Source organism: Diceros bicornis, chromosome 13 (genome assembly GCF_020826845.1).
Source record: "Diceros bicornis minor isolate mBicDic1 chromosome 13, mDicBic1.mat.cur, whole genome shotgun sequence".
NCBI classification, from domain to species: domain Eukaryota; kingdom Metazoa; phylum Chordata; class Mammalia; order Perissodactyla; family Rhinocerotidae; genus Diceros; species Diceros bicornis.
Window position 1 is genome coordinate 37,375,564 of NC_080752.1, and position 70,768 is coordinate 37,446,331.

A 70,768-nucleotide genomic window follows, 5' to 3' on the forward strand; every position below is an offset into this window, starting at 1 on the left:
TGTTACGTGCCAGGCACTGTACAGTTTTATAGATTTATTGTTTTATAGGTTATTTATAGTTTTATAGATTTAAAGATTATTATTAATCTTACAGTTTTATAGATTATTCAACATAACCTTCACAGTTCTGGTGATGGGAGCTGGTGGCCCCTCCGCTCACCCAGTTTTGTAGACGAGGGAACTAGCATTCAGGGACTACAGTGACTCACTCAGGGCGAGGGAGGCAGTAAGTTATCCACTGGGATTCAAATCCAGGCTTGTCTGGCTCCAGAGAGGCCTGCTCAAAGGATGTGATCGTTTGGCAGTTACATGTTCTAGACCATCCAGAAGCAGACTTGGTGTTGAAGTCACACCGGAGCCTCCTGTGACCTGTATAGGATCAGGGTCAGCCCGACGTGTCATTCAGAGAAAGCCAGTCCAACACCCACAGAACTCAAAGCTTTTTGTGCCTCTTAAAGAATATTACAGGGACCTAGTTTGTCACTCAGGGCATCCGTTCTTAAAAATCCTCTTTCCTGCCCTCCAATTCTCCTGTGGCTGCTCTAAGGTCTCTATGTCGACCCTGACACACTAAAATCATCACCCAGACGCTGTTCCTGAGGCTAAGCCCTGCCCTCTCACACTGTCCTGGAGACAACGCTGGTGACTTCTTCCCTGTCAAGTGTCTCCTGTGTGTTTCCTGCGGCCTGGTGCCCACTTGAGGCTCAGGGCGGGAAGGTCGGAGGGAAGACACTCAGCATTATTTGCTCTGGTCCCCATCTCTCACAGGGATGGCCCTGGGCGCCTCCCAGGAGAAAGTTCTACACAAGCATCCATTGTACCCCTGTCCTTCGGGCACCCCAAACTCATGTACAAAGCCAAATACATCTCTCTTGAGGCCTCAATGTCCTCATGTGCTGAACAATAGTGCACTTTATAAGGTTGTTGTGGGATTAAATGAGATGATATAGGTGCCTGGCACATTTTCAATGATCAATGAATTCCAGCTGCTGTTACTATCTTACCCCTCTCCCCAACCTCCCCTGCCGCTAGACTGTAAGCTCCTTCAAGACAGAGCTGTGTCTTATCTTTGGATCCCCAGTGGCTAATTCAAGGCTGGAATAAAGTAGGTGCTTATCAATGCTGGATGAATTGATGAAAGATATGCAATAATTAGGCCCCAAAGAATTTCAAGTTTACTCTTCCCGAGAGGGCTGATATCATTAAAGGATCAGTTCTGAGTGAGTCTGTCCCGTGTTACCAACATTGCTCACCCAAGCCCTACTCCCTGGGCTAGGAGCCTCCCCAGGAAGCCTGGGGTGGGCACCAGTGGCAATGTGGGAAGACTGGGTTGGATAAGATGCCCTTGGCAAAGCTCCACCCCATGGTGGACTTAAGTCCAAGTTCACCGCACATCTGGGTGCTGTTTCCCTGAAGCTGCATTCCTCTATCAGCATTCTGGCCAGGAGTGAACCAGGAGGAGGAGGGAGGGAGTGTGGGTGGCAGGACACGTGGATCAGGAAATGGACTCCGCCATCTTGTTCTGCCCCCTGGGAGTAGCCAGGATTTGCTAGGGCCACGAGGACAGAGAACTCCTGAAAGAAGGCAGCTGGGGATACAGCAGCCCCCTCCTGCTCCTTATCTGCCGCCTGCTATCAGTCATCAAGATAAGCCAAAGCTGAGAGCTGTCTGGGCCGGAGCCACAAGGGAGAACATAATTAAAAAGACACTGCTGGCCTGGCAGAGAGGGCGGGAGCACCCAAGGATCCTCAAGGGGACATGAGGAGGACCTAGAGGGGAAGGGTTCCCTTCTTTGAGAAAAGGCAGAGTAATCAGCACTCAGTGAACAGCCTTGCAAATAAGTAGCAACAGGCTACCAGCCCATGGCAGCCATGCCTGGCTCATACGCCATGGAAAGAAAACCCAGAGAGAATCTAACCTCAAATGTGTATTCCACACCCTTCGTTTGACTTTGCTTCCCATCTCTACCCCAACTCATCCCTATCCCTATCAAAGACAATGATTACCTGGGAGGGTCTCAGGAGTCTAACAGATAACAGATACATTGCCCTGAGAAGCGCTATGAAGCCTTCCATGATGGAATGATGGCAGTCATCCATTCATTTAATTAGCACTGAGGATACAATGGGAAGCAAATAGACATAGCCCAGGCCCCCCAGGAGCACACGCTCTAGAGGAGATGACAGACAATGACAAAATAATCTACAGAAACAACACATATCCCTACACACTGATGGGAGTATCCTGAGGGAGAGAGACTCAGCTCTATAAGAGGCAGACGAAGGATGCTGGGCACGGGTGGTCTGGCTTCCCTGTGAGGGCGACCCTGAGTTGACACTGAAGAATGAGTAGGATGTTACTAGTTGAAAAGTGAGTTGTGGGGTGAGCCTTCCAGGTGGCAAGTACAAAGGTGGGACAGCACAGAACACGCTGAGAAATGGAATGGAAGCTGGGAGACCCACAAAGTATGTTTGGGAACATGGTTATTGATGAGCTGGAGGGGCCAGCAGCACCAGACCACACAGGGCCCTAGGCCGCCTTAAGGGTTTTGGTCTCCATCCTAGGAGCAACAGGAAACCACTGGTCGGTGAAAGAGGATGGCAGGGATGATGGAGACCTGTCCAATTTGTGGGTTTCTATGTTCGTCTGCCGCTGAATAGAGAATGGGTTCCAGTGAGGGAGGGGGGGCAGTAGATTTAAGAGGTCAATGAGGAGCTGTGGTCCAGGTAGAGATGGTGGTGGCTTGGACAAGGATGCTGGTGGCAGAGAAGGAAAGACATGGATGGATGCCAGGGCTTCTCCAGAGATAAATCACAAGCCATGGCAATGGATTGGGTGTAGGAGGTGGGGAAAAAGAGGTGCCAGAAATGCCTCACAGGCTGTTGGCCTGCACACCTGGGGGGATGGTGGCTCCCCTCACTTTGGTACAGACATACCTCAGAGATAGCTTGAGTTTGGTTCCAGACCACCACAATAAAGTGAATATTGCAATAAAGCAAGTCACAGGAATTTTTTGGTTTCCTAGTGCATATAAAAGTTATGTTTACACTATACTGTAGTCTATTAAGTGTACAATAGCATTATGTCTAAAAAAACAATGTATATACCTTAATTAAAAATATTTTGTTGCTAAAAAAGGCTAACCATCATCTGAGCCTTTAGCGACTTGTAATCGTTTTGCTGGTGGAGGGTCTTGCCTCGATGTTGATGGCTGCTGACTGATCAGGGTGGTGTTTGCTGAGGGTTGGTTGGTTGTGGAAATTTCTTAAAATAAGACAACAATGAAGTTTGCTGTGTGGATTGACTCTTCTTTTCACAAACGATTTCTCAGTAGCGTGCGATGCTGTTTGACAGCAATTTACCCACAGTAGAACTTCTTTCAAAATTGGAGTCAATCCTCTGAAACCCTGCCACTGCTGTATCAACTAAGTTTATGCATTATTCTAAATCCTTTGTTGTCATTTCAACAATCTTTACAGCCTCTTCACCCGGAGTAGCTTCCATCTAAAGAAACCACTTCCTTTGCTCATCCGTAAGAGGCGAGTCCACATCCATTAAAGTTTTATCATGAGATTGCAGCAATTCAGTCCCATCTTCAGGCTCCACTTCTAATTCTAGTTCTCTTGCTGTTTCCACCACACCTGCAGTGACTTCCTCCACTGAAGTCTTGAACCCCTCAAAGTCATCCAGGAGGGTTGGAATCAACTTCTTCCAAACTGCTGTTAATGTTGATATTTTGACCTCTTTACTTTGCCCAGATCCATCAGAGGGATCACTATGTACGACAGCTATTGACTTACAAGATGTATTTCTTAAATAATAAAACATGAAAGTCAAAATTACTCCTTGCTCCATGGGCTGCAGAATGGATGTAGTGTTAGCAGGCATGAAAACGTTAATCTCATTGTTCATCTCCATGAGAGCTCTTGGGTGACCAGATGCATTGTCAATGAGCAGTCATATTTTGAAAGAAATCTTTTTTTTCTGAGCAGTAGGTCTCAACATTGGGCTTAAAATATTCAGTAAACCATGTTGTAAACTGATGTGCTGTCATCCAGGCTTTGTTGCTCCATTTCCAGAGCACAGGCAGAGAGGATTTAGCATAATTCTTAAGGGCCCTAGGATTTTTGGAATGGTAAATGAGCATTGGCTTCAACTTAAAGTCACCAGCTGCATTAGCCCCTAACAAGAGAGTCAGCCTGTCCTTTGAAGCTTTGAAGCCAGGCACTGACTTCTCCTCTCCAGCTATGAAAGTCCTAGATGGCATCTTCTTCCAACATAAGGCTGTTTCATCTACACTGAAAATCTGTTGTTTCGTGTAGCGCCCTCATGAATTATCTTAGCTGGATCTTCTGGATAACTTGCTGCAGCTTCTACAGCAGCACTGGCTGCTTCCCCTTGCCCTTTTATGTTACAGAGACGGCGTCTTTCCTTAAACAGCATGAATCAACCTCTGCCAGCTTCAGACTTTTCTTCTGCAGCTTCCTCACCTCTCTCAGCCTTCATGGAATTGAAGAGAGTTAGAGCCTTGCTCTGGATTAGGCTTTGGCTTAAGGGAATGTTGTGGCTGGTTTGATCTTCTGTCCAGACCACTCAAGCTTTCTCCACATCGGCAATAAGGCTGTAGCACTTTCTCATCTTTCGTGTGTTCACTGGAGTAGCACGTTTAATTTCCTTCAAGAGCTTTTCCTTTGCAGTCACAACTTGGTAACTGGCACAAGAAGCCTAGCTTCTGGCCTATCTCAGCTTTTGACACGCCTTCCTCACTAAGCTTAATCATTTCTAGCTTTTGATTTAAAGTGAGACACCTGTGACTCTTCCTTCCGCTTGAACACTTAGAGGCCATTGTAGGGTTGTTAACTGGCCTAGTTGCAATATTGTTGTGTCTCAGGGAACAGGGAGGCCCAAGGCAAGGGAGAGAGATGGGGAACGGCTGGTCAGTGGAGCAGTCAGAACACGCACAACAGTGATCAGTCAAGTTCACCACCTTACACGGGTGCTGTTTGTGGCGCCCCAAACAATTATAATAGTAACATCAAAGATCACTGATCACAGGTCACCATAACAAATATAATAATAATTTTAAAAGCTTGAAGTATTTTGAAAATTACCAAAATGTGACACAGAGACATGAAGTGAGCAAGTGCTGTTGGGAAAATAGCGCCGATAGGCTTGCTCAACACAGGGTTGCCACAAACATTCAATTTGTAAAAAACGCAATATCTGTGAACCACAATGAAATGAAGCGCAACAAAACGAGGTTTGCCTGTATCTCTTTGGGGTACTCCTCCCTCCCCTCACAACCGGAGTGCTGACTGTAATGGGTAGATTCGCTGGAATCAGAGAAGGAGAGTCTTGGTGAGCTATTCCAACCCCCACATTTTGCAGAGGAAGCATCTCCAGCTCAGAGATGACGAGCTTGACAAAGGGATGGGTCAGAGCCCACGTCCCCGGACTCCCGTCTGCAGTTAGGAGAGCACTGTCTTTCGGGGGGGATTCAGGTTGGATGCAAGCCTGCTTGGACTCCAGCCATGACTATGCTCCAACCCACTGAGTGAATCCAGGCAGGTCACATATCTTCAGGCCTCAGTTTCTTTACTGCGAAATGGGAAGAAATGGGATTACCACTTCTCTTCTCAGGGACATTGAGAGTGATCATGGGTCCCTAACTGGGAAGTGCTGGGGAAAATGAAGAGAATGATGCTCTGACTGCCTGTTGGGTCTGAAGTGGGAGAGCTGGGTGGGGATGGATGGGCAGCCTCCCCGACTTCCTGCCTCCCTGTCTCTTGCAGGCCCTGAGGGCTGAGTAGCCAGCGGGATGCCGGGTCTGCTGAACCAGGTCACAGGGGCAGCCCTGCCGCTCACCGCATCCGATGTCACCTCCTTCGTCAGTGGTTACGCCCTGGGTCTCACCGCCTCCCTCACCTATGGCAACCTGGAAGCCCAGCCCTTCCAGGGTAAGGACCCCTGTTGGGGCTTCCCCAGGGCCACCCCCTCCTGCACGTGGAATCCCCATCCTGACATGGACTAGCGGTTGACGTGGGCAAGTCATGTAACCTCTCTGGGCCTCAGTTTCCTCATCTAGGGCTCACAGCTAGCAGCAAGTCAGGTCAGGATTTGAGCCGAGGTTTGGGCTCAGCCCCAGCCAACTGTCTCAGCACTATTTACGTTCCACAAGGCCCACCCACCTGTGTCAAACGGCCAGTCCTCCACTTTCTCCAGGGAGCCTCACAGTAGGAGAGCATCAAGACCCAGTGGAAGACATGAGCTCCCAGTCCTAGGCTTGGCTCTTTTCCCTGTGACCTTGGGGGAAGCCACTGTCCTTCTCAAAATCAGGATGCTCCTCTGCCTGTCTGGACGCCAGGGTAGGGGAGGAGCCAATGAGGTAATGCCTGAGGAAGGACAGTGTGCAATGAAAAACACTCTGCGAAAGTGAATCATCAGTGTGGGGCCGTCAGGAGTGTGGAGGGACCTTCGCCTGCAAGAGTTCTTTGTAAACTCCTCTTTCCACCTGAGGGAGGGAGTTAGCGGGAAGGTTGGCCAGGAGGGTGCTGCGTAAAGGCTTGTGTGGCTGGATTCCTTCTCATTGCAGCTGTGGGGGCCTCCTAACCCCCAAGCTACATGTCTTGGGGCACCACCCTCCAGCCCAACCTGAGGTTCTGAAACCATTTCACTTCCCAAAAGGAACCTGCAGGGAAACTCTCTTCCCCTCAGAAGTCTCCCAGGCAGAGTAAATGACCCTGTTCCTCTGTTTAAGGAAACCTAGAGAGGGTGGCTTAAAATGGGACTGGGGGCCCAGGAGACTAAATTACTCAACAACTTTGGGACAGTCCCGTGGCTTTCTGCACGCAGAAAGAACCAGTTTCCCCATTTTATAGATGAGGAAACTGAGGCTCAGAGGTACTGGAAGCCGGGGTTTGTGGAGGGCCCATCAGGGGCCCGCATTGTGCTGTCCCAGTGTTAGTGGGCAGATCAAATGAGACACGACCTTGATCCTCCGAGTGTGGTCCCCGAGCCATCGGCATCACTCAGGAGCTGATTAGAAATGCAGAACCTCAGGCCCTGCCCCAGACCTACTGGATCAGAATCTGCTTTTAACATCCCCAGATGATTCGTGGACTCAAATGTGAGAAGCACTAAGGTATAAAAATGTGGGGCACACACTCTGGACCACACAGCTTAACAAGTGATGGCTATTTTTTCCATTTTTGTGACAACTCTATGAGTTTGGCTCTATTATCCCCGTTTTACAGTTGGGGCTGTGACGCTTAGAGAAGCTGAATGTTTTAGGCAAGGTCACCAGGCCAGGAAAGGGGGCAGGGCCCGGATGAGAACCCTAGTCTACTTCCTCCAAGGCCCCAGCTCCTAGATGCCACGGGTGACAAATCCACCACACAGATGTGTTTTATTAGGCCCATACAACAGGTCACACAAAAAGCTGGATTTCCACTCTCTCTCGGAAAATCAGAAGCCCTGGCCACACCGGCCTTACGCGCCCGCAGAGTAAGGTGGCAGGGACAGGGGAGCAGTCGTCCCTTTTTCTGTTGCCCCACTGTTCACACAGTATCTGCTGCTGCACTTACTGTGCCCAGCCCCAGAGCCACGGGGTCCCAGCCTGAGTCCCCTCCAGCATCCTCTAACTGGCAGTGACTGCCGTCCATCCATCTGGCAGGCCAAAGGTTCAGGTTCCTCCCCAGGGGTGGGGCACGCAGAGCGGGGCTGGAGCACCCCGCGATGCTGGCCCTGCTCTGGCAGGCCTCTTTGTGTATCCACTGGATGAGTACACCGCGGTGATCGGCTTTGAGGCAGTCATTGCCGACCGCGTTGTGACGGTACAGATCAAGGACAAAGCCAAGATGGAGAGTGGCCACTTCGATGCCACCCGCGTCAGAGCCACAGCTGTCACAGGTAAGGAGGCCAGAAGGGCCGTGGCAGGGCCTGGGCCTGGCTGGGGTCTCAGGCAGACTGAAATGGCAGCAATGGGATAGGGTAGAGAGAGCACTAAACTAGGAGTCAGGAATCCTGTGTGACCTCAGGCCAATAATTAACCTCTCTGAGCCTCTCTTTAATGTCTGTGAAATAGAGATAATTGTTCCTGTTCTCACTTGAAACCATGGTAAGGACCAAAGGAAGCAATGAAAGGATTTTTAAGATGTCTCTAAAGAACAGAACAGCAGGTCATTTAAGCTCAGAAGTTGTGGAATGAGTCACACCAGGATTTGACTCCCTATCCTGTTGCTTGCAAATGGTGTGAGCTTAGATAAGAAATTCAGCCTTATCTGCAAAATGGAACTAACAATTATACAAACCCAAATCTCAACAGAGAGCATGCCTGCAGCACACTCACCACAGTCCCTGGTACAGAGTAAGTACTCAAAGCGTGGCTACTGATGCCTGCTATTGAGGATACTGAGGCTCAGAGAGAGTGAACGACTGACCCAAGGTCACACAGCACATTAGTGTAGGGCCAGGGCTTGAATCCAGACCAAGTATCATATGATGTAAGAGATTCCTACCATTGGATCTACGATCAAGGTGAAGTTTGTTCACCCGATCATTAAGATGATCAAGAATATTTTAATGAGCACTCGCCATATGTAAGATGCGAAGTTGCCCTCAAGTTGTTATGACTACTCACAGCCCGGAAGAACAGCTGAGACATACTTAGGAGTAACCACGGAAGGAGGCGGCAGGTGGCTGTGCCAGAGAGGTCTGGATAACGCCAGAGGAGGGAAAGAAGGGTCCACATGGGATACCAGGGAGGTTTTCATGGAGGGGTTGGAGGGAGGGGTAAGACTGGCTAAGTAGGGATGAGGGAGTGGGCCTTTCAGATAAAAGGAGAGCACATGAGAAAACATGGATCCCAAAGGTGGGGGGTGCTTGGGTGTGACACTGGGGGAAAGAGAGTATGCAGATAGAGATGTGACCCTGTGTTGGGGGTTTGTGGGTCCAAGCCCCCACTCCCAGCAGGGTACAGTGGGAGGTACACGGGCCTGGCGTCAGACCCACGTAGGTTCAGTTTCTGGCTCAATTCTTTGAGTAACTTGGGCAAGTGGCACCACCATGCTGAGCCTGTTTTCCCATCTGCAAAATGGGCTCCTCAAACCTACCACACAGCAAACTTAGAGGGGGCCAGAGATAATACATGCACAGCCCCTGACTCCAGGCCCGGCACTTAGGAAACATTCTGCAAGAGGGGGTGTCTGTCACCCCTCATTCCTACACATCGGGAAAGGTGGCTTTAGACGAGGATTTGGAGCGGATCCTGTTCGTGGTCAACCTGGGGACCATCGCCCCCATGGAGAACGTCACCATATTCGTCAGCACCTCCTCGGAGCTCCCGACACTGCCCAGCGGGGCTGTGCGGGTCCTGCTGCCTGCGGTCTGCGCCCCTACCGTGCCCCAGTTCTGCACCGAGAGCACAGGCCCCTCCAACCAACAGGCCCGAGGGTAAGGAGCCCTGGCCAGACAAGGGTCCGAGGCTCGAGTGGGCTGCAGGGAGGTGGTGGGGTGAAGTCAGGGGGGTGCGGGGTGGGGGAGACAGGGAGTAGATGGTGAGGCTCAGCACTATAGGGGCCACCATCTGAATAGCTGCTCCTCCCCTGCTCACTTTTAGAGCACTTGAGAATCCCCCTGAAATGCCCTATTTGGCTACTAGCCAGAAGTGCTGGGATTTGGGCAGCTTGGGCCCAGAATTTCCAAAGCTTTATTTTGTAACGCACTCGAGAGGGATTTTCTGACTACCTTCCCTGTGCTGGACCCTGGGCTGGCTGTTGGGATACAGAGGGCATGAAACCAACGTGGCTCTTGCCTTTTTGGAACTTGGTGGGAGAGATGGTTATCCAACTAACAAGACAACTAGTGGGGAACTGTTTATGTACTTGCATGCATAATTAATTATGTAAAACAGCAGTGAAGGAGAAGTTCATTGAACTAAGAGTATAAAAGGGGGACTCAACCTGGGGGTCCAGGCTTCTCTGGGGAGTGGTACTTTAGCTGAAAGCTGAGCGATGAGGGGGGCCTAGGCACAGACAGGAGTGTTCCTGTCGGTGAAAACAGCAGGGGCAAAGGCCCTGAGGTAGCAAGACAGGGCCCCAGAGAGGAACCGAAGCACAGGCGGCATGAGATGAGGCTGCAAAGACACAGGATGCCCTGTCGCCCCGGCCAACTCTGAATTTCTCCCAAAAGCAACAAGCAGCCAATAAAAGGGTTTTCAGCAGGGCAGAGCGGGGAAGACAGCAGGCCCAGTACCAGGAGGGTTTCTCTGTGCTCCCCTGGTGGGCAAGGAGGGAAAGGAGGCACCTGTAGCCGAGATCAGGGCTCCTCCCATTTCCCTGCCTCAGGACCAGAATGAGCGTTTCTTCTGCAGGGAGAGAGGACAGCCTTTTTAAGTAGCCTGCTGCATACGGGGATGTTTTTGAAGTCTTGTATTTTCTCATTCACTTGTGAATTTTTAAAATCTATTCCACAGCATCTTAGCGCCATTTTGGTACAAAAATAACACTTGAAATTAATTGCTAGTTAAACTACTTAACTCCCCACACCCCAACTCTCACCTCAAATCTTTGAGCCAAGTTGAAATCTGGGAGGATGTGCCGTGTGTCTCCAGGGGTCTGATACGTACACTGGTAGGGCTCCGGGGACAGCTGGGAGCAGGTGCCTACTGGGACACGGGACACTGTCAGCAGACTCCTGGACACCACCATTAAAGTGCTGATCTCAGGCCGAGCTGGGAGGAAGGGTTATTGCAGCCTCCCTCGTGGGGCCAGCCTGGAGGGCACTCCTCAGTCTCCACGAATAGTAATTAAACACCCTCTCTGTGCCGGGCACTGTTGGGGTGCTGGGAATATAGCAGGCAACTAGACAAATAAGGTCCCTGCCCTCGAGGGGCTGGCATTCTAATGGGGGAGACAGACAGTAAAGAAATAAGCCCATAAACAAGTAATATGCTAAGTGATGAGTTCTATGAAGATCAATGCTACAGAGGCTAGAGAGGGACAGGTTGGGGTGGGTGCTATTTTAGCTAGAATAGACGGGGCTTAGGCAACACGTGAGGCCTGATCTGAATGAAAGGAGCAAGCCAAGGAAATATTCTGGAGAAAGAACATTCTGGGCAGAGGGAGCAGTAAGTGCAAAGGCCCTGAGGCAGCAGCAGGCTTGGTGTGCTTGAGCAGCAACAGGAAGGCTAGTATGTTGATAGCAGAGTGGGAGAGGGAAGGAGAGAAGTCAGAGGGGTGGTGGGGACTCAGATCCTGTAGGACCTTGAAGCCCGGGGTGAGGACACTTGTTGGCACAGCAGAGAAGCTGACAGCACCAGCCAGTCTCAGACCACGGAACACCAGTTTGGGTGTCGTCTTTATAAGTGCTGCCATGGGCGCCAAACCTCATGCATTTGAGAGGCATGGCCTAGCAAAGCTGGGACATTCAAGACTTTGGTGGATCAGAGAACAAGAGGCCCTGATAAGCTTATTCCTGCCCATCCCAGCAGGTGGGGTTAGCAGAGGCAGTCTTGGGGGAAGCCTGCCTCAGATCCGTACGGACCTGAAAGCTGCTCAGATAGAGTGACACGAGAAAAAATAAGAAAATAGATAACGCCAAGCGTTAGTGAGGATGAGGCGAGAGGGAAACTCTTGTTCACTGCTGGTGGGAGTGGAAACTAGGCCAGCCACCCTGGAGAGCAATCTGGCAATAGTCGATGTGTGCCCTGTGACCCGGGGATCCCAGAGAACCCTGTCATAAGTCCAAGGGGACACGGGTGAGGATCTTCACGGTGGTGGTATCTGTGGACACAGTGGGGTGGAGGCAGCAACAAATAAGTACAACGTAACGGGTGCCCCCAAACGATACCGTGTCCGCAGCAAAGACTCGGGGTTGCAGCCCTGGACAGAGCCTAAAAACAGCGTTGAGTGAAAAAAAGGAAGCGATTGAATGAGATTCATAATACAATGCAATCTTTTCAGTTTAAAACACATTCACAACCCCATGCCACCGTGTATTTTACAAGGATACGTGCATATTAAGGACATATATCAAAGACCTTAGAGGGTGTGCTGAGGGAGGGGAGGGGAATGGAGCAGGACCAGAGACAGAGCAGGGGATGACACAGAAAAAGGGCCCAGAAACGAGCCTTCAGCAGGTGAGACACTTTGCTAAGCCTCGCTCAAGACAACTGTGTCATTATTACCCCATTTAACGGATGATAAAACCAAGACTTAGAGGAGAAGTGGCTTGTGCAAGGGCTCCCAGCTCGCAGAGAGAGAGCAGGGACGCAAGAAGTGGTGTGAGATAGTGCGTCACAGACAGACCTGGGCGAGGACGCACGCTCTGCCAGGTCCTGGTTGGGGGAACTGAGGCCTCATCTTGCTGAGCCTCGGATTCCCCATGTGGGAGATGGGAGCAGTGGGGCCCCGACGCCTTCTTCTGGGGCCCATGGTGAGTACAATGTGAGCTGATGCCGTGGAGCACCATGCCTTGCAGTGGCCCATCCTTCGTAGGTAGCTGTGCCTTATGTCTGAAGCCAAGCTCTCCCCGGGGTCAGATTGAGTGGAAGATTAAGGGTCTGGGGTGGGAGAAAGCTCCTCAGCCCCTTTCAGTCTGGGCTGCAGGGGTGCCAGGGCTGCCTGGGACTCACCGTCCTCTCCATGTCTTCTCATGCTGGCCCCCTGCCTCGGCCCTGGCTGCCCGCCTCCTGTTCCTCCTCTCGTCCCCCTTCCCAGCAAAGACAGGCATTGCTTTGGCACCCGGGCGCTGGACTCCTGGAACAAGTTGTGCCTGGCAACTCTCCTGGACACGGATGTGTCCAACCCCATGGAATATGAGTTCAACTTCCAGCTGGAGATCCGCGGGCCGTGCCTGCTCGCAGGTGAGAGGGAGCTCAGATAAGGGCCAAAAAGAAGACGCAAGGCCCCGGGGTGGGGAGGGCTCCAGGCCCAAAGCTGCCAGGGATAGAGAGGGAGGGGAGGGCGGGGAAACTGATCAACCCAAAAGGAAGATGACCTGAAGCACACAGAGCTTTATGGACCCCCATTTCCTGCTCCCCAACACACAGCCCAAAGATGAGCCCCGCCCAAGGACAGGTCTCAAGGCTGTCCCCATCTCCACCTCAGTGGCTTCCTTGGGGAAAGGTGCATGGGCCCAAGGTGGTTCCTGGTCCTCTCCTAAAGGCCACAGCCATAAATCTGCTTCCTGGTTCTCGTCTTGCAGAGCAGAATCATCCGGGGAGCTTTCAAAATCCTGCTGCCTAGATCCCACTCAAGAACTTCTGATGACATTGGTCTAGGGTGTGTCCTGAGTATTTATTTAAAAGCTCCCAGGTGGTTCTAATGTGCAGCCAGAGTTAGGAACCATTGGTCTGATGGTTCCCCTCCCCAATTCACTCAAGATTTTAAAAGGACACTAGGATATGGTTTCTTGTCAACGAGTGCTCTCCCAGAGCAACATGACATTCCAACACAGGAGGCATTTATGGAGCGCCCACTGATGGAGTGTGAACTCTCTCTATCTTTATGGTCCCTATGAGGAAGCAACTCCTTTGACCCCCACTGGATCCTGAGGTCAGAGAAGAAAGAACCATTTGACACCACCTAAGCCCCCATTTGGCAGATGGGGAAATTGAGGAGGCCTGTCTGTGGTTACACAGCAGGTCAGGAGCCCCTGATGGGGCTGGAGTGCCAGTCATCTCTGGCTTGGGTCTCGGGACCCCCCCCTCATCGAGCCCCTATCTCTCCCAGAGCTTCTGAGTCTATCCCGCCTTTCTGTATCATTCAGGAGTGGAAAGTCCCACCCATGAGATCCGAGCCGATGCTGCCCCATCTGCGTGCTCGGCCAAGAGCATTATTATCACGTTGGCTAACAGGCACAGCTTCGACCGTCCCGTAGAGATTGTCATCCACCCCAGCGGTACTGTGCCCCGGCTGGGCCCCCGGGATGCCTATGGGAGGGAGGAGGTGCTGATCCTGGGGGGCACAGACATGTGGTCCCTTGCCCAGTGGCCAGCCAGGGGGAGGGGAGGGGTACACAGCGGAGGAGAGGAGACCAACTGCCTGCCTCCTGGGAAACTCAGCTCCAGCTGGCAGAATTAAGCATCTCCTGCCCCCCATTTTAGATCCAAAGGCCCCGGGGTCTCATCCACCCATTGGGGCATATTCCCCCAGGCCAGCTGAGCAGAGGATCTTTGAAACCCTAAGCTCAGTGAGACCTTGGCAGCTCTGAACCCTCAGGGAGCAACTCTATTGTCACTTTAAGAATTCATAGAATGTCAGGACCTGAGAAGATCAGAGAGCCCGGTCCCACCCCCATTTTACTTATGGGTAAACTGAGGCCAAGAGAGGGGCAGTGAGTCCCCCACGGCCACCAGGCTCTCCTCTTCCCAACTAAGGAATCTTCCCATGGTCCCCCACTGCTTCAGGCTCCCCTCTTCCAGTTGGGAGTCCTCCCCACTGTGAAGACCCCAGCCCTAAACTAAGGCCCCAGCCTCACCCTCACACTTGGACAAGCGCCAAGACTTGCTCTCGCCTCCGCAGAGCCCCACATGCCGCATGTCCTGATGGAGAAAGGGGACATGACGCTGGGCGAGTTCGAGCGGCACTTGAAGGGAAGAACAGGTTTCATTAAAGGGACGAAACGGGACAGCAGTGCAGAGCGAAAGGTGAGGGGGGCTACAGCGGGGAGGCAGGGGCGGCAGGACTGGGGTGGCACTGGGGACTTGGTCTTCAGTGGACCAACGAGGAGACTGAGGCTGGGGTGGGGGGGTCACTCGCCCGAGGTCACACAGCAAGCTGGTGGCAGATCCTCGTCAATGTCTCCCTCCGTGGGCTGGGGCACTGGGGGGCAGAGGGAATATGGACTTCCAGAGCAGCCGTCACCCTGGCGCTGTCGTCCCACCTCCTGGTCTCCTCCTAGGTCACCTTCTCCTAGTACCAGCCAGGCAAAATTCTAGGCTGGTGGCAGAAACAAACTTGGTCTTCTCCAGGCTACTCCACTCCCCAGGGGTACCGAAGACCCTGCAGCTGGGTGCCCTCCCAGCTTCGTCTTCACTCTGGGGCCTCCCTTTTCCCACCCGCTGAATGGGTCTCTTGCTCTTCCTCCCTCTGGGAGCCTAAGAATAAAGGCAGAGCAGGGAAAGCCTGAGAATGATCCTTTCCCCCTACTTGTCCCCTCCCTCGTGAAGCTAAAGGACACGGAGGCCCTGGGTGGCGGGCTGGGGGGGAGACTTGTAGGAGGCAGAGCCGACAGCCACAGTTGCACCGCAGTCTCTCTCCTGCTCACAGCCCTGCATGTGGAGCCGGGTCCTGAACACCAAGACAGGTTTAAGAATGATGACACACTTCTTTTTATTGTCCCCTCTTTTTAGATGAGAAAAATGAGGCTCAGCACCCAAAAATAACTGGTGAGCTGGGAGAAGGGGATGACCATTCTCTTGGGAGTTGGCTTTGGTGACAATGGGGCTAAGAATTTAGAGGGTACAGGAACATTATTAAGGACCCCACTGAAGCACCTGCTGAGTGGGGGGTGGCAGGGATGGTGAAGAGAAGGTGGGGATGGCTCAATGCCCATCATATCATCCCCATGTTAGAGACCCCACTGGAAATGCCCGCCTCGCAGAGGTGCCCCCTCGCCCAGATGAGTCAGTTGGGAGAGGCTGGAGCCAGATTCTCAGAGTTGGGCGTGACAATACCAGGGCTGCCTCTGAGCTCTGAGAATTCAGCACGTGGGCAAAGGGAGGGGAGTAGCAATGGGCCTTCCAGGCCTGGGGCTGGCTCCTCTGCCTGCCAAGCCTTAAATCAATTAGCTCTGGGACCGCTGGAGCAAATGAGAATTAATTTGCCACCTTGGGTTGGTTATGCAAATACCCTGTATTCTCAGGAGCTCCAAGGATGACAGCAATCAACCCGAAGCTGCTAAGAAATGATAAGTTTATTGTAATTGAATAATGGCAGCTCCGGGAGACATTAGAGAATCCTGAGCCAGAGCCCCCACCCACCCCTTTAAGAGGCAAAAATCAGATTCCTGGGGGCCGGCCCTGTGGTGTAGTGGTTAAGTTCGCGCAGTACGCTTCGGCAGCCCGGGGTTCACAGGTTCGGATCCCAGGCGCGGACCTATGCACCGCTTATCAAGCCATGCTGTGGCAGGCGTGCCACATATAAAGTAGAGGAAGATGGGTATGGATGTTGGCTTGGGGCCAATCTTCCTCAGCCAGAAGAGAAGGATTGGCAACGGATGTTAGCTCAGGGCTAATCTTCCTCGCCAAAAACAAAAAATCGTTTCCCGGAGGTGGCTCCTCTCGCCAGCAGATGTGGCCGTTACTGCCTTGGGCTCTGTCATCAAGAAAGCCAGGCTGGGCAGTGGCTTTCAGCAAAGGAGCTCCACGTAGGAGGGAGAGTGCAATCCCTCACCAACGAGGGAGGCTGGCAACCAGAGGGCGAACATCAGACAGGAAGAGTGGGTGGGACAAGCTGTCAAACACCATGACTTAGCAAAGCGGGGGCAAATGGCACAGAGGAAGACACTATGTAGAAGAGATGGAGATGCATAGAGAAGCAGAGACAAATAGAGACAGAGAGACTGAAAATAAAAATGATTCACACACAAGTCAGTGGCAAACAAAAAGACCCACGTAGATTCATTCCCTCATTTATTCATTCAACAAACACTAAGTGCCCAATAGATGTCAAGCTCTGTTCTGGGCAGTGAGGAGGCAACACTGAAAATGACACACAGAGCTTACATTCTAGCACAGACAAGACGTAAATAGATAAGCAAGAGCAGCTCGGAGAGGGCTGGAGCCATGGAAAAATAAAACAGGATGATATGACAATGAGTGATAAGTGCTCGATGCTTTTTAGCTGAGTGCTTAGAGCAAGCCTGCTTGAGAGTGAGAGCTGGTGGAGAGCGAAGAACTGGAAGCAGAATAATGGTGATGTGTTTGGAAAACAGAAAGGTGGCCAGTATGGCTGAAACGTAAGGAGCAAGGTGTGCAAAGACCAAGCTCACAGGTAGGCAGGGGTCAGCCATAGGGGTCTCCATAAACCATGGTGCAACGTATGAGGGGAAGCTATTGCTCAAGCAAGAGGATGAAAAGAATGACCACGCTGACTGCTCTATGTGGAATGGACCACAGGGAGATAAAAGTGGAGGAGAGAGGCCAGCAAGAGGTCATGGAAAGGTCCAAGCAAGAGATGACACTGTCCTGAACTTGGGTGGTGGCAGTGGAGGCAGAGAGAAGAGGACATGTTCAGGCTGTATTTTAGCTATAGAGCTGGCAATCCTTTGCTGAAGGAGTAGATGTGTGGAGTGGGGAAAAGAAAGGCATCAAGGACATGTCCTAGGTCTTTGGTTTGACCTAGGCGTCAATCATCATTGAGGATGATGATGTCATCTTCATCACCTGGGTGGGTGATGATGTCATCTATTGAATTGAGGAAGGGACCCAAACAGACAGTAACTGAGACACAGACACAAAGAGACACATACATGCAGAGACAATCAGATAAAGAGACAGAGAGAAAGTTGGAGTGGAGAGAGAGAAAAGCAGAACGAGGATGGAGGAAACGAGATTTGGTGCGGAGTGAGTGGGAGAATCAAGGAGGGTTCAGCAGCAGCGTGTGAGGGCCAGCTAAGAGGCCTCATAAGAAGATACAGAACTGTGGTCCTGTCCTCCCTTTAACATTTCCTGAGCCCATCTCTGTACCAGGCTCTATGTTAAGCTCTGGAGATGCAAGAGACTCGGCATGACTTGCCTTCAAGTAGCATACACGCTAGAGGGGAGGCAGAAATATGAGCAAAAACGTGCAGTGTGAGAAGTGCCCGGGCCCCCATGACAAATAGCGACAGCAGCCACAACAGCGATGACGGCTGCTGTTTAGAGACAATCACTCTGCCAGGCAGCAGGCTGCAGAAGCACTGCATTTAATCCGTACAACTCGGTGAGGAAACTAGATAATTAAGTATGCCTGGAAGATTGGGGCAGGTTTTCCAAAGAGGTAAAATTTGAAGAATGAGTAAGCAGTTATCAGTGGGAGAGAATCAGTAAACCAGGAAAATCAAGTTCACAACCAAGATGAGCCAGAGAGTGGCTTCTACATTCGGTGCTAAAGCGAAAGAAATCACTATTCAACTGGGGGCCTGTGTGTGTGCCAGAAGCTTCCCATTGGTGTGCCAGCTCAGTTCATCCTAATAAGCACCCTGAGAAGTGGTTGTCGTTTGCCCCATTTTATGAATGAAGAAACAGACCCAGAGCAGGGAATTTGCCCAAAGTTGCACAGCTGGATGGTGACAGAGCTGGGATTCAAACCCAGGTCTTTCTGCCTCCAAAGTCTATGTTTGCTGTTGCAACTGTGAAAGTCTAGCAAATGGAGGAGGCAGGAACCATCGACCTGGCAGTCTTTCATTAAGAGTGCGGTGAGATCCTGACAAAACTTGGTGAGTAACGAGGGACCAGCGTGGGCCCCCAGGAGTAGCTCTGGACCCCTTGAATACACAAGTGAGAGAGTTTTCCTTGCTCCTCCAGACAGAAATCATCCGGAAACGCCTCCACAAGGATATCCCCCACCATTCTGTCATCATGCTCAACTTCTGTCCCGACCTCCAGTCAGTCCAGCCGAACCTGAGAGAGGCCCATGGGGAGTTTATCTTCCTCATTGACAGGAGTGGCAGTATGAGTGGGACCAACATCCTCCGTGTCAAGGTACCTGTAGGAGCACCCCCCCTCCCCCGGGGTCTAGGGCTCCAGGGTAAATCAGCTGTGCTCCCCCAAACCAGTTTCCTCAGTACTTTCTGTTCCAAGCAGCCCTCCTTCCACAGTTAAACCACTTTCCCAAATGCCAATCCATGAATAAAAGGAACAACAACTGTTTTTTAAATCAGTTTGAACAGAGACACCCAAACTCAACTCACTCCCAAAATAAAGCCCTGACGTGGTGTGAGCAGAGATAGTACTGTTGTCCGTTTACAAGGGATGAAGTCATCAATAGCTCTCCTTGGCATTCTACTAACCTTTCTTGAGTGCCTGCTCTGGCTAAAACACCTCACTAGGTACTGAGCGGAGAGGGGCACAGGGAAGAGAGGAAGGAAACTAATACTTGCTGAGGGCCTACTACATGCCAGGTACTGTGCTAGCCACTTAATGCATAGCTTGGTGTTTAATCCAGACAATAATCCTGTGAGGTTGGTCCTATTGTCACATTTTCCAAATGGGAAAACGCATCCTGAGAGTTCCAGTAACCTACCCAAGGTCATATAGCTAGTGTAGTCTAAGATTAAACCCATGTCTACCTGACTATCAGTAACACCTGGCATCAGATGTTCACTGGACACGGCCTCTGCTGTCAATGAATGTGTAGAATCCAGTAGAAAAGATTTTGTTCATCCTTTTTTTTTAATGCCTAGTATGTGCAAAGCCCTGTGCTTGGCCATCTGAAAAGACAGCAGGTTATAAACATAGTTCTTGCCCTCAAGGAGCTCACACTCAAGTAAGGGGCACAGCCGTGCTACTTAATTATGCCTGGGAGCATGGTCTTATTGCAATGGAGAGTTCTAAAAGCATGCAGAAGAGTGATAAAACCTCCCCCCCACACATCCAGAAGCGTTTCATCTCCCTCAGGAGATTATTCGCCTCTACTATGGCATTTTACAACCCTTCCTTGTATTTTCAGTTGTGTAGATGTCTGTCTCCTCCCCTGGAGTTATGAATTCATTAAGGGAAAGAACCTTATCTTCCTCTTCTATCTCTCCCCATGGGGCCTAGCTCTGTGCTTATGCATAGAAAGCCCTCAGTCACTGTTTATTGAACTGGGTAAAGGATCGTCATAGTTCAAGAAAATGAGGAATGAAGGAACAAGAGGGAGAGGGCTCTGCTGTCACCTGAATTTCATCCTCCACCTAGTTTGTCCCTGGAGCAAACTCTTGTTTCCAGGGCAACAGGATCAGCAACAAGGAGAGAGGTTAGGTGGGGTCTGTGATGACAGCTAACCCCTCAGTCTTGTTATAGTCATATAACAAGTCTTGAAGTATGACAGAGCAATCATACACGAGACCCAAGTTCCTGTTTAAGGCCTCTTCACACTGGGATGCAGGACTAATTAATATGTTCTCCCCATCTGGTCCACCATCAAAGACAGGAATTGGAATGGGGAGCTGTCCATAGTTCTGGAGTGCTGAATCACCTCCAGGCCTGTATCGCCACGTGTATTCCATTCTACAGCTATATCAATTTTTAAGACATCTCGTTATTTACTCTAAAGAATCATGGGATCATAAACTCAAAGCACTTGTTAGAGAGCATTTAATCCACTTTCCTGCCATTTTTCAGGTAAGGAAACTGAGTCCCCAAGAAGTTAAGTGTTTTTCCCAATATCACAGGGTTAGTGAGGTCGCCTAAGCATTCCATATCTTGGTTCAGTGCTCATTTCCCTTACATTGCTGATAGAGAATTATAATACACTTCCACTAAGAAAAGCTCTCTTCTCTGATTATGTCATTTCTGCTGCATGGCTTAGTGGAAAGGGCAATGCCTGGGTTCCAGGATCAATTCTGCCACTCACTTGCTATGTGGCTTTGGACAAGTTGATTTTCATCTCTGGGCTTCATTTATCCTTTCTGAAAAATGAGAAGGAAGGATTAATTCAGGGAGGGCAAACGTATGTCACACGTCCCTCTGTTCCCCTCTCCCAAGCCCAGACAGACATCAATAACTGACCAGGACATTTTTTTCATGCTGAGCCTGGACTCAATCTCTTCTCATCTCAGTGTTCCAGGCAGTTACTACCAGTTAAATGGAGCTGATTTGTGAGTGGAAATCCATTTCCTGAACTAAAGACCTTTCCAACCTTTATGTTCCAGAATTCTCTGAAAACAACTCCCTCTGGCTCTCCTCTGAGTCCCTTTCCCCATGGAGTCTCTCTTGCTCTCTTTTCCAGTTCAGCTCACTGAGCTCAAGGTCATCCCTTCACAAGTGGTTTTGCATTGGCACAATCCATTCTGCTATACATGCCTCTTTTAGAAAAAGCACAGAAATTGCTCAGGCCACACACCCCTTTCCCCGCTGACAAAGAGGCCATTGGGGGGTTTCTTGGGTCACTAATTGTGGCCCATTATATTGAAGTTTTAGGAAAAACTAGGCTTAGGGAGGTAGGAGAGAACAGAAATCCAGATAGCATGCCAAAGGGGAAAGTTCAGCCAATTTAATTTCCTGCAGCTGGTCTCATTCTTCAGCTGCCATTTGCTGCCAAAAGCATGGCTTTAAAAATTCTAATAGGTGTGAGCAGAGACAATCCGTATGGATCAGCAGAGTCTCCTGCTAGCAGGAATATACATTAGTGGCTAATGAAAAAATAAGCAGATGTTGACTTCTTTTGTAGAGAAACAAAATGTATTGACACAAACAACAAAGGGAGACAGAGAGAACGTTAATGTTAATGTTTAATATTAATGTTTACAGAGCGGGCTGCGAGAGGAGCTGCAGGTCTGTGGATCCTGGAAGGCCGTATGGTGGGGAAATTGCCAGGATCCACTTGCAGCTGTTTCCTTCTAGATTCTGGAGTATAGCAGTTTGTTTCCCTGAAGCCATGCTGAGATCCTGGGATGCTACCAATAAACTATATGGGCATAAGGGAGACCCCCCCCTCATTCCTGAGCTCCATGCCAAGGCAAAGCCAACATGAATAAAGATCTCACAGCTGTGTTTTGAAAGCTTCAGTCCTATTCTTAGGTTTTGTTAGCCGGGGCAATTCCTTAACCCTCTGAGCTTCAGTTTCCTTATCTGTAAAACAGAGGTATTGATATTAATACATGTCTCATTGGTTGGTAATAATAACCATTTACTGAGTGTTTACTATGTGTCAGGATGAGGCTCAGAGGAGTGACATAACTAGCCCAAGGTCAAGTTAGTGATGGTAAAGGTGAGATTTAAACCCAGATGTGTTTAACATCAAAGTGTATCTTCTCTTTTTATTTTATTTTATTTTATTTATTTATTTTTTTGTGTGTGAGGAAGATCAGCCCTGAGCTAACATCCTTGCTAATCCTCCTCTTTTTTTTGCTGAGGAAGACCGGCTCTGAGCTAATATCTATTTCCAATCCTCCTCCTTTCCCCCCCCCCAAAGCCCCAGTAGATAGTTGTATGTCATAGTTGCACATCCTTCTAGTTGCTGTATGTGGGACGTGGCCTCAGCATGGCCGGAGAAGCGGTGCGTCGGTGCGCGCCTGGGATCCGAACCCGGGCCGCCAGTAGCGGAGCGCGCGCACTTAACCGCTGAGCCACAAGGCCGGCCCCAAAGTGTATCTTCTTAACCACTGTGCTATAACACATGGCGTAGAGATTAAATGAGATAATTAATATAAAGTGCTTAGCACAGTGTTTGGCACATAGCAATTGCTTGATATTTATCATTGCATCTTATCATCATAATCATCATCATCATCAATATCATCTTTTCCCTCCTGTCATCTCCTCCACCTCCCCTCTTTGTCATTATTTTTTCCAGTGTAGCTTTATCAAGGTCTCCTGGTGTTGCATAGTTAAACAGGTTAAGATTCTTCAAGGTTCAGAAACTTTGGAGGTAAAGTGACACGTGTTTGTGTCTTGGCTCCACTATTTACTATCTGGATGCTCACCGACAAGTCACTTCTCTTCTCTGTGCCTCAATTTTCTCTTGTATAAAATGGGGATAGTGTTGTGCCTGCCTCGAGGGTTATTGTTAAGATTACACGAGGTAACGTATGTAAAGCACATCTTGGGTGTTCAACAAATGTGAGCTAAAGAGACCATCCCTAGTCAATGATAGTTAGGGTGAGTCTGCTGCAAAAGGCCCTGGATGAGAGCCAGAAGCCTGTTCCATTGCCAGTGTAACCTGGACCAGGCCACGTGCTTCCCTTAGATGTCAATTTTGTTTTGGCAGAAAGGAGTGGGTGCTCCCTGCTCTCTCTACCTCTCAGGGTCAGCAGGAGGTGAAATCCAACTGGCAAGCCATGATAGAATGGCTTTGAGAAGTCAGACTTGCTACACGGATGAGCAGTTTTATGATGATGGCTTTGGTCCAGCTGCTGGTCAGCCTCAGCAAATTTCTCGATCTAGGGGAGAAGGTGATAGGTGTAGACAGACAGGTGAAAGGCCTGTTTGCAGGCTTCTTCTGTGCTGGGATGAGAATACTGGTGTGTGGTGGCAGAGGTAATAACTCCTTCCTGAATCCTGAGAATCTCTTTCTTGCCTGCCAGGATGCCATGCTGGTGGCTCTTAAGAGCCTCATGCCAGCCTGCCTCTTCAATGTCATTTGGTTTGGATCTACATTTAAGACCCTCTTCCCTTCCAGTCAGACCTACAGTGAGGTAAGGAGGGGGCAAGACTGGGACCAGGAGAGGGTGGGTGGTGAGAGAGGAAGGAAAGAGAAAAGGAAGGAAAAAGAAAGAGGAGATAATCCTGAGGCCTGTCTTAGAAGCTGTCCACCCACATAGAACCTAGATGATGCCCAGGAGCAGAGAATTAAAGGGAGGCTATCTCTGTGTAGGCATTATTCTGACATCTCAGCCTTATGACATCCCTCTTCTTTAAAATAAAGAATAGGTTGGGCAAAGTATGGGTGTGCACAGAGGGGGTACAGGGATGGGGTAGAGAGAGGATATATCCCACTCGCTGAAGCCTCTGTCTCATGAGAATGATAAATTCATGTAAGGTTGAGCCAAAGGAACGAATGGTAAGGGATAGGAGAGTGAGTAGGTGGGTAAGTGGGCATGGAAGTGGGCTAGGAATGCAACTCACAAGGCTCAAGCTACAATGTGGAACAAGAGGACTGTGACCCCAGCAGCACGTTAAAAATTGGAGCATCCTACCCAGGTCTAGGAACTGGAAGGAAGGGAGAATGGAAGGATATAGGGACCACTTTTCAATTAAAAATAACTTTACCAGTTTTTAAAATACAAAAATAACGTGTATTTATTGTCCTATAATTTTTAAAACTAGATAACCAAAAAGAAAATTTTTTAAATCTCTCATGATCACATCGGTCAGAAAAAAAGAAAAACCGCTGTTAAGAGCTTAGTATAAATCCCTCCAGACTTTGTTCTCTGCATGTACATACATTTTCAGTAAAGATAGGATTAGACTTTCCATACTGTTCTGTAACCTACTTTTCTAACACAACAGCCCACCATGAGCATATTTCCATGCCAGTACGTATTAATCTGCAAAATAATTTTAATGGCTACCTAGTATTTCACTACACAGATAGATTGTGACTTATTTAACTAAACCCCTCTAGTTAGGCATTTAAGTTGTTCCCATTTTTTTCTATGTAGTCATCTTTGTAGCAAAGACTTTGCATACATGCTTAATGATTCCTTTGGGATGAATTCCTAGTCTTGCTGGTTCCAAAGATACATATACACATTAAGACTTTTGACATTGTTGTTACTCCCAGTGTGGATGTTGGAAGAGCATCTTCCTGAGTCAGCAGCAGGAGAACATCTGATGTCCAGTGAGAATCTGTCCTTGCTGCGGTGACATCCATCCAGTGCTAGTAATCCTTGGCCAGTTGGGTCTCACAGTGCTGGTCGAGGAGGCAGGGAATCTGACGTCTAGTTTGGGGAAATGATTTCCTCAAAGCATGGTAGGGATTCAGTGTCACAGTCAGGCCAGGACTCAAGTAGTAAGACTTCTAGTCTAGTGTACTTTCTACCACACCGCCTGCCTCCCTCATCAGAAAAGGAAACCTCATATGTGCTGAGTAATTAGGGGTTTGGTGTCCCATTTTTTCTAGGAATGTTTGTATTTTTAAATAGGAACCCAGAAAGGGCAATGATAAGTTATTACACCACAAATGGTGGCATTTCAGTATTGGTGGGCACGTTATTGGGCAGAATCACACCAAATAAGTGGCCATCTACTCTTCCTGTGCATGGAGCAGAGATGAAATTGGGAACAGGTCAACTCTAGTGAGGCTAAACTGTTATCTAGGGAAACAAAGGACTCATCCCCTGGGGTACTTAGAGTCTCTGTGCCATATGGTGACCCTGAGGATTATCTCCCCTGCCTATGTCCCTTCCCTGCAGGAGAGCTTGGCCATGGCTTGCGAAAACATCCAGAGAATGAGGGCTGACATGGGTGGCACCAACATCCTCTCCCCACTCAAGTGGATCATCCGGCAGCCAGTGCACCGAGGCCACCCGCGGCTTCTCTTCTTGATCACAGACGGGGCAGTCAACGACACGGGGAAGGTGCTGGAGTTGGTGCGAAACCACGCCTTCTCAACCAGGTTGGCACAGGCTGAAGGTCTAGGGCTTGGTTATCCTGGGCTGGGGGTGCCAGAAACGAGGCAACGTGGAAAATGCCAGAAGGAGAGGAGACAATCTTATAGTGCTTTGCTTCCAGGGTGGTGGAGCTGACTTCAAAGTTTGCTTTTCCCCTCTCAAGTTCAGATGGGATAAGATGCCCACACCTCTGCATACAGCTCCCAAAGAGCAGCCTAGGCAGAGGAAGTCCTTCCTGCTGCTTTGATTCTGTGCCGGGGTGGGAGTTTATGGGATGTATGTGTGAATATGAGTGTTCATTGATGACCCTATTCCTTCTCACTCACCTTCTGCCTGAAGTTAGGGCCAGCTCTGAGATAGCTCTGCTGGATCATGCTCTGTCCCTTTCTCCATCAGGGGACAAAGATGGCAGAAAGGATAGAAAGTAGCAGCCCCTCTCCTCCCCTTCCCCCAGGTGCTATAGCTTTGGAATTGGACCCAATGTCTGCCACAGACTGGTGAAAGGGCTGGCAACTGTGTCCAAGGGCAGTGCTGAGTTCCTGGTGGAAGGAGAGCGGCTGCAACCCAAGGTAAGTGTAAGGGCCTCAGTCTCTTCTGGTGCTGGAACCTCAGAGGCCCAGACCAGTCATACAGCAACTCAGTGGTGGAGCTGGGATTTTACCCCAAATCTGAGCTCTCCACTAGGCTGCACTGCACCCCAGTGAGAATCAGAAAGGTGGAGGCCACAAAGCAACAACTCTTGGAGCTGGTAGAAGATACTAGATTCCTTGGTCCTCAGCCACTGGATCAGATGTTCTATCCACTGGCTGGGGAAAATTGTGGCTCCTGAAGGAGTCACTGCCTCTACGGATATGGAGTTGTGTTTGGGGTCATTTCTGGCCATGTTCCTGATGATGACAAATCGTGGGTCAGAAGAATCTAAAGAGCCCAGAAATCAAGGAGATTATAGTCTTTTCTCCATTTCCTGCATAATTGGCACAAATAATCCAACCCTGAGAAAACCTCTGTGTCAGTCCAGGTCCTCCAGGAACCAGAGACAGAGCTGGAGTTAAGAGCTCAAGAGGTTTATTGGGAGATAATGTCTGTGAAAGAGAAAAAAGAAAAACAGGAAGGAAAACTCTTCAGTCCGTGAGGCAGACACAACACCTGTGAAAGGAAAGGAGGGAAGCAGGATTGGGCAGGGAGAGCTTCAGACTGCAATGCAGGTCTGGCAAGGTCTCAGCTGACCAAACAGGAAGCTCTAGAGCAAAGATTTCCCATTAGGTAATCTATGTTGGGCTGAAATGTCAGGCACTAGTATCCCTGCCATGCTCAGTCATTGCCTGAGGGCTTCCAGGGAAACGTGTGATGTTGGCTGGAAAGTTGGAGCACTGCATCTGAAGACTGTCACCTAACTGCATGCCTTCCAGCAAAAGGGCACAGTCTTCCTTGAAGGGAGATTTGAGAATGCATCTCTATGGCTGCACAATCCCCAAATCAGTTTTCTCTAGCTCTGTGGTACATCTGTGGAAATCAGCCTAGGTGATGCTAAACCACAGCCGTCATTTGTTGAACACCTATCACGTGGTAGACACCTCAAATCTAGTATCTCAGCTAATCCTCCCAACTACATGGAGAGTTGAGAATTACTCACTTTAACAGAAGGGGAAACTGAGGCCCAGGAAGGAAATTAACTTGCTCAAGATCACTATCCAGTCTATGTTTTGACACAAACTTTCTGTGTCCCCTGGGCTAGTCACAGCCCTACTTTAAGTCTTGGATTTTCTCATTTATAAAACGCTTAGCTTAGAGAAGATGACAGCAAAAGTCTGCTCCAACTCTGACATTCTAGGAGTCTAAGAAGCTCAGAGGCATGTCCAGTGCTGGGCAAACCACCTCAAGGCCGATTGTCCCTTCTTTCCCACTCACATCCCATCATGCTCATACCCACGTGGTCTTCATGCTCCTCATCTGTACATACCCCTGCTCACACATCCCCCTAACCGGTGTTCTGACCCTGCCCAACAGATGGTCAAATCCCTGAAGAAGGCCATGGCCCCGGTCCTGAGTGACGTGACTGTGGAGTGGGTCTTCCCTGAGACCACTGAGGTCCTGATCTCACCTGTCAGCACCAGCTCCCTGTTCCCTGGAGAACGGCTGGTGGGTTATGGCATTGTGTGTGATGCCTCCTTATACATCTCCAATCCCAGATCTGTAAGTATCTTAGAAATTCCAGGGGTCAATGGGGGTCCAGAACTCTACCCATAAAGACATCCTTAGCTGGAGAGACTGTTTATGGCAGCTAGGAACTAATTGGATCTAAGTTTACAGTTGTGGGGTGTAGTTGCCAGGCCATGGGCATTCAGTCACAGTGACACTGCTTGGGTAAAAGCTACTACCTCAAAATGTGGTTCTCAAGATCCCCTGCAGCAGAAGAACTTAGGGAACACATTTAAAATGCAGAGCTCTAGCTCCAACCCAGGTCTAATGAATAAAAATCTCTGAGGGTAAGGCCCGGGAACCTGCATTTTACATAATCTCCCCAAAGTGATTTTGATGAACAATTCAGTTCAAAACAACTGCACTCAGGTTTCTTTCCCTGAACACTCGAGTCAGGTCATATCTCCTTAGCTGAGTTTGTGTTTTATTTATTTATACAAATAATTCTCTAATATGTGGTGGCAGAAGTGGGGTAAAAGTGAAGCACTCAAGGGGAGGTGGAATTCGTGCTACAATGTGGGAGACTGCCTGAGAAACTATTTCCTCATCCATTTTCCCTCTTTAGTGAGTCTTTCCACCTCCCTTGAAGGATTTATCATCTTGTTTTGTCTTTAAGCAGGAGTCACGAACTCAATGCCTAGAGGTATTGGGCGGGTATAAAATGAATTAAATGGGTTTGTTGTAAAAATGAAAGGGGGAAATGCCATGAGAGACAGCCATTATCACTCAGTTCCTAAAGAGGCAATAGGAGTGGTGAGGAATATGGCAGACTGGAGAGTACACACCCTGTCTAACTTGGGCAGCCCCTACTGAGCTCTCACAAACTGTTGCCATGCAGGAATGTGGGCCCTGTGTTAAACATGTTTCCATTCTTTCAAGAGAAGTTAGAATTTTATGTGACATTTCCAGATTTTAGAATGTTATGGAATCTCTTAAGAACTATGATCAGTAACGGTTAATGTGTTACGAAGAGTGGAGCATTCAACTGCAGGGAAAAAATACCAAACAAAATTCTGGTCAAGTCTTTGCACAATCCAGGCCCTTCTTGGAGGTCTGGGACACAGCAGATCATCAACAGACCCTACCGCTAGAAGGGACCACCAAATCCATTCTCCTTTCCTTACCCATGAGACCGGCAAAGTTTTCCCCAGCTACTAGTAGGGCTCTTGGGTAAAGGGAACCCTTGTACATTGTTGGCGTAAACATGACTTGCTCCTTTTCTAAAAAGGAATCTATAAATAACTAATGAAATTAGAAATACATAACGTTTCAACCCAGAAATCCCTCCAAACAATCTAACACATGGAAATAAAAGTGATGTAATAAATTTATGTCCAAGGATTTATTGTAACACTTTTATGATGGCAAAAATAAATGGCCCCAAAACGAATGCCTGACACTAAGGGATGGTAGAATATTGTGCAGTCAAATGTTAAAAAGAATAGTTGATATGCAGGATTTCCAAAATATTTTAAGTGTAAAATTCAAGATATTAATAAATGTAAGTAATATGGTCCAGTTTTTGTAAAACAAATAATGACCCCAAAAAGCCCTTGTGTTTTATACGTATGTTTATATCATGGAGAATGGAGTGGAAGGAACAGATGGTTCATTTTGTTAATTTGGGTTATCTATTTGGAGACAGCAGTGGCATTTAGAATTATATATTTTTTTAATTTAATAAAGAAGATAATTAAAAATATAAAAAATATAAATGATATGAAAAGTCAATTCTATCCATCATCTCTTAAACAGAAATCTGCCTAAATTCCCCCCAACCAAGCAAAAAACTTCCCTATTCTTCTGGTTCTTCAAAGATGGAACCTCCACCTCCTCCTCTCACGCTCCTTGCTGTCTGACATGTCCTTCCTGACATCTAGCCTCATTCCCAGTCCTCTTTTCTCTCCCTCCCTCCAGGACAAGAGGAGACGATACAGCACGCTGCACTCTCAAGAGTCTGGCAGCTCCGTCTTCTGCCAATCACAGGAGGGGCCTGGCCCAGACAGCAGAGACCGTACCAAGAGCTTGGGGGCACCCTTCAACCTAAAGCAAGCCAAAGGGTCCCAGCCATCCAGTGGAGACTCCACCACCAATCCTGGTTAGTCTGCTGCCCTTCGTTCTTCACTCTCTTCTCCAGGGAGGCTATAATTGCTACATTTTACTGAGCACTTACTACGTGTTAAGCACTTTAACAAACAATCTCATTGAATAGTTAGCAGCTGCAGAGGTGGGTACTATTATACGTATTTCACGGATGAGGAAACTGAGACTTGGAGAATTTAAGCAACTTGGCTAAGCTCATGGAACTTGAAAGAGGCAGAGTACAGATAAAAGATCTAGACCTGTCTGCCTCCAAAGCCTCTGTATGGTGTTACTTTCCATTCAGAGGGTTTTTACTGGTCCCCTACTTAGGCTAAGCACTGAGCACGGTATAGGAAGCAAAGATGACTCAAACATGGTACTTGTCCTGCAGAAGCTCTCCATCTAGTGAGAGGGATACAATTGGCCTTAACTCTGATAGAAAGCAGAGTGACAGGGGCCAGAGGAAAGTTTAACAAACCATGGGGACCCCGGAAAAAGGCACATCTGGTAGAAGATATCAACAAAGACATAACGAGGGCACCCGTTCTTAGAAGGGAAGGGAGAGGAGAGTCCAGGCAGCAGAAACTTCCTGAGCAAAGATGTGGAGGTGTGACGCCTAGAAAACACATACACAATCGGTTACTCATCAAGTATGTTTGGAGCACATAGGACCTTGAAAAACGAGCAGAAAGGAGAGTAGCTAGGTAGATAGATTAGGGCCAGATTAGGCAAGGCTTTGAATGCCAGGTAAGATGAGGCACCTACACATATTTCAGTAGGCAAGCAGTAGAAAATTCAAGAAGTTTCCAAGTAGGAAAGGGTTACACAAACCCCTCTCTCTTTCCCCACTGCCCTCCACCCTGATGATTCCCCTGCCACCATCCCTGCCCAGGTCTGGACCTCTCCCAGCGACGGCGGGCATATAGCACCAACCAGATCACCAACCACAAGCCCTCCCCAAGGGCCCCCACGGCCAGTGACCCCACGGTGGCTGCCAGGAGATACCCACTGCGGAAAGCCAAGCTGCAGGACCTCACCAACCAGACCAGCCTGGATGCTCCTTGGTGGCAGACTGATTTGCAGGTACCCAAGCAGGGCAGGTTGGAGGTGGGGGAGGTCATGGGCAAGGAAAAGCTGTGTCTCCTGCTTCAACCACAAGGATGGGGCCAGTCCACGACTTACACTGCGAAGTGAGTCACTTCTTCCTCCTTTTTCTGGACCTTCCTCCGCCTGACCCCAATGATACCTTCCTAATAATGATACCCTTTGGTCAACGACATCACCCATTCTCTGCACACAGCACTTCCCAGTTGCCAAGGAGCATCCCTGTCTACACTCTGATTTGATTTTACAGCACCCCTGGGAAAGGAGGGAGTGTGGGGGCTGGCTACCCCCACTCTGTGGAAATCGAGGGCCAGAGAGGTAAAGTGACTTATCCAGGGTCACACAGCCAGTCATAGAATTGCAACCCAGGACCTTTTGCCTGCAAAGCCCTTGCCTCCCCACTCCCTCACACTGTACCTTCTGCAAATCCCAAGGGTTGGACATTCACCCAGGGCAGTGATCATCTCAGAGTCAGAGTCACAGCAGGACCAGTCACCCACTGTCTGGCTAAACCAGAGTTTCTCAGCCTCAGCACTACTGACATGATAATTCTTTGTTGTGGAGGCTGTCCTGTGCATTGTAGAAGATTTGGCAGCATCTCTAGCCTCTATCCACTGAATGCCAGTAACACCACCAGCCCCAGTTATGACAACCAAAAGGTCTGCAGACAGTGACAAATGTCCCCTGGGGAGGGGGGCAAAATCACCAGGTTGAGAAACACTGTCCTAAACTAAATTGGGGTTTGGTATTATCTGTATGCCTTAACCCATTTTCTTAAGAATACACTTGAGGTTCCTTTGTCATTGTGAATCAGTGGTTCCATAAAACAGCCTTTCACTCTCCCACTCCCATCCACCACCCCTATCCCTCCCTGCCTCCACATACACATAAGCCCCTACACTCCCCAAGGATGGAGACACTGTCACCTTGTCCCTCAAGGCCCTTCTCTGTGCTTAGCCAGGGACCACTCATGGTTGGAAGTCACTGACTTGGAGTCAGGAAGACTCTGCTCCTCAAACATGTTGCTTAACCTCTCTGAGCCCCAATTTCTTCATCTATGAAATGGGAGAATAGCTTGTGCAGATGATTGAGCTCACAGCCATCAACAGATAGTTATTGGGAACCAAAGGTAAGTGGAGGACTCTTGCAAGCATCGGCTGGTAAGAGATGCAGTGCCTGGTGCAACACCTAGCACACAGTAGGTGTCCTTTAAATGCAGCTCTACTTGGTGAGAGCTCTGGGCAGCTTGACCTCTCCTCTTTCCTGCTTGCTTCTGGCCCATCTTTGCTCATCTCTCCTCCATCCCCTGCTTGGCTTCTTCCCCAGTCTGGTTCTCCCCAACACACTTATGCTAATGCACGCACACGCACCTGCACACACGCATGCACACTCCCTGCAGCTTCTGGCGGGATGATGGGCTGAATCTTACACTAATCTGTTGCCAGGGAAACTGTGGCATCTTCTGTTTCTCAGTGTAGTGGTGGTGATGGGGCAGGGGTGGGGGGAATCCCAGTCTCTGATGCAGGAGGGGGTTTAGGGATCCCCTGGGACCCAGCAGCCCTGGCTGGGTACCAGCTCCCACTGTGGCCATTCTAAGAGCGACCAGTCCCTTTCTTCTCCCACACTCTTGTACTACTCCCAGGACCTCAGGCCCAAAGGAAACAGAAAGGAAGACCCTAGCCCCTGCCCCAAGGAGCCCCCATCTAATGGGGAGGCACATTCCTCTTCCCAGTAAATACTTGATAGAGATGAAAAAGACCCATGGTTAACTAAAAGACTGAGAGGCACTTTTTCCATCTGTTACACCTCGTAAGCGCCTTTGCTCCCCCATCCCCTTCTTCTACCAGGCGATGTGTATATTCCCAGAAGCACAAAATTCGTTTTGAATTAATTTAACATTCTTTAATTACAAAAGTAATACACACTCAGAGTTTGCAATAAAAACCCTCAAACAGTTCAGTCAGGCATAAAGCAAAAATAAAAGTACCCCTCCCCCGTGCCCAGACCCCCTTGGTTTTGAGTGTTCCCTTCCAGAAATACTACACACAGATAAACACACACACACAGGCAACACACGTCTATGTTTTGAATAATCACATATATAAACTGCTCTCCAATTTACTTTTTTAATGTCTTTTTATTTTTTTTACATACGGTAAAATTACTCTTTTTGGTGAACAGTTCTATGAGTTTTGACAAACGCATATAGTCATGTAACTATCTCCACAATCAAAATACAGAACAGTTGCAATTTACTTTTTTTAAATGTTTTATCTTGGACATCTTTCCATATTGGTATGGAGAAATCCGCCTCCTTCTTTTGAGTGCTGTGTGGTGTTCCATTGCATGGATGGACCGTAACTTATTTGCCAACCCCAATGATGGGCATTTAGATAGCTTCCAGATTTTCACTTTTACAAACAACACTGAAACAAATACACAGTGCACACATAGATATTTGCATCTTTGTGTATTTCCACAGAATTAAATGCCTAAAAGTGGAATCGCTGGGTAAAAGGAGCCTGTGCATTTTTAATGTTGATAGCACATTGCTAAATTGTTCTCCCAAAAGTGTGCATCAGTACACACTTCCACCAGTAGTTCATGGGAGACCCTGTCTCCCCACTGATCACACTGATCAAACGTTTAAATATATGCCAATCGGAAAAAAACTGTAACTTATTTTAATTTAGATTGCTCTAATTTCTCCTGGGGCTGAATACTTTTTCATGGGTTTATTGGATACTTTTTCTATGAACTGCCTGTAGATGCCCTTAATCCATTATTCTATTGAGTTTATCTCCCTCCCCCCATGATTTATAAGAGCATTTTCTTGACAATGCTCTTTGTCTTGCATGTTGCAAATATATTTCCCAGTTTATCCCTTGCCTTTTGATGTTTTTTGTACAGCACAAGAATAGACAGATTAAATCCACAAAACAGAACAGAAAGTCCAGAAATAAAACCAAATATACATGAGAGCTTTGTGGGGATAGAAGCAGAGAAATGATAAACCATAGGGACTCAATGAATAAACTGCATTCAATAAATGGTGTTGAGATTTATACTATTCAGAAAATCAAGAAAAAGGCTGGTTCCTACTTCCTTACACCAAAATAAATTTTATGTGAATCAAAGATTTAAACAAACAAAACTAAAATCACAAAAATTCTAGAATTTTTTGTGTGGGAAAGACATTTTAAGCATGACATATGAGAAGACATAAGGGAAAAGATTGATAATTTTAACCACGCACACAAAAAAAGTTTTAAATATTATGGCAAACAAAAGTGGGTTTAGAATTATCCATGGTATGTGATTTTCCATGGTTTTCTGTGGTTTGGACTTTTTCCATGGTTTGGAATTATTCGTGTTGATGTTTCTCATGGGTAATGAGGAGTAAGGTCATGCGTCCTTGAGTACTGCAGGGGCAGTGCCCAGGGAGGAGCTGAGGCTGGGGGTGGCAGGAAGGGAACAGCCACCAGGAGCCCAGCTGCCTCCCCTTCCTCTTGCACTCCTAGCTCTTGCCCACCAGTGGCCCGGGCCTAAACCAGGGCCCCAAACTCCGGGGCCCAGGGGCCCGCAGGCCCTCACTGCTGCCCCAAGGCTGCCAGTCCTTCCTGCCCTCTGGCCATGAGACCCAGCCCTGGAGCCCCGTGAAAGAGCTGGATCTTGGGTCCAGCCTGAAGCCTGCCTCAGACAGCCGCAGCCCTGGGGACCTGGGTAAGTGCCTGCAGGGTCTAGGTCCTGACTGGGGACAGGGAGGAATCCTTGGCTGTGGTTCAGCTTCAGATGACAGGCCAAGGGCAGATGCTTGCCTCTGTGCCCTTAGGGAGGTGTGGGGGGAGGGTTGGGTCTGCTGCGGCCCATCCTTCCCCCAGGACCTCACCAATCCCTCTTCCCAATCAACCTGGCCCTTCGGCTGTCTGTGAGGCCCCCAGATATCCACTCCGCAGCTGCATTCTTGCTGCCGAAAGTGTCCCCACCCCACCCTACCTGACTCCCTCAGGGACTGGTTTCTTGGGACCCGGGTCTGTCTCACTCTTGGGGACAAGCCCATGCCACCCCAGCTGTCCTAGGGAAGGAGTTCTCTGTTCCTTGGGGGATGGGGGGGACTGTACTTGCTCAGGGGTATCTGCACCCTGGGAAGGACGATGTCCCCTGGGGATTGCCCTCTGTCCCCAAGATCAGAGCACCAACTGCTTGTCCCTCCGCCCCCAGAGCCGTCCCATCACCCCTCCGTCTTCGAGAGCGAGACGTCGTCGGACTGGGAGCCCCAGGCTGAGTCCGAGGAGCAGGCCAGTCCCGGCAGGCCCGCCACGCCGGGCCCAGTGCTGGGCAAGGCTGTGGTCAAGGGCCTGCGCGACAGCCAACGTTTGCAGTGGGAGGTGAGCTTCGAGCTGGGGCCCCCCGGCCATGAGCGGGGCGGCGCGCGCGACGCCGACCTGTGGAGTGAGACCTTCCACCACCTGGCGGCCCGCGCCATCATTCGCGACTTCGAGCAGCTGGCGGAGCGCGAGGGCGAGATCGAGCAAGGTGAGCACGCGGGCCTGCGTCCGGCTCGCCGGCCTCTGGCCGCCTCCTCTCACAACCCCGCCCAACGCCCCCTCCCCCTCCCCCACGATCCGTCCCCGCCCAGTCCCCAGGCCCCGCCCCCTTCACGGCCCCGCCCAGAGCCCTCTCCCCCTCCCTCACGATCCTCCCCCGCCCAGGCCTCCGGGCGGCCCCTCCTCACGGCCCCGCCCCCCGCCCCTTCCTTCTCCCCCATGATCCGCCCCCCGCCCAGGCCTCCGGGAGCCCCCTCCTCACAGCCCCGCCCAACGCCCTCTCCCCCTCCCACATGATCCGCCCCCCAGTCCTCCGGGCCCCGCCCCTCCCCACAGCCCCGCCCAACGCTCCCTCCCCCTCCCCCACGATCCGCTTCCTCCCCTGGCTCCAGCCGGCTCCGTCTTCTCACAGCCCTGCCCAATGACCCATCCCCCTTCCCCCACCATGGTCCACCTCCTCCCCTGGCTTCAGCCACCTCTGTTTTCTCACAGCCCTGCCACCGCCCAGTGCTCCATCTTCCCTCGCCACCGCTGCCCCTAGGTGCCCCTCCCAACACTCCCTCCCCACCACACACACACACACACAGCCCAAGACTCCATCCCTTCCTTGATCTGCCCACCTGCTCCTGCCTCCAGGCATTCCTCTCCCCCTAGCCCTGGGCTCCTCCGCCCCACCTGGGGATCCAGTGGTCTGTCCTCTCCTCTCCACCCTCCTTCCCTTCTGCCTCAGGATCCCCGCTCCCCCTCACTTCCCAGGGCTTCCCCTTGCAGCGCCCCCTGTACGGCTCCGGAGACAGAACAATGGGGACAGCCCCATTTCCCCTACTTGGCTGCCCTGGAACCACACCTTCCCACAGAACGGCCTAGACCTAGGGTCCACTACCTCATCAAGGCCGTTAATGATTGTGGATCCGCTGGAGACCAGGCTCGGGGCGAACAGCGCAGTGACCACAAATATCCCCGTCCTTACCCATGAGTGCTTGACACAGACTAGCAAGGAAGCTGACATTAATCAAATAATTATACATGCAATTAATTGAGTGCATTTGTTGGAGGTGCTATTAAGAAACACAGGCATCCAAGAGATTGTATAACAGGGATGGTGGGGGAGCTAACTGAGTTCAGGACTTGGGGCACACTTTCCTAACAAAGTGACTCTGGGATCTTGATGGGGCACACTTGGAGAATAGATGGATAGAGATATAAATAGAGAATATTTACATTATTTGTTATAAGTTTGTGCTTTATTTATATAATAATATAATGTTTATATTTTATATTATTTGTAATTTTTGTGTAATATATATATTTTTTCTTCTGATGAGCACCTCACCTTACAAGCTTACAAAGCACTTGTCCATCCATCTCCAGGGCTCCTTGGAGGCAGCAAGCCATGGAGAATACTCACCTGTTCAGTTGGAAAAGCTTGGGCTTTGGGGTCAGACGGTCCTGAGTCATGATCTCAGGTCCATTACTAACTTGCTGTGTGACCCCGTGCTCGCCACTCTCCCTCTCTGGTTTTCAATTTTCTCTGCAAATTTGTCCAAATGGGCCAGACCAAAGGTCGCCCCCTACCAGCCAGGGGGTCTGTGAAATCCTGCAGCAAGGTTCTCACCAGACAGCTGCAAAGTGAAAATGAAAAATACAGACAGCACCAAAGGGGTTTTTTTAATAACACTAAAGTTATTTAAGGGAAGTAACTGTCTTTTATTCTTAGATCATAACTTACCTTTTTTACAGTAAAATGTCTTTATTTTATGAAATGATGATGGAGGTTAACAATCTGGGGGGGGGTTGGTGAGGAAGGTTGGCCCTGAGCCAACATCTGTTGCCAATCTTCCTCTTTTTGCTTGAGGAAGATTGTCCCTGAGTTAACATCTGTGCCCGTATTCCTCTATTTTGTATGTGGGACGCCTCCACAGCGTGGCTGATGAGTGGTGTAGGTCCTCACCTGGGACTTGGGCCGCTGAAGTGGAGCACGTGGACTTAACCACTACAACACGGGGCGGCCCCTCTTGGGTTTTTTTTAATGTCCTTATTTGGCAAGTTGGCAACCCCTTGATTTTCAGGGCTTATTTAATCCTAAAGATGGGGACCACTGGTCTGGTCCTCCTTTTAGCTTCCAGAGTTTCCATGTCAGGAAGGACTTTCCGAGTCTGCACAGTGACCCCAGCTTCTCTCTTCGCAGGGTCCAGCCGCCGCTATCAGGTGAACGCGGTGCACACCAGCAAGGCCTGCAACATCATCAGCAAGTACACGGCCTTCGTGCCTGTGGACGTGAGCAAAAGCCGGTACCTGCCCACCGTGGTCGGCTACCCCAACTCTGGTACGGCAGGTGGGCAGCCAGGGCACTCCTAAGGCCCAAGCAGCCCCGGTGGGCTGGAGGAGGGGGGCTGGGATACAAAGGTGCACAGACCTGCAGGAAGGGGTGCAAGGAAGTGCCTAGAAGCAGCAAGGCCCCCAGGAGATGGTTTGGCCACCATGCAGGGGGCGCACATAAGCCCCCATCTACTGCTCTGCAGAAGGCTGTGACACCATCCAGCCTCTTTTTCCCACCAAATGAATATGCCTATATGCCTTTATTGTATTTTTCCAATTGGGGACAATGATATATGCTCACTGTAGAAAATTCCAAAATATAGAAAGACATAAAATAAATAAAAGTGACTTGGTGTCACCATCCTTCAGACTTCTATGACTATCAACATATAGAGAAATGAAAAGATAGATAATTTTGCATGACTTAGATCAACCAATATGTGCTGTGTTTTACAAAATATGGGTGTGGAAAATATCTTTCCATTAAGGTGAGTCTATATCATCATTTTAATAGCTGCAGCATATTCCACTGCAGGGAGCTATCATCATCGTAACAGCCATTTAGACGGTGTTCCAAAGCGCTTTATGTATATATATATTAAATCATTTAATCCTCAAAGCAGCTCTGCAAGTAGATACTATTATTACCCCCATTTTACAGATAGGGAAACAGAGGCAGAGAAGGTTAAGTAACTTGCCGACAGTCACACAGCAGTGAGGGGCAGAGCTGGGCTCTGAGTCCCAGTGACCTGGCTCCAGCATTTGTGCTCCCTCCCACTGCTCTCCACTGCCTCCTCAGGTGCATCAGAATCTATTTAACCAGCTCCCTATTATCAGACCTTCAGTTTATTCCCTTTTGATTATTGTAAATTATGCCGCAAAGAACATCTTTGTGCACCTGCCTGGTTACCTCCACAGGGTTAATTAACTCTCAGAGGTAAGATTGCATATCAGTGGGTCTGCCCATTTAAAATTGGGCTATATGTTACCAACTGGCCCTGCTCCAAAGGTTGATCCGAGATCCACCCTGGCCAGCACTGAATATTGGCCATCTTCCTAAGCCCTGCCAGTCTGATAGGTAACGGAAGGATCTCTCTTTGGGGAATTTCTTTAGTTTTTTTCTGAGCTATTTTTCATATGTTTAGGAACTATATGTACTTGTTTCCCCCTGAATTACATTTTCCTGTCCTTTGCAGATCCTTGTTTCTTTCTTTCTTTTTTTAGCAGACCTCCTGAAAGAACTGTGTTTGGAAACAAAATGTGCCTTTCCTCATTCCTCCTGTCCCCCCACCACCACCTTTTTTTTTATCTGTGGTACCAAAATAATCAATGACCCATTCTCTTCCTCCCTCTTTCCCTCAACTGCTCCCGTTTCAGGCTCTGGCCAACAGACGCTGCTGGTGCTCCACTGGGCATTCTCCTTCACCTTGCTTAGTCATCATGAATGACATCCTCATGCAGGAGGTCTCTCCCTCCCACCCGTCTCTGACCATCCTCCCAGCGTCTGTAGCCACAGCCTGGGAGACTCGGGGACCTAGCCTGTATCTTAACCCGAGTCCCACAGCCTAGTCCTAAGATCGGGATCAGCCCTTCCCAGAGTGTGTTCCAGGAAACTAGAACCTTAGTTCCATGTCCTGTTAATGGCCACTCAGCACAAAACTAGGAAATACCAGATTAGGAAATACATTTAGGAACCACTGGATTAAATAAAGCCCAAAAGCTCTCTTTACTGCAGAACTTCTCAGAGACTTTAGGATGTTAATATGCATCAAGAGGCTCAGAGAATGGACTATAGTATGCAGCTTCTCCAAAACTTATTTCCCAATGGAACTCTTTGTTTTTAAGGGAAAACTTATAGTCTAGTGCTCTCCGAGAGGGGGGTTCCCCAAAACACACTTTACGGTGCTGTAGCTTCATTCTCTTCCATCCCTCCCCCATTGGTGATGCCCTGGGACTTCAAGGGCCTGCTCTGTGGGAGGGGGAGCTGAGACCTTGGTCTCTGAGACAGCAAACCAGGAGAGAAGGAAAATGGGGTGTTCCTGAGAAACCAGCCTTTTAACTAACTGGAAAACATTGCTGCTTTCTGAACATTATCTCAGCTATAGTATCTACCCGGCAAGGTGGTATTATTACTCCCATTTTCCAGATGAGGACACTGAGGCTCAGAGTGGTTAGCACTCCATCCAGCTACTAAGAGATGGGGCTGGGGTTCAGACACTGGTCAGTCTGGCTCCAAAACTCATAGGCTTACCTTGTACAATGCCTTCCTGCCTTTGGATAATTGACAGACTGAAGCTAGAATCATTCCTGCCAGCCCTGGGGAAGAGGCAAAGGAGTGGCACCATTGTACCCGTCTGACTCCTTCTCCTTGTCCTCGGGAAGGTGCTGCTTTGCGGATGGTCAGCTCTCGGGTCCTGACCCGACAGTGGAGGGGCACCTCTGCTGGCTTCAGACGGTCACAGACCCTGCTTGGGGAAGCCTCAGCAGCAGGAGATGGCAAATTTCAGAACCCAGGTAAGAGCCGCCATTGACACAGCTTTGCCGAGAGCAGCAGGCTCCCGTGCCCACACCAGGCCCCCAGCTCTCCCTTTTCAAGGCCCGCCAACCCTGGTGGCTGTTCCCTGCCTCCAGCCTGCGCCCCGCCCCCCAGGCACCGAATGCTGGGAAACCTAATAAACAAGAGAGAAAGCAAAGAGCAAAGAGGCATTTCCATCTGTTTGGGTCCCCCCATCTGTTTCTTTCAGGATTCCCAGCAGCTTCCTTTCTCCTTTCACCTGATTTCATTGTGCCTGCAGCTCGGGTCCTTGAGATCCAGGATTTGAGCTGTTTGTGACCTTGCACTAATTCACAGGATGGCTTTAACCCTCTGTGTCTTGAATGTCTGCATGTTTTTCTATTCCTCTACAGACAGCCTAACTGCTGCACTAGTCCTAACCCCTTCCTTGATGCCCTCACGTGTACAATGTGGATCTCCTGCCTTCTTCTGTGCATGGGGAGGACATCAGAGGTCCCACCTGGCTACAAGTCCAGGCAGCCAGATCATAACAACTTTTTACCTAAGGGCCTAGAGAGTGCTCTCAGACACTGATGGGTTAAGAAAGAAATAGTGTGCGAGGGGGTGGAAATCCGGAGGAGTTCTTCAGAGTTAAGGAGTTCTGCCAACTCCTTGGTCCCCCAGAGCCTCCAAAACGGGGGGGAGCCTGCTCTACCCCCGAGCCAAGCTGGGCTTCCAGTCTAGGGGAAATTTCCAGTTTACCCTTTCCTTTCTCTGTAGCTCAGCTCTTGGTGGCCCATGGCTTCCATCGAAATCACAAATCCCTTCTTTTCAATCATCCTCTGAGTCACACCCAGCATCTCGGACTTCTAAACTCTTATTCTCTCACAAGCCCTTTCCCTCCCCAGGGATGACAATGGCTAACACTTCCCGAGAGTTCTCTGTGTGCTTGGCACTGCTCTAATTATCCATGACTCCTCACACCCATCTCAGAGTTTCTTTTATTTTCTCCACTAAGAGATGAAGACACTGAGGCTCGGAGAGGTTAAGTGACTTACTCAAGATCACACAGCTGATATGTGGTAGAGCCAAGACCTGAACCCAGGCAGTATCTGGCTCCAGAGCCCACGAGGTTAATCACCATGCTATCTGCCTCCTTGTTGCCTCCGTCAGTCTGTCGTTCAGTCACTAGCTCCCTCTTGTGCTGCCCCCGAGGACACAGCAATAAACAGAGCTTCTTGGCTCTCACAGAGCTGCTGACGGTCTCATAGGGGAGCCAGAGGCTTTGGTGAACATATTTGTGCATGAAGTTTTTTCCATAATTTGGATTATTCCCTTATAGTATATTGCCCATCTTTTTCCAGCCCTTGAAATAACAATCATAAGAACAATCACCTCAATTATGCATTTCGAACAAACTATGTGCAATTATTATCCCCATTTTACAGATGGGGAGACTGAGGCTCAGAGCCCCCTGACAAGTCAGTGCCATGTTCTGGTGCCTCCTGGAGAGCTGCCATGGGGCCCTCCTCAGTGAGGCAAAGACCTGGTGAGCTGATGCCCACCTCGCTCCCATCCCCAGCCCCCAGCCCCAGGCCCCTGACCTTCTCCTGCTTCCTGGCTGGATCTGGAGCTCAGGGCTTTATTGAGTGTTACCTCTGGCCAGGCAGTAAGCACTATCTGCGTATTATCTCATCTCATCCTTACAACAACACTGTGAGATACTATTATCCCCAATCTGCAGTTGAAACTTATCAAGCAAGTAACTCTCCCATGGTCACACAGCTAGTCCATGGGGAAGTCAGGATTTGAACCCACTGTCTGACTCTTATGGTGGAGCAGTGGTGGTGTCTTTGGAAGATGAAGGCCCCTCCAAGCAGGGATGGAAGCCCTAGCCTTGCTCTCCCAGCCCACCCCCAGGTACTGTGAATCCAGACCATCGCTCTCTTTGTGGGGATGGGAGGTGAGAGAGAGCTGGCAGCTCAGGCCTCACCAGCTTCCTCTGTTGTAGGTGTGGAGGAAAGCCCCACTGGGCCCTTCAGCGAGACCATGTCCCCGGACCGCGAGAAGTACGCTGCTTCTGAAGGTGAGTGGACAGTCGGCCGCCTCTCTTCTTAATTGACAGAGTGACAGTGATTGATCCTTCGGCCAAGAGAGTGTCTTAGCCTAACAAAGTCCTCGGTGGTCCATTTATTCCTCAAAACAGTCCTTTGTGAGGTAAATAGGAACATCCCCAATTTAAAGATAAGGAAACTGAGACTCAGAGAGGTGAAGTGACTTGCCCAAAGTCACACAGCAAGTCAGTGACAGAGCTGGGCCTGGAATCAGGCCTCTCAATTCCCATCTGAGGGCCTTCCTACCACCTCACTCTGCCTAGAACCCTCCAGCAGTGTGCCGGGGAAAGAAACTCCATGTCCCCACTTGGGGACAAGGGAGGTTGATGCAAAGCTGTCACTGCCCCCACAGGTAACCTTCCAGAAGATGCCAGGGGCCACCAGCCAAGGAAACTTAGAGCCTTATTTCTTACACATGGACCCACTTATTTCACCCTTCCCCAGACCATCTGGGTCAGAAACAGCCCTGCAGCCTAATGATTAGCTCGGCTCCCTAGGGATGTAGGCAAGCCTCCGCCCCTCACTGGGCCTCTGTTTCTCCAGCTGGGCAGTAAATGTGGGACAGGGTCATCTGTCAGGCCCCAACTGTCATTCTGTGGCCCTCCAGGTCCCCTGCGCAGTCTGGCCACCAATACCCTCTCTTCCTTGAAGGCCTCAGAGACTCTCTTTGGATCCAGGTACGTGGGATTTGCACTGGGGCTACACTGTACTGCCGCCCGTTTTCCCGGGGCTGTCCCTGGTTTGGAAGGCCAAAGGCAGGCCCAGCCTGACATTTAGACAAAAATAAACAATCTGAAGCGTGTCAAGAAGGCCCCCCTACCCAGAGATATCGCTGTCTTCTGGGCATCACACAGGAAAATCCCCCCCCATGTGGTTCATCTCCCACATGTCCATGGTCTCTTTGCAAATGCAGATCCCCCTGGGAGGGCTAGCATAGGACCCTCTGACCACTGGGCTGAACAAGAATACGCTATCAGAAGAGGGTCATAAAAGGAACTCTAACCTGCTCCTCATCCAAGCTTCTACTAGCTCACTGAGTGACTCAGGGGAAATGCAGCCTCCCCCAGCCTCAGTTTCCCAAGTTGTCAAATGAGGAGGTTGGAGGAAGCCATTGGTCAGATTCCTTCTGGCCCTGACTTTCAGAGGCTGCTGAGTGGGCACTGGGGGAGAGGGATAACTAGGGACACTGCCAGGGTGGCTATGGCCACTCTTCCCGGCTCTACCCTCACAGGCTGAATCTCAACAAGTCCAGGCTGCTGACGCGGGCCGCCAAGGGCTTCCTGACCAAGCCGCTGACCAATGCTCCAGAGTCGATCCCGGGGAGCCAGTGCTTCGACTACGTCCCGCTGGTGAGTGCCCCAGACCCCAGATCTCAGTCTCCGGACACTGCAGAGGGGCCTTCCTGGGAGCGTCCCGCCCACCCTTCCCCCTCCACAAAGGGAAGAAGACCTAGACCTTCCCACCCAAGTAGCCAGCAGGGCAGAGGGAGTTTGTATCAGTCCCCCGACCCGGGGTCTAAGAGTGTTGCTAGTAGCCAGCACCAGCATCATGAAAATTCTTTGCAATCTGCTGTCTTCGCTTTAAAAATTCACAGGAATTTTGCATTCTACTCCACCATCTATGTGTGTCTGTTTTTCAATACATAAAAATAAGCCTTGAAATGACTCACAAGCGAGTAAAATTAACACGCTAGGGACATGCACTGTGTTTAGCAATGGCTCTGCAGACGCCCAGCACGTTGTGGCAGGGTGAGAAGCCCAGGCCTGGAGTGGGCGTCTCTCAATGGAGGAGCAAGGGAGCCTGGCCTGCCACATGCAGGGCCCAGCGGGGCTGGGGGATCAGAGGGTGCTGGAAGGAGGGACACGGTTTGAGTTTCACTGCACAGCTCCAGTCCCTGAACCCCCAAGCTCACAGCGTCACTTTGAATTTCCAATTATCCCAGGCAACAAAGCACCATGCATATATTCACTCAACAAGTGAATCCAGTATCTGTTGAGCCAGACAGTGCTAGACCCTGGGAGAGAACCTGGAACTAGATGATCACAGTCCCTGAGCTCATGGCACTAAGAGTCTAGTGGAGACACAGATAGCAACCAGGCGATTCTGATCCTCGGGCGCTGTGACAGGAGAGGTCGGGTCTGGTGGCGGGACTGAGGGGAACACCTACTCCAGGCTTGAGGTCGGGGAGGAATGAAGCGTGACTTCCTGCAGAATGTAATGATTACACCGAGACCTGAGGGATGAGGAGTTCCGGCCGACAGCCTAGAGAGGAGAGAGAAAGCTGGATGGCTGGAGAACGGGGTTTGAGGGGGAAGGGCCAAGGATGAACCCGCACTTTGGAAACCATAGTTTGGACGTAGTCTAGAGAAAATTGAAGGCACTGATCTAAGGTATAGAACATGATCTATACCTTACAAAGACCCCTCAGGATGCAGGAAAGATGGAGTGGGGGGTGGGGACAGGGGAGGAAGGTAGAGGCAGGGACAACATGAGGAGGCAGGTGGGGGATTGCAGAGCTGTTTAGAAAGTAGACCTGCTGGGACTTGGAAACTGGTTGGTGTGGAGGGAGGGAGAGGGAGGTGAGCCGTCCAGAGTCTGCTGGACAGCAGGGGACGGTCCCAGTGGCCAAGCTGGGCCCCCCTGCCCAGGACAGGTGGCAGGTTTGGAGTGAAGATGTTGAGTTGGGCTTGAAGAGTGATCCGTGCCTGTGAGATAAAGCATGGACTTGACTCAGTTGCCCTGGGTATCCCGCAAGCAAATCCCACAGGTAGGCGGGGCGAGCTGGGGGAGATGAACGGGTGGGCTATGGGGACCCAGGACTTTTGCATGGCCTGGGGCTCCACGGGCTAAAAAGTTTGAGGCCCACTTAGGGGCTCTCCCACACACAGGTGTCTCTGCAGCTGGCCTCCGGAGCCTTCCTGCTCAACCAAGCCTTCTGCGAGGCCATCCACATCCCCATGGAGAAGCTCAAGTGGACCTCACCCTTCACCTGCCACCGAGTGTCCCTCACCGCCCGCCAGCCCGAGTCTGAGACCCTGAGTCCCCAGCTGTGCACCAGCCCCTCGCCTCGGCACCCCTCCTGTGACAGCTTCTCCACGGAGCCCCTGGCGGAGGGCAAGCCAGGCTGGGAGCCCACGGCTGTGACAGAACTCACAGGGAAGCTGTGGGCCACGGTGGTGGCGCTGGCGTGGCTGGAGCACAGCTCGGCCTCCTACTTCATTGAGTGGGAGCTGGTGGCCGCCAAGGCCAACTCGTGGCTGGAGCAGCAGGAGGTACCCGAGGGCCGAACGCGGGGCACACTCAAGGCTGCCGCCCGCCAGCTGTTCGTGCTCCTGCGGCACTGGGACGAGAACCTGGAGTTCAACATGCTCTGCTATAACCCGAATTACGTGTAGTGGGGGGAAGGAGGGAGGCTGGGGCAGGGGAGAAAAGGAAGGGGACCCTTTGGGCCTGGTGGGGGGTACTTTTGAAGCTGTAGTCAATATATTGGTTCCTAGAAAGAGCCCTAGACTGGCAGTCTCAGGAGGCCTGAGTTCAATCCCAACTTTGCTACCACCTAGCTGAGCAACTTTAGGCCAGCCCCAGCCCTCTGTCTGAGCCTCAGTTTCCCCACCTGTAAAATAAGGTGAGGTGAGGGAGCTAAACGAGATCTCTAGAAGGTTCAAAGGTTCCTTTCTGCCCAGACATGTGGGCAGCCGTGGGGTGTACTACCACTGGGGGTGGAGAGAGAGAATACAATTTAAACCTGAGCTCTCTCTGGAGGAGGATCACGTGGGCAATGCCCCCATCAAATGAAAGGGTGGATGAGCGAACCCAAAGATTGCAAGTAGCCAGATCTGCAAGCTTGCGTCTAGGCCCCGGGAGACCTGCTGCATTGTGGGATAGGCACCTGTCTCCATGGTGACAGTCCAGGACCCCTAAATCACACTTACAAACCTACTGGAGAACCATCCTTCCCAACACTTTAAGAAAGTGTCACCCAGGGGCCTTTTCTTTTGGCTTGGAAGCCCTTAGTATATTTTAGTACAGGTTTGCAGATTATCTGTGACTTCCTGTCTAAGAAGAGGAGGTGGGCAGGACAAGGGGAGACGCCCCTGCAGGCCAAGGTGTTCGAATTAAGCCGAGGTCTGTGCAAAAATAGGCCAAAAAGAAAGACAGGGTCACAGAAGTCAGTGGAGAAACCAGACGATGCCTTAAATAATTTACACACTTGCAGGAATTGGGTAACACGAACTCTATCCACTTGCGCTGAGGGGCTAAAGAGGCATCTTGTGTCAGCTGCATTCTGGGACGCTGGGGGCCCGCTCTAGCCATGCCACACTGCGGGGGAGAAAGCGCTCTTGGCAACAGAGAATGATGGTTGGCTGCAGTGCACTTGGGGAGGCATCTTCAGCTGGGAGGCATGGTTTATTCAATGAAATGAAGATTCTGGAAGTTTCATAGCAGAGAGCCCCTGGGGACTTCCCTCTCTCAAGCCCACCGTGTGATCCCACGTGGTGATGGGTGTGTCACAGCCTCAGTTTCCCTCGTGGCTGGTGCCCAGTCACCTCTGCCCCTCAGACTCCCCTGGACGTGGGTCTGGACCTCACCAAGGAAGCCCACCAGTTTGGGATCCCAGGCTGAAATGGCACCCCCCGCACTCCCCCTCTGTCCAGGGGCAGAGAGGGAGGGGTCCAGCAGAACGCCCATCGGGTATGGAGAAAAGGCAGCCCCAGCAGGATGTGGTACCCTGGCCCCCACACCGCCCACCCCTCGATGCGGAGCCCTGCCCTGCCCTCCAGCCATGCTGCAAAATCTCCGAGGAGGAGCTCACCACACTGCCCTTCTGAGGCTCTCACAAAAATCCAGTGATCCGTCCACAAGGGAGGGGAAGGGGCTGGAGACTTAATATGAATCCCATCTGCTGCTTGGCTGACTGCTCTGCTCCAGACTCACCCTCTGGGGAGGAACCCAGCCGGGCAGTCACCAACACCATGGCCACCACCACCCCCGGCGGAACAGGGTGCCCGTCTGGAGCGTTGGCTCAAAGTCAGCGCCACTCAGAGGGACAAGGGATTTAGGCTCTCTTGCTGGAGGCCTCAAGCAGGTTTGAGGACAGCCTTATATCCCTGCACACCTTCACTACCCGCCCCCCACCCCAAAATAACACTCCTGCAGCTGTGCAGCCAGCAGCCCCAGCTTCAGGGTAAGGAGGGAGGGCGTGGAGCTCCTCCTTGGCCCACCCATAATGGAAACATGTCGGGCTGAGAGCTGGAAGGCCTGGCACTAGTTTGGGCCAGTGGCTTCCCCTCTCTGTGCACCCTGGAGCTGGGGGGCTTCCCTGTGCTCTGACATTCCCAGATTCTCTGCCTCTGAGATGTTTTCCTCTTAGCGACCACAGACTTGCTCTGATTGTCGGTGTGACCTTGAACAAGTCTCGTGTGCTTTCTGGGCCTCTTTCCTCTTCTAGCACAACCAGGTTGGACCAGGCTGCCCAGCCTCCCAAATAACTGGACTCTGGGTCTCCAGGCTCAGTGTGGACAATGACCAGGGTTCAAGGGGCCCCGGAACCTGCACAGTGTGGCACTAGTGCTGCCAGACGCCTGGAAGGAGTAACCGAGGAATCCAGCACGGCGGTGGGCACAACACTCCCCTTCTCCTGGGACCCTCCTCAGACCCTGCCCCAGGAGCAACTGCTGGAGGTCTGGACAATTCTGATGCACATGTCAATTGCTGATCCCCGCACCCCCAGGCTCCCCTGCCCAGCACCCAAAGGTGCAGAGGAACAAATCTTCATTGATTTCAAGTAACCCAGGGGCTTTTGGGGACATCTGGATAAGAGACATTTCTTAAAGAACTTTAGTGGTATTGAGCTGACACGCTGTCTCAGGAATCTGCCCCCAGGATTGCCCAGCAGTGGAGGGAAGGGACTAGCTTTAAGGAAAAGATAAGAATCTTAGTAATTAGCACATGCACTGAAGCTAAAGCAATTCCAAAGGCTCTCAAGTAGGTGAAACTTGGCCCCTGTGCTCCGGATTAATTTGGATTAATCTGAATTCTTTGTTAAACTAGCCCTTGCTTTCTAGGTCATACAAAGGGACATTTATGCCCTGCCTGGCTGAAGAGTCAGGGGAGTACAAATGTCTAGTGGCATGTCCAGCAAAGCCTGGCCTTCAGTGGGAAGGACACTCAGCCCAGACCTGGGGAATTTAAGTGTTGGTCTAAACCCCACCACCAGTGTGCTGTGTGACTTTTGGCAAGTTGCCTGCTTTCTCTGGGCCCTGGTTCATCTTTTATAGAATGATGAGGTTACACTAGATTAGCACCTGAACATATCGGGTGGTGTTCCTGTCCTGTTTGGAGCTGGGTGAGGAGCATTTGAAGAATGTCTGCTCCGTGAACCACTGCCCCACTCTCTGGTGTTCCCATTGGGTGTGTCTTGACTGGCCACATCCCCAGCCTGTGGTCCTGCCGTCTGTGGGTGTGGCCTCAGACTGGCACTGTCTAGGCACCATGGGCACTGATGGCCAGCCCCCGGAGCTTCCAGACACTCACACTGGTGGAGTAGAGCTGACCACAGCAGCCCTACTCTTGTGCAGCCAGCGTGGAGGCAGTGCGGGACTTCCCCGGCGCTCCTGCTGTGGGTTTCCTTGTCCAGGGGGAGCAGGGCAGTCCCTGCAACAAAGCACCCAAGGGTCCAACCTCCTGCCACACACAGAGGCAGAGTCCTCTCTCTGAGCCCCCTGAGCCGAGGAGACCGACTCCAGATGCTGGGAGAACTGGGCCCCTACTTGGCCAGACTTACCCTGGATGTGTAATTAAGCAGCTTCGGTTTCCAGCCAGCACTTCTGTTTTCCCAACTTGTGCCTGCCTGTGACAAAACGAATGACACCTACTGTCCGCCACTGCTGTGACTGATGAATGGAATAGCTGGCCCCAAGACCAGCTGCTGGTGGGTTTCACCTGCTCCTCAGGTGTTTGAGAAAGCAAAGGTTCCTATTCCTCCCCCCCAGCTGGTTTACCTGGAACAGCTGTCAGAAAAGGTTTCTGGAAGTTTCCTCTAACTCCTGTCTTGCCCCTGTGGGTCCCTACCTTTATTTAAAGGCTGTTTCTTCCTCTCTTGGCTACTGTTCCCCTTCTCTCTTCCTTGGCAGGGACTCCCAATGAGAGCAAGTGAGCTTGAAAGGGTCTCCCCCATTTGTGTGCAGCCTCCCCCTGGTGACTGGCCACCTATTCACCTGCCTGGCTGGAACCTGTGTGACCCTCCAGCACGTGCCGTTGTGGGGTCCACATGCCGTTCTCTCTACTTGCATAGTGGAACATCTCCAAGTGGTCCCCAGATGCAAATGCATCCTTAGTGCCCTGGGAAAGGAACGAGAAGGGCATTGCTACCCAGGAATGGGTTGTGTATTCATTGCCGTGGCATTTGGAAGATCTTTTTTTTTTTTTTTTAACAATCTAGCAGGGACTAGAGAAATCAACAACAACAACAAATGGGCACATTCCTCCGCTGTAGCATGCTCCGCAGCGCCAGAGTAAAAATAACCAGGGCAGGGGCATGAGCGGCATTTTGCAGCTGGATAAGCTGATCCGCAGAGATCAGTCCTGAGGTCAGGAGCTTGGCAGCATCTCCAGGCCGGACCCCAGCCCCCTCCCGTGGCGCTCCCTGGCCCCTGCGCTCACCCGGCCCCCAGCCTGTGGACTTCAGCCTCTCAACAGCACTGCCTCCCAGGTCACCTGACGAAGTAGGGGTTCTCCTGTTCATGCTGCAAATCTCCTTGGCCCGGAGCCAGCTGTCTTGAGCTTACAGCCGCTTCCCAAGGCAAAGCGCCCCGTCTCCCTGTGGTCCAATGTGGTGACACATGCCGTGTAGCTTCACTATTGGCCCAGGTGGCTTTGGCTCAAGTAGCATGGCCGGTGCTTGTACCCCTCCAAGCCTCAAGTGCCTGCAACGTGCTGTCCCATCCCCTTGCCTGCTCACCCAGAATGTCCCCACGGTGCCTGTGCCACCTCTTATTCTTGGAACACACGTCGCCTTTTTGACCGGTAGCCGATTATGTAGACATTGTGGAAATCCTGGACGTCAGCCGTCTCGTGTCCACCAACAACCAGCAAATCACACCCCGAGGCTGTCTGCGTGTGTCTGTTCTCAAGGGAATGGCTTATTTGTAAATGGTGGCTACTGTTCTCTCAAAAGCATTTAGTCATAAAAACTGTTGAACCTGACCGTATGACAAAATTATACTTGTGTCTGCTCTTTTGTTCTCAAAGGTGATACTTGGCTTTCAAACTAATGGTTCAAGGATCTGTTTGCCTCGTTTAGTGTGGTCACATCTGTCTTGGTTTGGGTTCCCCTGAGGATGGTCAACTGTCCCAATTTGCCTGGGACCAAGTTGGTGGTGGTGGGGTGTCCCAGGATGTGAGACTTTCAGTTTGAAAACTGGGACAATCCTGGGAAACTCGGGACAAGTTGGTCACAGTAGTTCCCCCAGAAGCAGAGCCTGAGATAAGGATTCAGTGCAAATAGTGTATTTGTGTGATCCCAGAAAACTCCCTTAGGCAAGTGAGGAAGTGCAATAGCCACATGAAGGACACCAGTAAAGGGAAGGTTACTAAGCCAGTCACTACCATGGGTGTGGCCCTTCACGCCACCGCGGCGCTCTGGGAACCGGAGTAGATGCACACCTCAAAGCTCACAGTGAAGGAATGGGGTGCGTGTGCACCAGCTCCACTTGGTCACGGTTGAGGGTCACTCCCAGGGGCATGAGGTCCTCAGCACTCCTGGCCTGCCTGGAGCGAGAGCAGGCTGCCAGGCAAAGAAATACAAGTGCCAGCCGGTGTCTGGCCACGTGCACCCAACTGAAGCGAGCTGAGGGCACCCGGCAAGGACGACCAGCACCTGGGCAATATCTCTGCAGAGCTGCTTCCACATTGCAGATTTTTCTCAGAAACAATTAGTGATCACAAAACATATTTATTTGAAAGTCATCACCAGCCACCCTTTTGTCTTGGAATCCACACAGCTTGACCCCAAAATCAAACATAAGGCTCATTTGGAAATCCTTTAGCATCTTACCTTGTTTCCTCAAAGTCCATCAACGCTTTGCAGCCTTCCGAGGGAACAATCGACTAAAACAGGAATTCCCAAGAGGCCCCAAAACATCACCAAGATGGGCTAACAACATCTAATAGGAACAATTCGAGGAGCCAACAGGCCGAGACTAAAAAGGTCAACAGAAATACTGTTCGCAGGCGTGGCCCTCATGCATGATTTTCAGCTGGGTAATGGGCTTTCGCTGAGACAGACAAGCCCTTTCTCTGGCCCCCCCACCAGAGCTCTAGGCTGCGAGGGGCCTGAAGTCCCTTTAGCACCTCACTAACTTATATGAGCCAGGCGGTACCTCATGGACCTTTGTAAGAAAATTGCTTCTTTGTTCTCTTCTCCCATTGTGCATCCTGTCAAAGCCAGGTGCGTGTGTGTGCGTGTGCGCCTGTGTTTGTGTGTCCTGCTGGGAGGGCAATAAGGGTCTCCTAGCCCCTCCCACTGTGGAAGGCATGCTCAGGAAGCACGGACTCAGGGCCCCTGCGTTCTCTCCAGGAACTCTGTAGAAGGAGAGTGAAGTAAGCCCAGTGGTTCGGGTCTCTGGGTCTCCTGGGTCCTCTGTCCTATGTCTGCAGTCCCCGCCAAGGCACTGCTGGGCCCTGGGAAACCTGAGCTCCCTCGGGCTCAACTGATCTTATCCTGGTCTGTCCTGGTCTGAAATGGGGAGAATATATCAAGTCCCAGCCTAGCCCCGCCAAGCTCTCTTGTCCTGCCATCCAGCAGCAGTGGACTCACTCCCATCTGAGCATCACCTAGAATCTCCCAGCAGGAATCCCTCCTTGAAGCATCTGGACCACGGACCCAACATCCAGCCACCCAGATCCAAGGTTGGAGAAAGAAAGGAACACACATCCTCTATGATATAATGAGACATAGGTAATCTGCTGGAGGGGGTCCTCTCCTAGCTGGGGGGACAAGGGGCCCCAGATACTCAGAACGGTGGCCACGCCAGCTCCTGAGACCCTGATAAGATCTGGAGGGAAAGTTGTCTATGATGGCTCCCTCAGCCACCCCAAGCAGAACTAACCACCCCCTACATGACTCTCAAGCTCCAAGATCCTCTAGGTTGCAGCTACGGACCCTCCCAGGCACTGACCAGTTCCTATGTATCCTTCATTCCTGGCTTTCCCAGAGCAGGAACTCAGGGGCTGGTGGCACAATCACGCAGAGCCTGCAGCGCCGTGGCGATACTGCCCAGCAGAGGGCGCTGTGGGCATGCACTGCCTTCCAGGCCCTGGGCCTGCAGACTTTTGGAGAAAGAGCCACAGGGATGAAGGGATGCTTTAGAAGCTATTCCTGTCCTTTGCCAACAGGCTTTTTTCTCTGCTAAAAAGGGGTGGTGCGTGATGGCTAGGAAGCCCACTGAAAGGCTGTGCTGGTCTCGTACTCACCGAGTGTCCAGACCCCAGGCTAGCTCACCTGCCACTGGAAAGGAGAAGGTGACTACATGGTCCTTCCCTGCTCGGCCCGCTCCTCCCCGTCTCCCCCGTATCAGTACCCCTCCTTCTCCAAACTCCACGCAAACCCACTTCTTTCAGGGGGCCTTCCCAGGCCTCCCGCCAGCAGCAGCTTCTGAAGGCATATTTGATGACTACGTATGTGCGTTCTGTCTCCCCCATCAGACTGGAGCTCCCCATCACACTTGGAGGTCTCTCCCAGGGCCGGGGCTGTGTACCGCCATCAGATTGGAGGCTCTCCAAGGGCACAGACCTTAATCTCCTCCATCAGACCACAGCTCTGTCTCCTCCATCAGACTGTGCACTCCCTGAGGCCTCGCACGGAGCTCCGGCAACACCTGTTGTAGGACTCTGTGCACAGACAGTGATCAGTTTGGGGACAGCCCTCTGCCCCACTCCCCGAGCGCGGATCTGAGAAGGCCCCAAGTCCCATGAGCTTTGCACAGTGGGCAAGAGAAAGACAGGATTTGATCAGGTAAAGGATCACCGGTTTGGGAAAGAATGGACAGGGAGACAAGACGTGTAAGGGGTGAAGACAGCCAACGCCCTTGTGTGCACCACACCTTTGCTCTGCCTCGGAGGCCCTCCGCTCCCTCTGCACTGTCACCCAAGATCTGGCCCTCATCACTGCACATCATGATGAAGGTTCATTCATTCAGGAACTACGAATCGTCTTACCCACTAAATGCCAGGCCCGGTTCTAGACTGGGGATCCAGAAATGAACAAAACAAAGCCTCCACCTGGATTCGCTTGTTCAGGCTGCCACAACAGAGTACCACAGACCAGGAGCTGAAACAACAGAAATGGACTGTCACACAGCTCTGGAGGCTAGAAGTCCAAGGTCAAGGTGTCAGCAGGGTTGCTTCCTTCTGGATCTGTTCCAGGCTCTCCCAGCTTCCGGTGGTTCCTCGGCTTGTGGAGCATCACTCCAGTCTTCACATGGCATTCTCTCTGCGTGCGTGTCTGTCTTCAAATTTCTCCTTTTTATAAGGACACCTGTTCTATTGGATCAAGGCTCACCATAATGACCTCATTTTAACTTGATCACCTCTGTAAAGATCCTATCTCTAAACATGGCAACATTCTGAGGTATTAGGGGTTAGGAATTCAACATGTGAATTTGAGGGGGAGACACAATTCAACCCTTCACCCCACACTCATGGGCCTGATGTTCTAGTGGAGAGAGACAAGAAACACAAAATCAAGTCAATATATATCAGGGTCAAAGGTGATAAGGCAGAAAAATGCAGCAGTATTAGGGGGAGGAAGTAACAGGGTAGGGGAGATGCTATTTATCCTAGGGCACCTCCCGACAAAGTGACATAGGAGCCGAGATTGGATTCCAAGTGGTCCCCAAGCAAGCCGTTCATGTCTTTGCCATGTTTTCTCTGCCCATGATGGATGTTGACCAAGGGTAAACACCTTCAAGGCTCAGTGTGGAGCCCACCTCCTCCAGGAAGCCTTCCCTGACCTGCACCCCAGGGCAGACTGGATCTCTCCCACAGCCCTCTGTACTCCGGGGAACGGTTGTTACGAGTACTTCTCAGTGGCATTTCAAGGCTGTGTGGCCATGTGTCTCCCCCCTCAGACTCTAAGCAACCTGAGAGCAGAGACTGGGCCTCAGTCATTTCCACGTGCCCAGAACATCCTAGATGCTCCGTAAATGTATGCTGAAGTGCAGGGTTAGGGGGTGACCCAATCATTCTATCTTTCATGAAAATAACCAGAAGTTATAATTTGGGGAGTCCTAAATATCACACACGATTCTAAAGTCTTTCCATCAATTTATCTCATTTGCTCCTCACAACTCTGTGAAGGGTCATTTTGGTGTTATAGATGAGGAAGCTGAAATTCAGAGACATTAAGTAATCTGCTCAAGGTCGCCCAGCTAGAAACTGGTGGAGGGCGGGGTAGGATCCAAACCCAGGTCTGCCCAGCTCTAGGGCCAGGTCTCTTTACTTCAAGACATTCATTCATTCATTCACTCCTCCTGTGAATTCACTCCACATCCACTGTGTGCTGGGCACCATGATGCTGGGCTAACTGGGCCAAGCAGGGGAGGGGAGCACCTGTTACTGAGCTCTTCGTTTCCTCCCACATTAGAGGAGGAATTCTCTTCCAGGCTCAGCTGCCAGGACTGCAAACTCACTGCCCGCTTCCCATGGAGTCCCTCCTCCCCACACCATCCCCAGAAGGCAAATATAGTCCAACTCTTCCTGTCCCTCCCCAGGAAGGCAATCAGGGGCCAGGAGCCTCCAGACACAGGAGGAGAATGGGTGACAAATGCTCCTGCCTTTCCCTGCTCATCATACACTGCTCACTGGGCCCAGATGTCTTTGCCTTTTCTCCACTGTTTTTACCCCATGACCCGCACCTACTCCTGCCCCAAGGAGGGAAAGCAGCAGATGGGCCCCGGCCTGGGGGACCCAGGTCCAAGTGGCTCCCACCATGGGCAGTCCCAAGATGCCAGAGCTGGAAAGGGTACTTAGAAACCTCCAAATGTCCACCCCACCCCCATTTTACAGATGGAGATACTGAGACCCAGAGAGGGATACGGCCTGGACCAAGGTCACTCAGGTCTCCCAAACTTGCCCTCGTTGAGTCTAAAGATCCCACATTAAAGCTACTCTAAAGTGATGTCTTCAGAAAAGCCCCTGTGGGAATACGTGTGTGTGGGAGAGGACTAGAGACAGGAGATTTCAGAGGGTGACACCCACAAGTGAGATACTGAGGCTGCGGAAGTCAGGTCTTGGGGTAGCAGAGAGCATAGCTGAGGGGGAGCAAAAGCTGGAAAGAAGCAGGGGGGCACACAGTAAACAAATCTTGCTGTCCTCCCCATTTCTAGTAAAACCCAGACCCTCTGATGATGAAATAAGAAGATGGGGGAGGAGCCATCCACACCTCCTAGTAGTCATTCAGTGAAGGCACAGGCCATGTCAGGTGCACTGACTGTGTGCCCCTAGGCAAGTCCCTTCCCCTCTCTGGGTCTCAGTTTCCCATTTGTTTAATGAGGGAGGTAGACTGGATAACTCCCAAGGTTCCCTCCAACCCTGAGGCTGGTGAGTTTAACACCCTGATTCCAGACTTCAAAAACATTCCAGGATGAAAGGGTGGTGGGACTGTCCCCACCCCACTCAGCCCCCATGAGGTATCAGCTCTCCCGGAGACAAGGACTCTTCCCTTGGGCCATCAGGCTCCCAGCATTCAGAGTCCAGCATGGCCACATCTGGTCCAGGGATGGAGAAATGAGCTCTGGGAACCCGGGGATGTGCACAGCCAACAGCAAGCTCCTATCCTCCAGCATACACCAACCAGGCAGATTGATCGGATTCAGTTCTAGAAAGCTCCACGGCCACCACAACAGTGTCCCTCAGGGCCAGCGGCCCGATGAAATTACAACCACCATCAATCAGAGGTTTGTCCCTGGGTAGTGGAAAAAGCGTGAGTTTCTAGGCTGGCCTCTCCATCCAGCGTCTGCCTGTCACTAGCCGGGCGAGTCCCCTCACCTCTCAGAGCCCCGGTCTGCCCATCGGGAAAACCACCACACACCCACCTCAGCGGTGTTCACAGGAAGAGAGGCGGCGGCCCAGAGCGGCTCACAAGACGGACCCAAGAGGCCCCTGCACAGCCCCCTTTAAACCAGTCTTTATTGCGCGAGGGGGGAGGGGCAGGGCACAGCTCCCTGGTTTTCATGAAGCCGCAGTTCCAGAGGGAGAAAACTTACAGGGTGACACCAACAAGGCCTGGGCTATAGCTGACACTGTACCCGCAGTATCAGTAATAAAATTAAATGAATGAATGTCCCCAAGTTAGCCCCCTCTCGCCACGAAGCCTGCTGCCGGGGATGGGGTTGTGCCAGCGCAGCGAGGGAGGTGGTCCCAAGCACGAGGGGCAGGGCCTCCGCCTGGCAGTGGGCAGAAGCCAGCCCGGCAGCGTCCCTCTCCCAGCTCTCTCCAGCCTCCATCTCGCCTCTGCTTTTGCCCGGCTGTATTTTCTGTCCCTCTTCATCTGCTTCTCTCTCCCAACCGTGGCCCAGCTCTGCCTTTGTCTCTTCTTCCAGGGGCGCCCAGCTGGGGTCTCTCTCAGTCTGTTTTACCCGCTCCCCTTCCCCTCCGACCAGCACCCTCCTCGCCTCCGCGCGCCCTGCCTCCAAACCCAGCGAAGCCACATCTGTTCTTAACCCAAAATCCTGCCAATTACACCGCTCCCTCCGGCTCCAGCGGCTGCTGCTGACGTCGGGAGAACCAGGGAGGCGAGGCCGCCGCCTACGCGCGCGCGTGGGGTGGGGGGCAGGCGACGGCCCCCTCCCGGGGCCCCGCGGTCGTCCCTCTGTCCGCCCACAGCAACCACGCCGCGCGAGGCCTAGGCGCTTCCCGTCCGAACCTCACTCCCGCCCAACCTCGCGCTCGGGGTCCCCCACCCGGTCCAAGACCCCAACCTGGGTCCCTGGCCCCGCCCCTCGCGCTCTGGCACGCACACCCCGCTCCAAGATTCCAAATACGCTCAGGGCACCGCCCTTCCCGCTCTGGGTCTGCCACCTCCAAGACCCCTAGGAGGCCTCTCCGCACCGCCCCTCGCACTCGGGGACCCCCATCCCGCTCCAAGACTCCAAACTGCACTCCAGGCACGCCTCTTGCGCCCTCTCTCCGCGACCCCCACCCTGCACTCCCCGCGTCCCCACCTCTCCAACTGCGCGCTCCCAGCACCCTCTGCGCCTCCCTGCCCGCTTCCCGCGCCCCCGCGCCGCCACCTCGCGCCGTGGCCCGCACTCCCGGCACCCTCCGCGTGCTGGGTCCTCGGTTTCCCCGCTCGGAGCAGCGCTGGCCTCTGCCTCCACGAAGGCGTCACCGTGGGAACCGGGAGGGGGTACATTAAGAGCAATTAGCTCGCGCACATTTGGCAGTGATACCTTAATAAATAATAGTCTGAAAGGCATGCAAATAAATATTAGAGCGCATTACACGGGCAGGAGGCGCTGCACGGGGCCGCGTGCTGGTTCCGAGACGCTGGGAGATTGGCATGTGCCAGGAGATCCATGCGCCCCAGGGGACCCCACCCGCTGCCAGGGGCTGAGCAGGGAGGAATGGAAGGAGAGGCCCAGAGAAGGAGCGCAGGGGAGAGAGAGACACAGAGAAAGACACTGAAAGCCATAAGGAAAGAGAGAAAAGAGAGAAGGGGGGGGAATAAACCGTTGGAGGTGAGTGAGGACAGAAGGAAGGGAGCAGAAGAGGCAGAATCTGGTGCCCCAAGAATGGAGAGGTGAGAGCCCCCTCCCTCCTACTTAACACTCTTTCTTCCCTTGGATTCTCATCCCGTCTCTCTGATTGCTCCGTCTGTCGTCTTTGCTGGTTGCTTCTCACCTCCCCAATCCCTTAACCCTGGAGGACCTCAGGGCCCCCACCGTGGGCTTCTTCTCACCTGGCCTCACTCACTAGATGAGCACATCCAATCTGGAGGCTTTAAATGTCATCCATGCGTGGAGGGCTCCCACATGCCACTCCAGCCAGACCTGTCTCCTCTGAACCACAGACTAACACCTCCTTTGGATGTCTGAGACCTTCACATGCCAGGAACCGAACACCTGCCCTCCCCTCTGAAACCTGCTTCACCCAGGGTCTTCCACCAGTTCAAAGAGTGGCAGCTCCCTCCTTCCAGTTGTTGAGGGCAGAAATCTTGGTTTCTTGATGCCTCTGTCTCTCACACACCTTGTATCTAGCCCATCAGGGAATCCTGTCCTCTCTAGCCTGAAAACATTTCTGGAACCTTCCATTCCTCCCAGCTCCATGGCCACATGTTAGCCCGAGTCCTCATCACTCCTCACCTGGATTGTTGCAACTGCTCCTCCTCATTGGCCCCCCCTGTCTCTCTGGACAGAGTAGACATATAAAAATACAAGTCAGATTAGGCCACTCCTCTGTTCAAATGTTTCATGCGGAGGAACAGCCAACATCCTTAAAATCTACGCTCCCTCCTCGCCTGCTCCTCTCCCCTCACTCCTTCTGCTCCAGCCTTCCTGGCCTTCTCGCTGTGCCTCAGACACCAGGCCTGTTCTCACCTTAGGGCTTTCGCACTAGCTGTTCCCTCTTCCTGGAACATTCTTTCCCCACATCTCATCATGGTTTAGCCCATCACTTCCTTCAAGTCTTTGTTCAAGTGTCCCATTCTCCATGAGAGTGGCCATCCTACTAAAACTGTGAATTTCTCTCCCCCCGCAAAAGACAACTCTTCATCCTCCTCACTCTGCTCTCCGTTCCTCCGTGGCACGCAGTCTCTTCTAATATGCTGCATAACTCACCTATTTTGTTCTTTGGCTCTCACTCTTTCTCCCAAATGGAAAGTAAGCTCCATGAAACCACGGATTTGGTCCTCCCCTCCCCACCCCGCCCCACTGCTGTATCTCCAGTGCCTAGAACAGTGCCAGGAACATAAAAGAGACTCAAAAATATTTGAAGGGAGGGTAGTTGGTTGGAGAGAAGGAAGGGGAATAAAAGAGGAGAAAAAGAGTCCCAGGAGGAGGGACCAGCCTGGGCAAAGGCAGGTGCCCTGGGCGAGCATCACAGGGCGAGCATTTGGAAGGACGCCGACTGGTTGGAGCTCGGAGTGGCCCTGGGACCAGCGTGTGTGAGCAAATGCTTCCCCACCCTGGTGCCCAGGTGAAGGAGCGCCCACAGCCCCATTCCAGCTGAGCCCCTCAACCCCATGGCAGGGAGCACCAGCTCCACCTCAGGCCCCAGCTGGATGTGGGACCCTAGGGCTGCAGGCGGTACTGCATGGGTAGGCCCCTGGTAACAGCCACAGTAATTACTGGTTGTATGCGATTAGGGGATAATTATACTTAATAAGTCCAAAAGTAATTACCAAGCAGGCTGCATGCTGCTTTGGAAAACAGAGGCCCCCGGTGAACAGGAGCCAGGGAATTGAGAAGGGGGAGAATGAGCAGCACGGAATATCAGAGGCACTGGTCCGTTTCTCCAGCAGATGCCTGAATCCTCTTGGCGGCACTCCCACCAGGGGCTTGCTTGTCTCCAGTGATGACGAGCTCGCCGTCACACAGGCAGCTCCTTCCTTCACTGGAAGTCTGCACATACAATTTTGTACAGAGTGTTGGCTATTCCTGGCCATACTGTAACCTCTTCACTTTCTCACTCACCTTCTTAGCATGTGCATAGACACGGAACTAAAGTACCATTCGTAAAAGGAGCAAAGTGTGTCATCGTACATATCGCCACTGGCTGTCTTATTGCCTCTCGACATCGCTGAGGTAGCATTTCCCATTAGACCCACTGCACAGGTGAAGAAACTGAGGCTCTGGGAGGCTACGCTCATAGTGGTGGTGAATAGCAAAGTCAGAACTCATATTTCAGTCTGTCTGATGCCAAAATCTATGTTCCTAACACCTAAGTTTTACTATTTCCATGGGGGGCCACACAGAACCAATCCAATCCATCTTCCCAGAAACTAACCCACATTCTCTGGAGTCTTTTCTCTTTTAGTCTAGACAGAAGCAGTGGCTGGACTCATTGCACCGTGCCCAGGAGGCCATGGGGTGCGATGGAAAGGACACTGGGTTCTTTCCATTGGTTCTGCTGCCAACAAACCCTGTGGCTGTGAGCAAGCCACTTGGCCCCTTTGGGCCTCCGTTTTCCCATCTGCACAAAGTGGGCAAAGGGGTCCCAAGTTCATTCCCCAGTTGGTTCTGCTCTCTCAGGCCAACCCCAAGACTTGAGCAGCTCCAGGCCCACACTGGCCCAAGGCTTCCACACCAGGGGCTGAGATGTCCAACCCCTAGGCCATTCTCCTTTCTTCCTCTGGATTGGACTGCCCCTTACAGGCACCTCGAGAAGATACCTTAGAAGAGGCAGTGACCAACACTCTGCTCTGGACACATAACTTTGCCCTTCCATGACGCCACACATCTACCTTCAGCTTCATTCTTAGAACTTGATTTCCAAGGGAAGAGGAGGAAAGTAGAAGTTTGCAGGACACCAAGAATATGAGATTAAAATGCAAATGCCCTCCTTAAGTTTGCTGCCATCATCTGGGTAGAGATTCATTTGTATGATTACAGTCACTTATGGTGGCTTACAGGATGACACTTTGATGTCCATTTTCTCACATGGTCTCTACATCAACCCTGCTGAGGCACGGATAGTGCTGTCCATATGTTACACATTAGGCAACTGAGGACCAGGAAGTGGAAGCAACCTGTCCAAGATCATATGGCCAGCAAAAGGCAGAACCAGGCTTTGAACCCAGGTCTGACTCCAAAGCCTGTGGTTGTGATCACTGCTCTACACCTCCTGACAGCCTCCAAGCCAGCTGCTCTGGCACCTGGGAAATAAGATAAGGGGGTGATGCAGGCTGCAGTGATTGAACCCACCCTGCCCCACAGCATTAGAGCTGAAGGGGGTCATCAGAGGCTAGTGAAGCTCTCTGGCCCCATCCCACTGGCATCTTTCTTGATAGAATGTTCAATGAGACTGCTTCCTCACCGAGGATTTTTCTCAGGGTCCCAGAGGGAAAGACAAGTATCTGAAGAGGAAATACCACAATAGAGGCATCTCATCTATGCCTGGAGCAGTGCGACATGGGGATGGAGAGCACGTGAACATTATTAAAACCACTCCCGCACCCTACATTGCCAGGCCTGCAGGCTGAGGGAAAGAATGGAATGGACTTCAGAGGGCCACAAATATGGAATCAGGAGGGAACACGTACCCTCAAGGTCCCAGAGTGGAAAAAAATTGCTCCTGCTATAAAAATAATAGAACTGCCAACTGCCCATAAAATCTGCTCCATTAATATGAAACATATAAAATGATTTATTTTTTCTGTGAGAGTATCAAAATTACAATTTTTTCAGAAAATAATATCACTGAAAAACAATGATCTATGGGAGAGGTGGACTAGGTTGGGGATACACAAATGCTCCCCAAGGTAGTGGGGTCCCAAACCACCCCTCAGAAGATTTTAAAATGTACCGAAGCTGGGCACTGACCCCCGGAGATTCTGATCCAGTGGGTGAGATGCAAGCTTGGGAATCACAGTGTTCGTGGACCCTCCCCGACAGACTCTGCAACTGCCATTCCAGCCAGGTCTGGGGCTGGGAGCAACCGCCCAGGTGCCAGCCACGTTTCAGCACCAGGGACAGGGGCACACGCGTTGGCTCTCAGAAGCGCATGGTCACTCCACCTGTGCAGGGAGCTTACCTCTTTTACTTTTTTTTTTGGTGGAGAGGGAAGAGTGGAAGCATCTCACCTCCTCCCTCTCCCTGGTTGGGAGGAAAGCCTATGTTCTTTGAGGCCACGGTGGCCCAAGCCTTGTAGGACATGAAAAGTCAATCAGCAAGGGAGATTCGCATCAGTCTCCAAGATGAGAGACATCTCCTCCCCACTAGAAAGACCTCCTGCTTTTACTTGACAATGAAGGAGAAGAGAAGGAAGTGGACGAGTCCTGGGCTGGGAGTCTCGTGTATTAGTCTTGAGTCTCCCCCTCACTAACCGTATGGCCTTGGGCAGTCCCTTCCCCTCTCTGGTCCTGACTGTGACATTTCTTGGGCCATATGGCTGGTAGGATAAGGCTGGGGTTTCACCCCAGATCCTTTTGATGACTCAGATAATGCTTTCTCCCTCTATTACTCACCATGGTCTCAAAACATTGAATAATCCCAAACCAGCATTTCTCAAACTGTGACCTTCAAATCTGGGTGTGTCCTAAGAGACGGGTGTTTTCTGCCTATGAAGAAGGAAGGGGGGGGGGTACTACAGTAAAAGTAAGTTTGAGAATTACGAAGGTAAACAAAGTCAAACAGATGTTTTGGCTGTAGGACCTTTGGGTCCTCTAAGGCACTACTGTGTATTGGTTATTTCCAAGATGGTGGGTGAGAAGTACTTGGTGTTTCTCAAACTTCCTTTCACGGAACACCTATAGGAATAGCTAACAGTTATATAGAGCTTATTAAATGCCAGGTGCTGTTCTAAGATCTTTCCATTCTAGGGCATTTAATTTTCACAACAACCTACAAAGCAGGTACCATTATTATTACCATTTTGCAGAAAGGGAAACTGAGGCACAGAAGGATTAAGTACTTACCCAAGGTCACATAGCTAGTGTGCTACAGAGCAGGGATTTGAACACAGGCAGACGGGCTCCAGAGTCTGTGCTTTAACCACATCACTGAACTGCATCTCCCACCTTGAGGACCTGGAGTTCATAGGCCACAGCTTGGAAAATGCTGTCCTAGATACATTCTATTTACCTTTGGAAAATTTTAGCAATAGATTTTCCTTTCCAGTTGTGTTTGCTTTGGATCCTGAGCAAACAATGGCAGGCCAAGATGATGGCCGGGAGGCAGGAAGAGCCCAGTGTGATTGGGTTTATTTATTTGTTTATAAAATTAAGGTTGGCTTTGCTGCACATGAGGCTGAGAACTGCTGCATTTCTAGTCACCTGGTGGGGGACAGGAGAAAAGAGAGAAGACAAGAGTGGCTGGAGGAAGGAGGGAAGGAGAAGAGAGGAGACAAAAGAGAAAGAAAGAGAGGGACAGAGGAGAAAGAAGAGGGCAAGAGAGCAGAAAGAAAGGAAAGGGCATCGAGGAGGAGGAGCAGGGAGAGCCTTGGAGGGCGGAAGAGGGAGATGGCTAAGGAGGGAAGAGAAAAGAACCAAGGAAAGTGGGAGCGGAAGCCCTCCTCCCCTCAGCTCCTGTTCCCTGGGGTCCCCCGCACTTTCTCGCAGACCCCACTCTCCCCCATTCTCCTCCGTGAAAGCACCTTCCTCCTCCGCAGAAGTAGCCCAGGTGAGGCCCCTGTCTGGGGAGTGCTCTAGGGACACCTGGGGAGCAGGATTTGGGTCTGGTCCTGCCTGCAAGCCCCACAACTGTGTCTTAGGGACCCCCTCCATCCCTGGAACCCCATTCTGGGCCTAGCCCTCCCCCAGGCACTTTTCTGTGTTGTTTCCCCAGAACAAACCAACACCTGTCACCCACCACCGCCAGAAGCCTCTGCTCCCTTGTTCCCTCCCTGGAACTTCAAAAGGCCCTGATGTGTTTCTCTGCAGCAGCTCCTCCCTGCTTAGGTGGCTCAGTCTGCTCCAGGACTCAGCTGTGCCTCTCATCTTCCAGTCTTAAAAAAAAGATCTAAAACATCCATCCTGCTTCTCCTTTCACCGGAAGCATCAGCACCAAATGGGAGCATCATTGGTGACAGCCCCTGCTCTGGGCCCAGCCCTGAGGCTTCCTTGAGGGCATCAGGGTGATGTCATCCCACTGGCCTGAGACACTGGTGGATTCCAGCCCCATCCAGGTCAGCCCCCACCCCAGCCTTAGGCTTTTTACAGCCCAAGCTCGCACTCCCAGCACCTCTGGGAGGAAATATGGGGCCAATGTTGCCATGGTAACCATAATACCAGGGATTGCTATTCATTATGCTCAGGATATAGAATTATATGACCTGGAATCAAAAAATGAGAAGCAGCTAACGTTGTGGAAAGAGCAATGGACCAGGAGTCAGGGGTCCTGCGTCTGGCAGCAGCAAAGTTACTATCAAGCAGAGTGACTCTGACAAGTTACTGCCCCACCTGTCAAATGCACGCCTGTGTGAGTATAGGGAGGGCTGGATGCGATGATCCCCAAGATCTCTGAATCAGTGGATGCCTCCAGTACCTAGGTGGCTACCTGAAGTTCCCTCAACACCCACCCATCCTTGCAGCTCCTGGGAGAGGGTGAAGAAACAGTCAAAAGGGTACCATCAAAAGCTCTGTTTTAGGTCTAATTCCCATGGCCATAAATCAGAAATGTTAGACCAAAGGAAGCCAGCATCCCTCATGAGTTGATCTCTCTTAGCAAGAAACCACCCTCCCTGGGGGGGACTGCCAGGAACTCTTGGTCCTATTCCCATCTACCTGCCCCTAAAAGCAGCCCCTCCTTTGATCCAATAATTCCCCTTCCAGAAATCTATGCTCAGGAAATCATCGAAGTATAGAAAAACTTGAACACAAAGAAGTGCATCACAGTGTTGCTTATAACAGGGAAAACTCAGAGTCCATCCAAAGCCCAAATGTAGGGGAATGGCTAAAGAGATTAGTGTCTGTATCCTCAACCAGAATATTGTGACAGCCATTCACAATCATCTAACTGAGAGTTTTTACTCACATAGGAAATTGCTTATGCTCTGATGTTAAGTAGGAAAAACAGGATGCCACGTGGTGTGTGCTGTATGATGTTTTTTAAAGGGCATAGAAAAAAATACTTGGTTTAGGGTAAGTTCTATTTTCTTTTTTGAACTCTACTTTCCAAATCTCTACAGCTAGCATGTATTATTATATTCTAGAAATATTAATAAATCATTTTTTGGAAGTGGGCCTTGGCAGGGAGGCAACAGGGTTTGACAGTCCTTGGTTTAAATCTTGGCTCTGACATTCTCTAGCCATGAACTTGATTGTTTCCTTTACCCATCTGTGCTGTGGTTTCTCCACATGGGGATGGGGATAATGCCTAGTGAGAGGGTGGAATGAGACAGGCCCCTAAAGCACCTAGCATGGGATCTGGCACACAGTAGGTGCACAGCAAACAGCAGCTAATCAGCTGGATTCTGTGTGGCTGTCATCTCAGACCCAGGCTGGCTGAGGCCTCAGCGGTCTTTCTGAATCTTGGCCTCTGCCTCTCAGGCTGTAGTCTTAACACTCTCAGCCCCATCTCCAGCCACATTTGGAGAGTGTCCCCTGCTCCCAGCACAAGCCCGTCTCAAGTTACCAGCTGCCCCAAGTCGTGCTCAAGGCATTGCCCATAGGGTTCCTCCAGGATGCCCAGCTGAGTTTGCACCCCCTAGCCCTGGCTCAGGCTGGACCACTTCCCAGCCCCCTCCTGCAGCCAGGGTTGGAGTCTGCCCTTTGGCCAAGGATTCTCTGACCTCAGATGCTCTAAAAGAAATTCTCCAGCCCCAGAGACGGCCCCTTTTCAGAGCCTTTGCCACTTCTCTGGGTCCTCTGGGGGAGACACAGTCGCGCCTGAGTCAGCCTCTGTACCCCGAGCCCAAGGGAGAGGAGTGTCTTTTGATGAATCAGCTGGTAGCAGCACCCCCACCCATCCTGCCTGGTGACAGACATGTTTTACCTCTGATAATTCCACCATTTTTGGCACCTAAGAGGCAGAAAGAGACAGAGCAGAGCAGGCAAGAGAACAATGAATATTTTGTGGGAGCCAGAGGCAACTGAAGACCTCTGAGGAGTGACAGGCAGAGAGGAGCAGGCAGGGGAGAGGGACCAGCTCTGAGGCGTCAGCGCTGCGGGGTGTGGGGAAGATGGGGACCCCTAAGGGCACGAGCTTAAAACCCATCCTCCCTCTCTGCCCTCTTTCTCTCTTCGTTCTTTTTTCCTTCTGTTTTCTTCCCTCCCCTCCTTCCTCGTCCTTTTCCCTCATTTTTGTCCCTCCTCCCTCTTCTCCCCCTCCTTCCTCTCCTCCATCCCTTCCTTTGCTCATTAACTCATTCCTATTTTTAACTCCTCTTCTGTCTATTTGTTTAAGTGATGTTCCTTTTGCTCATTCTCTGTGCTGAGTCCTGTGCTGGCAAGTGGGGACACGGATGAACAAAAACAGCCCGGGTCTTCAAGGCACGCCCACTGCCCCTTAAAACCCCCTCACTCCAGAGCACGTGGGGGCCAGAGAAGCCAGGATGGACCAGCCCTCTGGGGGTGTCTGGGAAGGCTTCCCTGAGGAGGGGCCTGCCGTGCAGAAGGATGAGACCTTTGTCCAGTGGGCAAGACATCCAGGCAGAGAACAGTGTGGGCAAAGGCATGGCAGAGGAACTGGCCAGGAGTGGTCCCGATGGTGAGGACATAATGCCTCTTGCATGACTTTCTGTGGGCCAGGCACTTTGATAAGCACTCTCTCTTGTACAGATAGGAAAACTGAGGCTCAGAGTTATGTGACTTACCTAACATCACAGAGCCAGTAAGTGGCAGAGCTGGCACTTAAATCTAGACCTGGGTGGCTCTAAAGACCAAGATCTTGTCCCTTGACCGTGATAAATCTCAGCTCAGTGGTTCTCAGAGGTGCAGGCCACTCCCAACAGGTGACCGATGGGCACACGTGGCACACAGGGCAGCCCACAAAGGCAACAGGCCTCTGTCCTGTGGGCAGGAGGCCTTGGGCTGCCCTTGCCCCCAGGGAGAAAGCAGGTCAGGCCTTTGCCCTCTTCCAGCTGAAATATCGTGCAGGGTCTGGCTGGGAAGTGAGACCAAATGGTTTTGAAGGGCAGTACTTTCTCCTGTGCCCCAGCACCTCGTTCAGACTGGGCATCTGCCCCTGGCACCTCCAGGAGCCACTGCTGGAGGTGATGAGGGGACCACGCAGCAGCCACTTACTCCCAGGCCAGCCCCGGGCCTCCCAGAATCACAGAGTTGCAGAAGGTGGGAACCAGGAACATGCAGGGAGACCATCACCACCAAAGGCCTGTGGGTGGCAGTGCTGAATGCCACTAGCCAGGAGCCAGCCGGTGACTTAACCCTGAGCCACCATCTCCCGTCTCTAAATGCAAATAATAACCCCACCTCCTCATTCCTGGTGTCTCTTCTTGGCTCTGCAAAGGGTGGGGCAGCCTCCAGTAATGGAAAGACTGAGGGTTTGGGGGGCAGAGTCCTGGGTCTGGATCCCAGCTGTGTTATGTGAACTCGGTTTCCTCATATGTAGGATGCTGACAATAACATCCTCTTCAATACCTAATGAAAGTACGTATTCATGATACATACATGAAATAACACAAATTAAGCACCAGCTACTCTAGCTGCATTCATTCATTCATTCATTCACTCATTTTATTCAGCAAAGAGACACACAGTGTCTATGTGTGCCAGGCACAGAGCTAGACATGGGGATGGGGGTGGGATACCCTGGAGACGAAGAAGCACAAGGTCTCTGCTTTAATGGACTGCACATGGCGGGGTGGGGAGAGTGAAGTGACAAAAAATAAAACTGAGTAACACAAGGGCAAGTGACAGGGAAGCTACCTGAGACAGGGTGACATGGAAGGCTTCTCTGAAGAAATGAATGGCAAAAAGGAGCCAGTCATGCAAAGACCAGGGGGAGATAGTTTGCAGAGGGAACAGCACGTGCAAAGGCCCTGAGGAGGCAACGGGCTTGGCATCTATGAGGCTGGTGAGGTTGAAGACAGGGAGTGGTGGGGAAAGTGGCAGGGGCTGAGGTTGGAGCAGTGAGTATGGCCAGGTCAGGATTGGGTCCTGGAAGGCCCACAAAAGGAGTGTGACACATAACAGAAGCTCAATATTAATAGCTGTAGGTACAACCTTCTGGTCTCATGCCTTCATTTTCTAGCTGGGAAAACTGACCCATCAGCCTCACCCTTTTCCTACAAGTGGGCCCTTCTCTGGCCTATGTGACTGCCAGTCCATCTGCTAATGGCTCAGTGGCCCATCCTTATGCAGAGTGCCTCTGGGGCCACCACACCTCAAGTCTTGAGTTCTGAATAAAGTGGAGCCCCAAACTCCACTGAGACTGGCATGGCTCCCTTTCCCGGCCACCTCCAGCCCCGCCTACTTCACCTGCTTTAACACCGTATAGTGATAGATACAAAGGAGGGGTGGCCCTGTGTCCAGGAGAGCCCTTGGAGTGGCCAGACCATCCCAATGAGGGGAGTGATGAATCCTGGACTGACTGGGTCTGTGAAGCTGCAGGAAAGGGGACCCTTTCCCAGCAGCCGAACCCCTGAACCCAGGGGGCAAGTGGCGGGGGCTTCCCACCACCTCCCTCAACACCTACGAGCTGTGCTCACATTCTCTGGTGACCCCTCAGAGCCCCTCCAGGAATGGCTGGGAAACCAGTGCCTTGCTGTGAGATGCCCAGCACTGCCCTCCCAGGACCACGCCATCTCCATGGGCGCATGCTCTGTCCCCCTCAGTCTTTCTCTGCCTCTCCGTTCTCTCCCTCTTTCTGTTCTCACTCCCCACCTCCATCCCCAGTCTCTCGCCATCTCTTCTCCTGTTTCACTTTCTTCCCTTACCTCCACCCTACCTCTTTTTCCTCTCTTCTCTGGAGTGACTGATTGGTTGGTTGGTTGGTTGGTGGGTTGACTTCTCTCCCTCCTGGTTCCCTCCAGACTTCTAGGGAGCTTACAGGAACACATAAAACTCAAGGTCAACAGTGATCCAGTCCAGGTTCTCGGGTGGTTAGGAGGTCAGGCTCAGCCCAGGAACTGATGTCCACACTCCCAAAGGAAGAGAGGGCTGCTGGTCCATTGGAAGACCCTCTGCCAAGAGTGTTTCTCTCCACAGTGCTGTAGATAAACGCTGCGATGGGAGGCAGTAAGTTCAAGGTGGGTCCCCCAGCGAGTGTCTGCAGGGTAGAACCCCACCACCAGTCTGCCCATTACAAGCTGAACTATTGGCTTCCAGGCATGCCCAGGGGACAGCCAGGTGAAGTCAGAATAACCTGGGGAGCTTATTGAAAATATGGGCCCAATCAAGAATTACTAAACTGGACTTTCCAGGGCTGCACCCCCAACATTTACATATTTAACAAGATCCCTGGGGATTTTGACGGACAGTGGGAACTGAGGAAGCCAAACAAGGTGAGGGCTGGAGAGAGGGGAGTTCTCTCCCTCTATTCATCATCTCCTACTATGTGCCAGGCCTTGTGCTCAGAACTGGGTGTTCATGGGTAAAGAAAACAGACACAGCCTGCCCTGCAGAGCTCATTCTGCCAGGATCCTGACCCAAACCCTAATGCTCCTACTAGGCCCATAAACCTGGCCCTGCCCATCTCTCCTCTGCCCTTCTGCCACTTGACCCCACATGCCAGCTGCACTGGACCTCTTCTGGCTCCTTGAATGCTCTGCACTCTTCCTTCCACCAGGCATTTTCCATGCAGCTCTGTTCCATCTGCCTGGAACTCGCCCCTATCCACACACCCACCCCATCTTTGCCTTTGTAAACCCACTCATCCACCAGAAACATTAGGAGTCAGAGGGTTAAGAGGCTGGATTCCAAAGCCAGAGGTCCTGGGTTCAAATCCCTACTCCATTACTTACCAGCTGTATGTTATTGGACAAGTGACTCAATCTTTCTGTGCCTCAGTTTCCCAGTCTGTAAAATAACTATTGGTCATCATTTCCCCAAGGAGGCCCCAACTCCCAAAACCACTTCCGGTTCCCTGTTCCCTGTTCTCTTAGCTGCCTCTCCTTCTTTTGGGTAGAGCTTTCGTAAAAATTGTAATTTCATTTCCATTTGTGTAGCTATGAGAGTCATGTCTGTCTTCCCCCTGAGCTGAGGGCCACTTCTACTTTGTCCTGACCACTGAGCCCCATTCCCAGCACAATGCCTTTGCGGGAGGTCAAAAAATATTTGTTGTATGAGCAAATGAAGGAATCAAATGTAACTCTCCTAGAGCCAGTCCATCTCGCCGCCTCCGTGAAGTCAGCCTCAGCATGAGTCACATGCAGAGAAACATTAGTCTCATACCCAGAAATCATCAAAAGGCAAGTCGAAGGCTTTACTGTAGTCTCTTGAGAGAATGCCAAAAGAGAGGATTACATTCATCACTCAGACCACATATCTTTATATTTTTAAATATCTTTAAAAATATATCTTTAAATTCCTTTAACTCTCCCTCTTGCCTGCTCCAGCCTCCTGGGGAAAAGGACCAGTCTGCTACTCCAGGAAGGGAGCCCAGACTGAAATGCTGCTTGCCTATTTTTCTGATGAGGGATCTGGAGACCACATCATGTACTCTGGAAACTTCCTTCTCTAAGGGAAGGATTCCCTGGCCAGCCATGGGGAATATGAACCCCTGAAGGACTGGTGGATGAAGAGCTCTCAGCCCCCTCCCCCCAGGCCCAACCAGCATGTCCTGATGTCCCCTTGGAATGGACGGAGGGAGGAGCCCCTCCTCCACCATGTACGGCATAAACCAGCAGAGGACGAAAGACAGTCCTAATACGGGTGCTTATCCTTTCATTGTTGATAAACTTAGAGTCCATACGGTCCTCAGAGAATGTCTGAGCTGTCAGGGAACTTGACAAAAAAAGAAGTTTACTCTGAGCCTTCAATAAGTTCCTTCCCTTCTCTGAGTTTCAGGTTTCTCCACCTATAAGAGGACAGCTAAATTCTTTTCCAGGTAGAAACC

At 51.2% G+C, this 70,768-nt stretch overlaps 1 protein-coding gene across 2 annotated transcripts; it reads left to right on the top strand.

The window, feature by feature from the left end:
- The first annotated feature begins 5,818 nt into the window (after positions 1-5,818).
- On the top strand, positions 5,819-45,493 carry VWA5B1 (von Willebrand factor A domain containing 5B1). 2 transcript variants are annotated; one of them, XM_058552042.1, is made up of 21 exons: positions 5,819-5,957; positions 7,756-7,908; positions 9,180-9,450; positions 12,717-12,862; positions 13,768-13,899; positions 14,523-14,647; positions 18,509-18,685; positions 23,212-23,322; positions 25,042-25,244; positions 25,694-25,808; positions 27,247-27,432; positions 29,356-29,536; positions 30,413-30,603; positions 34,146-34,347; positions 34,846-35,160; positions 37,360-37,497; positions 39,873-39,986; positions 41,996-42,070; positions 42,706-42,775; positions 43,330-43,447; positions 44,987-45,493. In XM_058552042.1, exons 1-21 carry the CDS (start codon positions 5,819-5,821, stop codon positions 45,491-45,493), a joined length of 3,669 nt encoding a protein of 1,222 aa, XP_058408025.1. The 2 variants fall into 2 exon arrangements, with proteins under 2 accessions (XP_058408025.1, XP_058408026.1); XM_058552043.1 differs by lacking the exon at positions 5,819-5,957 and having other exon boundaries at positions 7,876-7,908; positions 9,236-9,450.
- The last annotated feature ends 25,275 nt before the right edge of the window (positions 45,494-70,768 follow it).

Bases quoted from the DNA above. Each gene is read 5' to 3' on its own strand.
- VWA5B1 (XM_058552042.1), top strand. From the start codon at position 5,819: ATGCCGGGTCTGCTGAACCAGGTCACAGGGGCAGCCCTGCCGCTCACC. The intron at 7,909-9,179 runs GTAAGGAGGCCA...CCCGGCACTTAG, and splicing joins CAGAGCCACAGCTGTCACAG to GAAACATTCTGCAAGAGGGG. The intron at 12,863-13,767 runs GTGAGAGGGAGC...TGTATCATTCAG, and splicing joins CGGGCCGTGCCTGCTCGCAG to GAGTGGAAAGTCCCACCCAT.